General features: G+C 46.3%; 1 protein-coding gene across 1 annotated transcript; it reads right to left on the bottom strand.

Annotated features, from left to right (window-relative positions):
• Nucleotides 1-19,516: 19,516 nt before the first annotated feature.
• Nucleotides 19,517-46,959, bottom strand: LOC138294094 (retinol dehydrogenase 7-like). Its single transcript, XM_069233322.1, has 4 exons — nucleotides 46,647-46,959; nucleotides 32,060-32,318; nucleotides 28,431-28,594; nucleotides 19,517-20,025 (listed from the first exon to the last, which is right to left on the bottom strand). The coding sequence occupies exons 1-4, from the start codon at nucleotides 46,957-46,959 to the stop codon at nucleotides 19,745-19,747; spliced, it is 1,017 nt and encodes a 338-aa protein (XP_069089423.1). The 3' UTR covers nucleotides 19,517-19,744.
• Between the last annotated feature and the right edge of the window lie 25,130 nt (nucleotides 46,960-72,089).

The raw sequence follows: 72,089 nt of genomic DNA, 5'->3' as shown, positions 1-72,089 counted from the left end.
TTGACAACCAGATAGAAAATGTCCATAACATCTTAAAATCAATATATATACACCATAAATATGGAAACACATATATATAATACCTGTCAATTACTGAACTCCAGAATATTTGTATGCCTTGAGCATAACCAATCCAACCCACCCCGGAGATCAGGGAGGGAATACTATCAAAGTATGGGGAGGGATAATCCTCGCCTCCATGTTCTTAATTGAATTGAAACTTCCCTTCACGATAGCTAGGAAATGTTTCATTCTATGTTAGGACCGGAGTCGAGGATTATGCAGGTTCAAAGCTTACTTACCACCAGAGATGCAGCCTTATGTATAGGTTTGAAAAACAATTTCTCAAAGGTAGATTCTGATGATCAGTCGTCCGCATTCATAATATCGTCTAGTCTACCACCTACCTATATGGCCTTAGAAGCCTTTGCTCCTCTGGTACAATGCGCACCAAAAAGATGGGTATCAATACCTGCTTCCATCATGATCCATCGAACCCACCTGGCAATAGTCGGTAAGCAACCACCCTGTGTGGTTTCTTAACAGTGATCAAAAACTATCTCTCCCCTTGAGGCCTTATCTCCTCAGTAATTTCCTCGCACGCTTTAAGGGATCTCACCACACAAAGCTTAGGATGAGTATCAAAACTAGGGTACAATACTGACCTGGTATTTGTCGTGGTCCATCTAGAATTTGTAAATGTAATTCCTTCAGGGGCGAAAACCCTTGCTGTAATGTCCAGGGCTGGGAAATCTGAAACCCTTTTGCAAGAAATAAGACACAACAACAGGGCCAGCTTCGCTGAAATCTCTTTCCTAGATAGGAATTGATTATCCTACCAGTCTGAAAGAAGTTGGAGTGCCCTATTCACATTCCATAACCCTGAATACCTGGGTTCCGGAGGTCTAAATAGTCTGACCCCTTTCAAGAGCTTACTCACCCCTGGGTGCTCCCATACTGGTAAATTATTGATGGGCAGGTGCCCTGGTGAAATGGCTGATTGGAAGGAATTGATTGTGTAATACACGAATCCAGAGTTGTAAAGTTCTGCCAAGAAATTGATTATAAGAGTGACGGGCACCCCCACGGCATCCACATTCCTCTCCATACACCAACTGGCCCATCTGTTCCAGGCTGATTTATATCTCTTAGTCGTGTCCGGTGCCCAAAATTGTCTGATGTAGTTGCCAGACTCCTTCGAAAGCTCGATGTCTTGCATTGTCTCCTGCAATCCTCCATGCCATGAGATTGAGAGGTACCTGCGACACCAATGGATGTACCGCCAGATCCCGAAGGAGGGCAGGGGTCAGTGGGTGCTCCAGAGTGGATGGTTGCTATGATGTTGCCATGATGCTGCAGGTCTCATTGTCAGTGGTGTTGTTCCAGAAGAGGAGGGTGAGGGGGTCGTGGTGACGCTTGAGTCGTCGGGCTGGTAGTGAGTCGTGGGGGGACCCTGGGTGGTGAAGCTGTCGTAAATGTCTGCGATCTTGCAATGGAAGTAGTTGGTGAGGTTTTCGCAGAGTTCTTGCGATGTGGGGATGTCGGCGGAGTTGGAGTTGGTATTGATAAACTCTTTGATGACGGTGAAAAGTTCCTTGCTGTTGTGGGCGTTTTTATTGATGCATTGTTGCAGGGCAAGTTTTTTGGTGGTCCTAATGAGCTGGGGGTGATGTTTGACAGCGTTTTTGAAGGTTCCGTGATTTGCAGGGGTCTTGTCGGTGTGCCATTTCCTCTCTAGACGTCTGCAGACCTGCTTTGATTCTTTGAGTTTGCTTTCTTGGCTGTGCTTCCTGAGTGGGGCAAGGGTGTTGGCGCAGTGGGTGATCCATTCGTGGAGGTTGTGTGCGGCAGCGTTGATGTCGTAGTCGGCTTGGGGGGGTTGTTGCATTGAGGCTGGCGGTGAGCTGGGCCTCAGTGACCTTGTTCCAATTTCTGCAGGGAAGTTGGGGAGCGTGGTGGCGACTGATGGGTTTGTTGAAGGTGAAATTAATGGAGTGGTGGTGGGTCCATTGGTGTTCAGTGGTGTGGCTGACGGAGACGTAGTAGCCTGCAGGGTGGAGGAGGACCTCGAACTTCTGGCAGAGGTCAGAGTTTGAGTCAGGATGGGCTTCCACATACTGGTCGAGCTATGCGGAGGCAGAGCAGTTCACTGACCAGGTCTGTGAGGTAGCTCTCGCTGGAACTTTTCTAGATGGAACCATTGAATTTACCATATCTTATCAAGTCTCACCACATCTTCAACAAAGCCAACGACATCATTGCACCCAAACTCCAGCATACCATCAACCACTCCTTTGAAACTGCCACCTTCCCAGAGAGTTGGAAACACGCTGAGATCAAATCTCTACTGAAGAAACCCACAGCCGACCCGACAGACCTCAAGAACTACCGGCCCATCTTCCTGCTCCCCTTTCTGGCCAAAGTCATTGAGAAGGCAGTCAACAAACAAGTCACCGCCTTCCTGGAAGCCAACAACATCCTGGACCCCCTCTCAGTCAGGATTCAGACCCCAACCATAGCACTAAGACCGCCCTCCTCGCTGCCACAGACGACATCCGCACCCTCCTCGACCGAGGCAAGACCGTCGCCCTCATCCTCCTGGACCTTTCTGCTGCCTTCAACACAGTCTCATACTACACGCTACGCACCCGTCTCCACGACGCCGGCATCCGAGACTCAGCACTGCAATGGCTCTCCTCGTTCCTCACTGGCAGAACACAAAAGGTCCGACTCCCCCCCTTTCTCTCGGAAGCCACCAAGATCAGCTGCGGCGTCCCCCAAGGATCCTCGCTGAGTCCCACCCTCTTCAACCTCTCCATGACCCTACTGGCCGCCATTGTCAGGAGCCACGCACTCAACATCGTCTCCTCCGCCGACCACAACCAACTGAAAGTCTCCCTTACCAACAACCCGACTACTGCCAAGAACAATTTCCACACAGAAATGAAAGCGGTCGCCGCCTGGAAGAAAGATAGTTGCCTCATCTGAACTCAAACAAAACAGAAGTCCTCATCCTCCGCTCCTGGAGTCCTGGTGGCCCTACGCCCTTGGAAACGCCCCCACCCCACCAACCACGCCTCAGCATCATCTTAGACTCATCACTCTCAATGGACCAACAGGTGAGGGCAGTCTCATCGGGTTGCTTCCACAACCTGCACATGCTTAAAAAAATCTACAAGTGGATCCCCACTGAAGCCAGAAGGACAGTCACCCAGGCTATTGTCAGCAGCCACCTCGACTACGCCAATGCACTATGCCGGAACCACCACCAAGACCCGGAAAAGACTACAATGCAACCAGAACGCCTCCGCCCGTTTCATCAAGAACTCCCCACGACACAGCCACACTTCCGCCCTTCTAAGAAACCTACACTGGCTGCCTATTGACAAGAGAATCACCTTCAAGCTCCTGACCCATGCCTACACGACACCGGACCAGCCTACCTCAAGCACAGACTCTCCTTCTACACTCCCACCAGACAACTCCGCTCTGCCAACCAGGCCCTCGCCAACCTCCCCCGCATCCGAAAACCCACAGTCAGAGGACGATCCTTTTCCCACATCGCCGCCAAGACCTGGAACACCCTCCCCATCTACCTCAGGCAATCTCCCACCCTGTCACAGTTTAGGAAGGACCTCAAGACCTGGCTCTTTGACTGATCCTCAGCACCCTCCACTACCACCCCTAGCGCCTTGAGACCCTCACAGGTGAGTAGCCGTGCTTTACAAATCCCTGATTGATTGATTGAGCAGAGTACGGAAACACTATTGTGACTTCCAAATCGGAGAGACTAGGACTAGTGAAGCTCTCTTTCTCAGGACCTGAGCTGCCACCCTGGGGATCAGAAGGAAAGGCGGGAAAGCATAGCCCTGTCCTTTCTCCAGTCCTGTAGGGTGACATCCACTGCTTCCGCTCCCGGATCCGGTCTCCAACTGAAGTACCTGTGAAGCTGGGTGTTCAATCTGGATGCAAACAGAGCCAACCTGTAGGGTTCTCATCGATCCATTAGAGACTGGAGAATTGAAGGATCCAAATGCCAGCCTGGAATCCTTGAGGTACCGGGAATTCTAATCTGCCACCATGTTCTGTGATCTCGGGAGATGTTCTGCTGTCACCAAGTTCTGCTGTCACCAAGTCATCTGCTTCTGTAGGCAGTGTCCGAAATCCTTTGCCAGTTCCGCCAGAGCCTTGGACTGGGTACCCCCCATTCTGTCGATATACTGAACTGCTGTAGTGTGGTCGAGCATCAAAAGGATGCAACAGGAGACCTTGTCCTGAGTCAGGGATCGGATTACAAATTAAACTGCAAGAAGCTCAAGGCAGTTGATATGAAGATTTAGCTCCTCCTGTGACCATTGTCCCTCCATGGATATCTCTCTACACCTGGCTCACCAGCCCAATCTGCTGGCGTTAGACTGTACTATCATGTCCGGAAGAGAGCCAAAGATCGTTCTCCCACTCCATGCCTCCATGTGGTCCATCTACCATTGGATCTCTGATCTGGTCTCCGGTTATTACTCCACCAGGTCCGAGTACGTGAGGCCTTTACTGAGATAAGATGCCTTTAGTCGCTGTAGGGCTCTGTACTGTATCGAACCCAGAAAGATAGCCTGAATCGAGGATGACAATAGTCCCACAATCCTCGCTAGTTGTCTGAGGGAGATCCTGTCTCTCCTGATCACTTTTGAGAGCTCCTTCTTGATCCTGGAAATCTTGCATTGCAGGAGTTTAAGGGTGGCTGATATGGTATCTGTTAGGAACCCCAGGTAAATCGCGGATTGTGAAAGGGTCAACATTGAATTCTCCTTGTTGATGACAAACCTGAGGTCCTGAAGTAAGGCAATAGTCGTGATCAGATGGACCAGAAACTGCGTGCAGGATTAGTCTATCGGGAGGATATCGTCGATATATATTATCAGTCTGATGCCCTGAGTCCTCAGAGTCTCGATGACCGGTTTCAGAAACTTCGTGAAGCATCAACGTGACGATGAAAGGCCATTAGGTAGACATTGGAACTCTTATATGTGGTTCTTCCATTGAAACTGCAAAAAGCAACGATGTGGAGGAAAGATGGGGACCATGAAGTATGCGTCCTTGATGTCCAGGCAAGCTAGCCATTCGCCCTGTAGTAGGTCTCGAAGGAGATGAATACCTTACATCTTGAAGTGGTGATAAAAAAGCCACTTGTTGAACTCCCTGAGGTTTATTACTGGAGGAAGGTCTTTGTCTTTCTTTTCGACAAGGTAAAGGTTGCTCAAGAAACCCCTCGGGTGAAGGTCTGATTGGGAGGTGGCTTCCTTGGATAGGAGTTCCTGTATCTCTGCCTCTATCATTTGAGAATCCTGAAAGTTGAACTGAATAGGGCGTAGTTTAACATTTTGAACTGGGGTGCCATAGAATTCTATGTGAAAGCCCCTGACTGTCTCCATCACCCAAGGATCGTATGTGATCCATGTCCAATTGTGTGCAAGCTTTCTCAGTCTCCATCTCGTACTTCGAGGGGACCAAAGGTTACTGCTTACCGTTGGATCCTCCTGGGGCAGTAGCACATTCTCTTGCATCCTGGTTGGATCCGCCCCTACTGCCTCTTCGGTTGGGGAAGAAGGTTCCCTGCCTTCCATTGTTCCAGCGATTGGTGAAGAGGGCTTGTGCTCTGGAGGGGCCAGCCTAGAAGGGGCGACCAGAGAAGCAACCCCAGCCTCTTTCGGCCCCATAGAAAACCTTCCCTGGAAAAATCATCTTAATAGAAGATTGTGCTTTATCAAGTGCCGAAAAGGTCGACACAAACTTCCTGTGTTCCTTTACGAAGGCTTCTCCAAAAAGATTACCTTGTGCAATCACGCCAGCCGCGGAAGTGGATAGTTATCCAAGCTTGGGGGCAATCTTTATCAGGAGAGATCGTTGTCTCTCTGTGGAGATGGCACAATTGGCATTTCCAAGTAGGCAGACAGCCCGCTGTGCCCAGCCCGCTATTATGTCTGTTGGTAATGGTGACCCCAACTGTCGAGAAGATTCTACCAACTCAATTATCTTGGTTAGGGGCCCCAAGATGTCCAGGAGCTCATCCTAGCAAGCTTGCCAAGAACGATTGATCCCTTTTTTGAGATCCCGCATGTATTGGGCGAAAAAGGTACATATTTTTGGGTCAATGGACGGAGTAGCTGCCACTTTGCCCTCCAAAGCAGCTGTGGGGCATTCTGAGTTCAAGCAGGCCCTAACCTCCTTATCCAAGACGTGTCTAATTGCCTTGGCCACGTATACCGCCACGCTCGGATCCAGGTCCCACTCTGATGACCTAGGATGATAAATGTTTTCAGGGTCAAAAATATCCATGGCTTCCAGCTTCTCCTCCCCATAGCCAGAGGTGGCCACAGTCAGGCCCCAGGGTCTGCCCGATTCACCACCTCATCCAATGAGCCCTCATTATCGGAATCACCTTCCCCCCCTCTGCATTGGGGAGACCCCAGGTCGGGGTCCACATCTGGGTCAGCCGTGCCACCAAGCTCTCTGGGTAATGCATCCTTCTGGCAGGGTATATTTTTTAACGTTGCGCACTCTTACGGAAGGCTTCCTGTAATCTGTTGAAGCCTTCCAGGTGCCTCGCATCGTGCTTTAATGGCATGCAAGAGGAGGAGTTGGTCGAGGCATGGTCCCTGCCCCTGAGGCCCCCTGGATGCCTAGGGTGTTTGAAACCTGGTCCATGAGATTGTTCATCCTGTCCTGCAGGGGTGCCAGCGCCCTGGCAATCACCTTTGATAGGAGTCTGTCTAACCCTGCAGGCAGGTGGCACTGAGGAGGCCATTCCTCCTCTGCTGCCAAGTTAGGGGCATAAGCATGGTCTTTAAAGGACTCCATGATACCTTGCAGAAAATATTTATTGTCACCTTAACAAAGATATTTATTCTTGTCAATATATTCAGTGTCACTTTAACAATATCAATTGTTGTGTATTCACTTGGGGTGAGAGCACCTTTATAAACGCCCTGCACTATATACCAGGCAGCCCCCTAGCTGGTCCTCAAGGATCACGATCTACTGCCCAAACTCTTCAGAATTGCCTTCAGAGGGTGCCCTGTACAGGTCACAGCCTGTAGCAATAGAAAGCACTTGCCCTCAGAGGGCGTTAGTGAAGCAGGCCTTGCCTGCCGCTTACCGCGTTAAGCGGTGTCAGCGAGTGTTGGAGGGGAGTAACACTAACAGACTCTGAGGGCAAGGGTCGGATCGCTCGCTGGAGGTCCGTGCTACATGCTGCTAAATGTGCTAGAACGGACTGCTGTGCGCCTAACAGGTTGGGAGTGAGTGCGAAAGTGTGCCACCTAGCAGACCCGCGTGGTACTGAAAGGTGCACTTGGGCCGTAGCCTGCTGTGCACTACAGAAATAAAATGTTAGTGTGCACACAAACACAATCATAATAACAGTAAGCGTTATTGACACAAGGTAATCCCCCGGCAACCCAACAGGATAAAGAAACATTAAGGATGCGAGGGACTTAACTGATGGGAAAGCAGTGAAGAAAGAGGAAGAAATGAACCCGACTGACATTTATATGGACATTCGGATACTGTTATGATTGGTTTATGTTTTCCATGACTACTCTGTTGACCTCATGGGAGTTGTAGTATATTACGATGTTTTTTGTTTGAACTTTGAACTTTGAACTTGCTGCATTTAATAAAAGTGGAGAAAGGACTGTATAACCCTTGCCTCTGTTCCTAATATAAAATTATAATTTCATCTCCAAGAGAGGCAGGCTGATTTATAGCAAAACTAAGGAACACACATATGTAGATCAGTTCAGCTGTGCAAGTTACCATCAATTCCCATACTGTCACCACATGTGTACACATAAGACATAAAAAGCAACATGATGAAATCAACCCAAAACCTCAAATGTGCATATATGAACACATGGAAGCTCATACGTTCCTGAGTAATAATTCCACTGTCTATCCCAATATATATATATATCTATCTATATATATGTATATATATATATCTATCTATATATATATCTATCTATATATATATATATATATTTATATATATATATATATATATGTGTGTGTGTGTGTAAAATTCTAATTATGAGGGTTTCAGGAAATTTGCCTTGATCACTGGTCCCTGAACCAGATGTGTGTCCATATGGAAAATAGTTTCAAGTTGACCTAAGAACAACACAAGTTCACAAGTGTTCGCTTTCAAAACCTTTATTCATTTCCAGTTCTTAGTTGGCTTTCCCATTCAGGTCAAAACTTTGAGTGACATGAAACAGCCATAGTGAACACGTGTTTCTAGCAAAGCACTTCTTCCGGGCTGGTAAATCAGAGAATACATAATGTTCATATCAATAGATTTCTCATGGAAAAACATTATATTATAATCATTATTAGTAAATTGTACACACACTGTACTAACTGCAAATCCTGTTTATCTGAGGCCTGCAATACACAAGTAAATAAAAAGCTGTATTATTGCAGAGGATACTAGTGACCATATATTTAGGTCAACTATCTGCCACTTAAAAATTGAAAAGAAAGAAAATTTGAATTAGCATTGACATATTCAAACAATATTATGAAAGGATAAAATACCCATATATTTATATTCTTATTCAATATTCGGGAGAACATTTGTTTGAAGAAGGAGTAAACTTGTGTGGGAAGCTGGCTCTCTATATAGTGCACTAAAATGAAGTACACTGTGTAGAGAGTCCAGTGGATACCCAATTGGTTTTGCAGAGTCAAACCTAAATAGGACGGATGCTCTATTTTTTGGTAGTGTGGGCGAGCAGTTAGGCTTATCAAAGGGTAGTTCTAAGCATTTGTTGTACTCACAGAGGCAATAATTGAGACACACACTCAAAGCATAAATCTTTGAAAAATTTAGAAAAATAACAATTATTTTTATATATGTTTCAAACCCAATAACTTTGTAATCAGGTATGTGGACTTTTAAGCATAAATACTTCGCAGTTTCAGAAATCAACATTCAATTTTCAGAGTTCTTTCAATGTTATCCTATGGAGGAAAAAACAATGTTCAGCAAACGCAGGGTTAACAATGACTTACAAATTTGAGCTCAGGGAGCAAAGGTAAGTACTGGGCACTGATCAGAACCACACCAACAGGTCACTCCGGGCGCAGGGGTGCAGTAAGACTTCGGGAGTTGGACCTCATGACAAACAGGCTGAAGGCTCTGGCTTGGAAGCCAATCAGGGACAACAAGCAGGTAGGTAGTAGACTTGGGGTGCTCGGGACGTAAATGCACCTTTGGTCTTCTTCTCCTGTGCCCAGGGTCTATGAATGCAGGCGTGTCTTTAGGCGTCAGGTTTTCTCATCTGGGAACACTCACAGGCCGAGGGCCCAGCATGTTGAGGATGCAGGTGTCGCCGGGAAGTCCGGCAGGGGTGGTCCCAGGGTGGACTCAAGGTCTTAGAAGCCGTGGGATGTCATTGACATCTCAGATGGGGTCAGGGGCGACAGGTGCAGTGGTTGCTTGAAGTGCCCTCTCACCACAAGGCTGCAGGAGAGGGGGCCTGTGTGCAGAGGCTGCAGGCATCTTGAGTGAGTCCAAGATGGGTGATACCACACTGGACTCAGTGTCTGGCAGCTGGGGTCCTGCATTGGCACTGTTGGTTGGCTTCACCTCGGGTCGTGGACGTCAGGTGCGGTGGGCACTTCAGGTGTTGGCTCTTTGGGGTTCCGGCAGCTGCAGTCTTTTCCTTGGAGTTTCTTGTTGCAGAGCAGGGCTGTTGCTCACAGGGGACTTGAGTCTTTATTGAAGGCTTCTTGGGCAGAGTCCTATGAGGTCAGCAGGCAGACTGGCGTGGTCAGCTGCTTTGTCTTTTCCTCTTCTGTGGGTGCAACTCTTCTTTGTCCTCGTCTTCTTAGGTCATTAGGATCTGAGTTCTAAGGGTCAAGGGTGCCACTTAAATACTCAATTTAGGGGCGTTACTGAGAGTGCCAGGTGGTCGCTAATGGGCTGCCCACCTTTAGGGTGACTACACCCTTCTTATGACCACTTCCATTGGGAAGTGGGCAGAACCATAATCCAAGTAGCATAATTCCTTCCAAGCAAGATGGAGGAATTTCAGAAGTGGTGTCCACTTCAACCAGTACACCTTAAGGGTGGGACTGGCATGAAGTAGGCACACCTCCTAATCTGCGTAATTTTCCCACCTGTGCTGCCACCAAAAGTGGGGACTGGGCAGGCAGGTTGGCCATTTGAAGAGACCTGGGTCGCATTACAAAGGAGGCAAGGCCTTTGAAGCTTCCCGCCCTAGAATGTCCACCATGCCTGGGTGAGGCGCAGGGTTTTGTCTCAGGCCCTCGCGAGCACTGGCTCTCACCTTGGGGGGCCAGAAATGCATCTGTGGTGGCTGAACTGGTCAGGACCAGTCAGTTAGCACACAAGTAGCTGGTAGGTTTTCAGGGGGCACCTCTAAGGTGCCCTCTGTGTGCATTTATTAATACATCCATCACTGGGATCAGTGAGGGTTTATTATTCTGAGATGTTTGATACCAAACATCCCAGGGTTCCGAGAAGCCATCATGTAGCTTGGGAACTCGTAATGACCAGTGTCCAGCACATGCATTTAAAATGGCTTCCCTGTTCACTTACTATGTCGCATAATCGACAGAGACATAGCAGGGGCATATCTGCTCATGCATATATGCACTCACATGTGCCTTGATGTACCCTGCCTTAGGTGTGACTTACACCTGGGCCATGCAATTATAGGGCACCTGGCACACAGGGGTGTGTGACAGGTCGTGTTTTCAATTTAGCCTGTACCAACACATGCAGTCAGCAATGGCAGCACTGTGTGGTTTTGGTGAGGGGTCCCTGGGGTGGTACAACGGGTGCTGCAGCCCTCAGCGACCTTCCTTAGTACCCCAGGCCTTAAGTACCAGGGGTACCCTTTACTAGGGATTTAAAGTGGTCGCTAAAGAATTTGCCAATTGTGCAGTTTTGTGGAAAGAGATCTGGCACTGGGGACCTGGTAAGCAGGGACCCAGGACACAAACAGTCAAAGCCACATCAGAAACCAGGCAAAACTAAGGTGAGGGGGTTGTGTGCCCCCCCTCCAGAACCCCAGGGACCACCCCTTCCCATGGGCATTTATTATTTGTAACAGGGGCTGCCCGGCCCACCCAGTACCCCTGGGGGCCACCACCTCCCCTGGGCCTTTAACAAATATGATGAGGGCGCTTTAATATAATATGATGTGGGGGGACGCTGCCAAGGGACCACCACCTCCTGAGGCATTCACAAAATTGGGTGCGGGTGCTGAGTGCCCCTGCCCCGCAACCCCCAGGGGCACCACTTCACCAAGGCATTCAGTACATTGTGTGCACTGTTCAGGCTGCGGGCATGTTCAGCTCCTATGGGAAAAGCATGTTTTTAACCCCCCCCCCTTTTACTCCGTCACCCTGCTAGACGGACCACCTTAAAACTTCCTATGTGCAACAAGAATAACCTGCACACTATTTTGGGAACAATTTGTGAAGATTTGTCAAACTGTGTCAAAGATACGGAAAAGTAAAAAAATGCTTTTTCTTTAGAAACATGGTCCATATATATATATATATATATATATATACATATATATATATATATATATATATATATATATATATATATATATGTATATATATATATATATATATATATATATATGTATATATATATATATATATATATGTATATATATATATATATATATATATGTATATATATATATATATATATATATATATATATATATATATATATATATATATATATATATATATTCTAAAACAAGCAACTTCATCAACTTCATCATCAGTGGCCCCCAACCCTGCAGGGCGGCTTCGGATTGCAGTGACCGAGCATCCTGCCCATATAAATCTACAGGAAAAGAAAATGTTGAAGCCCTAAGTTCAGAGTAACGTGAGGCATTTATTCAAAGTAACAAGAATATGATGAAATGCCTGAGGTTACTCTGAACTTGGGCTTCGACATTTTCTTTTGCTATAGATATATATATATGTGTGTGTGTGTGTGTCTGTGTGTGTCTGTGTGTGTGTATTATAAATGTATACAGTTTTGCTAAAAAGTAGTTAAAGTAATGTTTAGAGCACCTATAAATTATTGTAAATTTAGATTAAAACTAAGAAATTAATTGGAAAAAAATATATGGAAAGTTTGGTTACTAAACTTAAAAACAACTGAAATTCCCCAGATATGGTTAGATAAACTAAACATAGCTTGCACCACCGTCTTCAACTGCTTATGACCTCACATATTACATTACTGATATGTTAAATTACCCCACTGATGGCGTCATCCATGATGCTGCCTTAGGCATTCATTTTGATATCTCTAATTATATGAATGATCATTTTGTTACTGATGTTATCTTTAACTTGATTAATATTCTTTTCTAAAATAAACTGTTTGAGCTACTGTTTGTTACTGTATTTAAATAAAAAAAACTACTGGAAATATTTGTTTTATTCATATTATTCTGTAATATGATACATTTCTTAGCCAGTAATTGTAGTGTTATGTCTATGTGCAGCATATCTCTGTATATACTGCACTTTATGACTCTATATTGAGGTCGGTATATGGGTTTGGGTTTCTATTTTTATGTTTGTATAACAATAAATATGTTACTGTATGGAAGAGGGTGACTGATAGTATGATGGTATTTATTTAGGCTTGTATTTTATTTGAGTGTACTTATTGATTATATTTAATAGTCGACATAAGACCTTATGACACTGGTGGTGTGGTTATAAATCTTTGTATGTGAGGGTAGGTACATTGTATTAGGATAGCGTTTCATTTTTTACAGCGGGTCTGGGGTACATTAAGGTGGTTGTTTCATGTAGAGATGGTGGATGTGTGGTAGTAAAATGCTAGGTATCAGTTGTTTCATGTGTAGTATTTTAGAAACATTACTTCATAACTTAATAATGTGATATGTGTTTTAATACATAGTTATTTTATAGGATGCAAGTGGGTTCATCTGCAAATGAGTGTAATATTTCTGTATTACTAGTTACACTGCCACTGCATGTATACTCGAAGGTTCATTCAGTGGTTTAATTGTTGTACCACCGACATATCATTAGGTAGTATACTAATTCCTACATAGCAAATATGTTAATGGTTTTCGTGATGGAAAGTAAAAGGAATAGTTGAACTACTGGATGATGTCATTAATGATCAATTAACTAACCATAACTAGCAAATTTTAATGGGTTTTGCAACCATTACTTCACTTTAGGTATTTTATTCAGTGTATTTCAGGGTTTCCCAAAACGTAATTTATTTGATGAAATCATAACTTTATATTATCTTTTTTTCTTAGTGAGTGTATATTTTTTTACCATAAGGTACAATATGGTAAATGTTTTGCAACTCTTAAATGCACTTCAAATTTTACCTTTTAAACAATCTCATGCCCTTTTTATTTTGATACTACTTCAATTTTTTTTTTTTTTAAGTGTATGATTGTAGAATGATGGGAGATTATGGGGGTCATTCCGACCCTGGCGGTCCATGACCGCCAGGGCCGGGGACCGCGGAAGCACCGCCAACAGGCTGGTGGTGCTTCCAGGGCCATTCTGACCGCGGCGGTAAAGCCGCGGTCAGAAAAGGGCAACCAGCGGTTTCCCGCTGGTTTACCCCTGGCCCAAGGAATCCGCCAAGGAATCCGCCATGGTGGCGCTGCTTGCAGCACCGCCATGGGGATTCCGACCCCCTTCCCGCCATCCTGGTCCTGGCTGTAAATACCGCCAGGAACAGGATGGCGGGAACGGGTGTCATGGGGCCCCTGGGGGCCCCTGCACTGCCCATGCCACAGGCATGGGCAGTGCAGGGGCCCCCTAACAAGGCCCCATAAAGATTTTCAGTGTCTGCTGTGCAGACACTGAAAATCGCGACGGGTGCCACTGCACCCGTCGCACCCCTTCAACTCCGCCGGCTCCATTCGGAGCCGGCTTCATTGTTGAAGGGGCTTTCCCGCTGGGCCGGCGGGCGGCCTTCTGGCGGTCGCCCGCCGGCCCAGCGGGAAAGTCAGAATGACCGCCGCGGTCATTTGACCGCAGTACGGTCTTTTGGCGGTTCCCGCCAGGCGTGCGGCTTCCGCCGCCCGCCGGGGTCGGAATGACCCCCTATGTGTGTAATGTATCTGTGTATATTCACATACATAGTTATATTATACATGCTTTGTATGTATAGTATGTAATTCTTCTATGGCCTAATTTTGTTAGGTGCAGGTGCTTGGATGGTGATATCTGGTACAACTCAAAGCTGTATACATCTCTGATTATTTTTTTGGTTTTCTAGAACTCATTCTCCATGTTATTGCCTTGGTTCAATTTTGTAGTGTATTACGTGCAAAATCTATTTGAACTGAGCGTAACCTGCCAACAGGCCTGCAAAACGTCAGCCAGATTCATTAAACTATAATTAGGCTATTAGCACATGCAAATGGCTTTGCGCCCTCTTTTAATTTTGCCCCCCTAATTTGAACTGCAGAAAACTTGGCATACCTACAGTAGACAGAACATTCTAAAATACTGCCAAATTTTGCATATTTGTCAACTGACGCCACAGTTATCTGCAGATAAACACTTTTCGACCCTGTCTTTTAACTGTGCCCCCTTGACAAATCAGTATAAATGTAAAAATATGAAATGTAAACTAGAAATGCTAAGCATCTGCCACATTTTGCAGATTTGTCATAGGGTGCTAGAGTTATAGGCAAAAAACTAATTTTCAATTTTCATAACTTCTGTAACTTAAATTGACAGATCTCCAAAATTTCAAGCCTACCCCAGACAGTTTTCTAATGTCAAATTTTTGAAAACCTGCTGAATGGATTAACAAACTAGGCAAACACACTTCCTTAAGTAAAGTTCTACTTTTATGACAAGTTGGTGTAATTTAATTCTGGTGTGTTTTCTTTGTCATAAAGCATATAGGGCCAGATGTAGCAAAATCGGATGCAGAGTGGTGTCTCAGACACCTTCTGCGACTCGCTATGGGGTCGCAAAGACCAACCTCATTAATATTAATGAGGTGGGTCGCATTTTGCGACCCCATAGCGAGTCCCTGCACTCACAGGGATGGTGGCCTGCTGAAGTCAGCAGACTTCCATGTCTGTGACTGCTTTTTCAATAAAGCAGTTTTTTTTTCATTTTGCAGCCCGTTTTCCTTAAAGGAAAAAGAGTTACAAAATGAAAAAAATACCGAAACCATTTGGTTTCGTTTTTTCAGAGTTGGCAAAAATATTTTTGGCGACATTCACAAAGGGGAAGGGGTCCCCTGGGGACCCCTTCCCTTTTGCGAATGAGTTACCACCAGTGTGACACTGGTGGTAACTGAGAGTTGCTTTGCGACCGCTTTCGCGGTCACAAAGCAATTCTGAATTGCGATGTGAGTCGCAAATAGGAAGGGAGCACCCCTTCCTATTTGCGAGTCGCTTTCACAAATTGGGAGTCGGTACCGACTCTCAATTTGTGAATGAGCATCGCGTTAGGCTGTTTGCATGGCACAAACTGCGATTTTCGCAGTTTGCACCATGCAAACGGCTACCTACATCTGGCCCATAGTACTTTGCAAGTTAAAATTGCAAAGGTCACCTTATGCACCCACCCTCACCAATTTACCTCCCTCTGGATGAATCTGCAAGAAACTTGCCATGCTGAACCCAAATCAGATGTCATTTTAAACAATATTTTATGCAGATTTACAGACTGGCATCAACGTTATTAACAAAGCCAATAAACCCTTTTCAATGGATATGTAAGGTGGGCTTGTACATTGTGTCTTGCATCTCTGACGGTATCCAGGCATTGAATGATGACCTAACTTTCAATACACACCTGCTACTGCAGTATATCTGAGAAAGAGAGAGCTCCTAAGAGAGAGTGAGAGAAAGGTACATAACAGGTAACAGTGTAATATGTTCCACATTTGCATTGAGAGGTTCTGATAAAATAATGAACTTCCACGAGGTTGGAGGCCGAGGGATTAGTAAATGTCAGGATAACCCTGAATTGGTAATACCGGACCTTATTACATTTTATTTGTTAAGGATTTTAATACTGCGTGATTATTATGGTAAGGATAACTTGAAAGGCTTAGTGTGCACTTAACATAATTTGCTGATTTCATCTAAAATATTGGTCCACATTAAAATGATGAAAATAGGCGACAGAATGGCACAAAACATGTATACTTTGTTTTATAATTTAAATAGCCCTGCCACATAATGTGGTCCATCAAGCAGCATAATCATAGTAGCCCCTACAATAATAAAGTTCTGCAGGGCTTGGGGCAGTTATTATGATGATGCAAACTATATTTCACAGTGAACCATGATTTCCATAATTCATGGTTAGCTGTGAAATAAGGAATATTACACCACAAAATTGTTTACAATAAATATAGCCATTATATAAAATATGTCCATATAAATTAAAGTCTGTCCTTAGCATGCTAACACAGGCAACACAGGCATGCCTATGTGCCTTTTGTATTGAGTACCTTAAAGCCAGACATACTAGATTTGCCAATGCTTGATTTTCAGTACTGCCAATGCCAGGACAGTACCAATTCTGATGTCCAATACTAGCTCTCTCCTCAGCTGCGAGCTACAAGTTCCTTTTATGTCAAGGTGCTAGACAGCGCATGCACTGTCTGTTGCAAGACATATCCTGACTTAGAGGGGCTTGGAGCTGCTTATCGCTTACCTACAAATGGTTGGGTTTTCTTCTCACTCTCAGTTGCTTGCTTCTTATTGGTGCCTCAGGTCGTCAATCTTGTGTTTGTCCATCCAATGGAGAATTGCCTCTTTAACATCGATCTGACTGGCTGGCACCTATGCTTCATTTGCTTGTTTTTAGAAGAACTACTATTTTCTTTGATGTGAAGCACTCCATGAGAGTGCATGTCTTTTCGAGCTTTCTCTCTTGTGTACCACTTCACTCTGTGTTGCTCTGTTGCTCGACGTCTTCTCCCTGTCCGCTCACTCTTGCACTCAGCCATTTTGCTTTGGCTCCCACCCTCTTGTTGCTTTGCCATTCCCACCTACCTTTCGCAGGGATGACTCTGACATTCCCAACCCACTCACCCCAGTGTTCTGCCATTCCCCACCAACACTACATGTTGCTTTGCCGTTCTCTTCCTACCCTCCCCGTGTTGCTTCGCTATTCTCTACCCACCCTCCCCACAAGTTGCTTTTCCATTCCCACCCTACCATATTGCTTCTACTTTCCCAACTGCCGACTTTCAAAGAAAAAAAACACCTACATTTTTCTGTAATAGTGTGAAAATGTGTGTGCCAGTCTACAAAATGACACGGACGGAGGCATATCAAACTTATTTTTCCTTAAATTTAGTCAGGCTGCACAGCAGTCCGGATGCTGTGTAGCATGGCTAAAAAACACTGTAAAGCCAATAGGTCACAAAGGCAAGATCCATTGGCTTTTCCAATGCTTACTCTATTTAGAATCGCATAAATACAATGGAGGATTTTATTGCTTGGTAATTTCTGGAAATATGTAACCTTTCTTACCGCCGCGGTCAGAATGGCCCAGGAAGCACCGCCAGCCTGTTGGCGGTGCTTCCGCGGTCCCCGGACCGCCAGGGTCGGAATGACCCCCTATGTGTTTGCGAATGCCGGATTAATCACTCTTGGTTCATCACATTCACATTATGCCCCTTTGAGATATGGCACACAATTCCGTTTCACATTCGTTTTTACTGCATCCCTGCACACAAACCTTTGTTTTCACGTCTGTGGTTCTCTGGAACCACAGCTCCTTATTCTAGAACTACTTCCCTGTTCCAAAGTTCCTATGGTTTCCCGGGTTTCTGCTTCTTTAGTATCTAGTTAATTCCTCCGGTTCTTTTGGGCAGGAAATCTTGACACGACCACGCAAGAGAACAACACGTTATCAACTTTCACATTTACACAGAGACCACTGTCTTCATATTGCCATTTTGCAGCATTTATAAATAAATATTATGTACATCAGGGTCAGAACATCAAATAGGTTAGCCATTTAGGGGCTTCATAATGTCCTGAAAGCTGATTAGCTAATCCAGGCTGAACAGTGTCTAATGCTGCCATATTTGAAGAATGGGGATTTTTTGTTGAGTCCTCAGACTTGACCAGCAAAAAAGAAGACTGTCCTATGAGTGGTGGAATGCTAGAAACATAACGACCACGGAAGCCACAAAGGCTTATTGGGGAGAGCTCAGGTATTGCCCTAATTTGCAAAAAGTGTGTGCTTTATGTGGTTTATGTGTGCCTCTTTGAAAGTAGAATTTTAACTTTGACCACAATTATATTCTTAGAGGGGCACTACATTTTACAGAGACACCAGGCTGGTGGTTGATTATGTAAACAATTAAGAAAAATGAAAAACTCCCTCTGATTCATTGGAAAAAATACCTTTAATAAAGGCGGCTATGATTACATATGCTAATTAAACACTTAGAAATTTGACCAATTATGGTAATATTTCCCAACCGAGAAAGCAAGGAAGGTGATTTAGGGTGGAAGTAATATAAATTGATAAAAAGATAATCAGTTTATGTAATATAAAACAGAACATTGCAAACATCACTACAAGGCGGCCTTCGACACAATCACGCAACTGTACATCCCGCTATCGAATACCGTCCACATTATTTTCAAGTATAATAGAAAGGAAAGGCAGAGCGATAGAAAGAATCTAGCAAAAGGAGGTAAGAGCTTCTTTCTGAAGAGCGAAGGAGAAACCCAGCAGCAAATTAATTGAAGGTTTTTCAGTAGTCGAGGATCACTGGGGAAAAAAGGTTTGCTTGAAGGTTTTGGGCCAGATGTATCAAAGCTTTTCGCATTCGCAAACGGTGCGAATGCCCGTTTGCGAATGCAAAAAGCCCTTTCAGAATGTATCAAAGGCATTCTGAATGCAATTTTAAGGAATCGCTAAAATAGCGATTCCTTAAAATTGCGACCCTGTAATAAGAAATCGCAAATAAGGAATCCTTATTTACAATTTCTAAAGCACATATATGAAGCAATTCCTTAATGCAAATTGGGCATTAAGGAATCACTATTACCACCAAGTTGAACTTGGTGGTAACCATGTGCAAATTTTAAAAATGCATTTAAAATGCATTTTTAAAATTTACATGTAAAGCACACATGCCCTTTTGGCATGTGTGCACCTTACATGTTGTTAAAAAATGTTTTGGGGTGCAGCAGAGGGGGCCTTAGGCCCCCAGCACCCTGGACTTTGCATTTCCCAAAATTGCGAATTCCAATTAGGAATTCGCAATTTGGGACATGCAAAATATTCACAAATATGGGCCGACAGGCCTATAGATGCGAATGGAGGCCGGTATTGCAATTTGCGATTCGGTAATAGCATTTGCGATTTTTAAGAAATCGCTATTACCGAACCGCAAATATGATACATTGCATTTTGCAAATCAGAAATAGCGATTTCTTAAAAATCGCTATTTCCGAATCGCAAAAGGCTTTTTTCAAACATCTGGCCCTTTGGCTCTTAGTTGGAAAATTCAAGAAAAAGATTCTTAGCTTTATCTAGCAATCAAACACCACCATACACATTTATCCTTGGGATTCTGTTGTTCACTTCGGGAATCTGAACAAGGTTTGTTCCCACTCAGTTGGGCGACTGGCAGGCAGTTGTTAATACTTAAGAGATAATCCACTAGTTAACCAATCTAGCATGCAGATGTTACATGTGTTTCTGGTAGCAGCCTTTTTCCATGATGTTCAGGAGGTGAGGCCGCACATTGACCAGGAACAGGGGATGACCAGGCCAACACATAATCCATGATGATGGTGGGAAAGTATGAGAGAGGGAGATAGACAAACTTGCAGTCCCAGCCAGGGGAGTAGCGTGTCCTCGGGTTGACGGCTATGACAGAGTGCTGCAAGGAGTCGATAACAAGGTGCAGGTTGGAGCTTGCTGTGGTCACCAGGTCAAAAAAGTTATTGGAGTCTGCAATGAAAAGACTGAAGATAAGCATACAGTACATCTTACACACAGCAGCATAGATTTTCAAAAGGCTCTTCTTTTTGACAATATTAGCCTAAAACAAACTACACACCCCAGGTGGGAAAAGAAAACCCAAATGCAAATTATGTTTGCCTCTAGACGTCCAAATCCCAAAACTATAACACTGTTCCAAGTCATTTGACAACCACCAAGACCTCATAACGGTCTACATGTGGATCTTAAAGATTAAGGGGGTTATTCTGACCCCGGCGGTCTCTAGCGCCGACAGACCGGCTGTGCCCCGCAGGGCATTCTGACCGCGGCGGTTCGGCCGCGGTCAGACAAGGAAAACCGGCGGTCTCCCGCCGGTTTTCCGCTGCCCCTGTGAATCCTCCATGGCGGCGGAGCGCGCTCCGCCGCCATGGGAATTCTGACACCCCCTACCGCCATCCTGTTCCTGGCGGGTCTCCCGCCAGGAACAGGATGGCGGTAGGGGGTGCCGTGGGGCCCCTGGGGGCCCCTGCAGTGCCCATGCCAATGGCATGGGCACTGCAGGGGCCCCCGTAAGAGGGCCCCACTTAGTATTTCAGTGTCTGCTATGCAGACACTGAAATACTCGACGGGTGCCACTGCACCCGTCGCACCTTCCCACTCCGCCGGCTCAATTCTGAGCCGGCGTCCTAGTGGGAAGGCCGTTTTGCACTGGGCTGGCGGGCGGCCTTTTGGCGGTCGCCCGCCAGCCCAGTGCAAAACCCAAAATACCCTCAGCGGTCTTGCGACCGCGGAGCGGTATTTTGGAGGGGGGAACTCTGGCGGGCGGCCTCCGCCGCCCGCCAGGGTGAGAATCACCCCCTAACTGTAGAATCCAAGCTTTATTTTACTACACCTAAATTCACATATAGTAGCATTTTTTTTATGTGAAGGGCACATGTCTAAGTGTAATAAAATAGAATTGTACAATACACCTTGATTCTTCTGTTCCATCCTCTGACATATTTAATCTCTCATACAACACTAGTTCAGTAATGTGCCCAAGGGGGCGTGGCTAAGCCCCAGCCAAGATGGCTGACATGTAGCTGAGCTCTGCCCCTAATCGATTAAAATCCGCCATATATCCTGACACGGATCCTCATTGCCTGTGTGGAATGGGTGCCCAGTGGCTTTGGAGGTGGAGGAGCGGCTAATCCGAGGGCCAAGAGAAGCAGAAAGTGGTGCGCTCGAACGTGCGCCAGTGAAGGCCCTGTGGCCGGGAGTCGATGCACGGCCGAGGGTGGCCCTGTGCTGGATTTGGGAGCCAGTCACTGCACAAAAGGACAGGGTGCTCGGCCAGGGCCCTTGGAAGTGAGGTTGGTTGGTCACGGGGACCAGGAGCGGCCGCGTCAGTGACTCGCTGGCCCGTGAAGGAAACGCTCCATTTTTGGTTTGTGCAGTTGGCGCGGGGGTCCTGAGGCCGGTGCTGATCAGGTGCATGCAGGTGCGGCGGGCAGAGCGGGCCGGACGGCCAGCCGGGGTACTTCTTCCTGCGACAGGGGTCCTGGGGCCGGGGAGGGGGGACTTGGATAGGATGGTGATTTGTCCCCCCTCCCCCCCTACATTTAGCACACTGTGAGCGGACCTTCTCGTGCAGCTTGGCCTCCCCCGCAGGGGAGAAGAGGACAAGACTGAGGTGGCCCACCGCACTGGCAGAGAGGCCAAGTGGTGGGGGGTGGTGTGGACGTCCGTCCTGCGCCTGGATTGTGAATCGCGGATGACCCGCGGCCTGGTAGGGTCTGGGCGGCCTGCTGGAGGAGGCACATCTAGCACGGTGAGGAACAAAGGCCGTCTTTTACAGCAGACCAACAAAATGGACAACTACGCGTGTCGAGATGGCTGGGAGGTCCTGAGTTCGCGGAAGTGACGGGGGTGCAGGGACGGGGGACGGGGCAGGACCCCCCACCCGAACCCTCAATGAGCGAGAATATAGCAGCGATCCATGACCTGAGGGAATCCCTGGAGCCCTGTCTGAATGCAGTGGACATGGGCCTTCTCGGGGCCGAACTTCAAAAAGTCTCAGAAAAAGGTCTTGACAGCAGAGACAGATATAGCCCATCTGCAGTCTACATCCAGGGCACTGGAGGAGCAGGTGCTGTTTCTCACGGGGAGCATGGGCGCATGGCGGCGCGTTTGGAGGACCAGGAGGGACGGGCAGAGAAACAATATCAGGGTCATAGGGGTATCAGAGGGAGCTGAGGGCCCGAGTGTCGAGCTTTTTGGGGAACCCTGATTACTGACCATCTACGTCCCAAGAGACTATCCTCATTCTTCATGGTGGAATGGGCGCACCGTGGGGTGGGGGGCACACATGCGGGACTGCAGAACCGGGTTACACTTAATGGCAGGTTTAAGAGCGCGGTCCCTTAGGGTCATGACATGGAATGCTAATGGGCTGGGGAGTCACATTAAATGGACCATAGTCCTCCAGTTTCTGCACAGACATGGGCCCGATCTTGCTTTATTGCAGGAAACACATCTTAAAGGAAATTACTATAGGGCGTTGGACAGTATTGGATACCAACTGATTGCTCATACGGGCTACACAGCGGGTTCGAGGGTTGTGGGTATTCTTCTAAAAAAATCAATACCATTCATCCGAACACGCACCAAGTGGGACGCGCTGCCACAATACGTAGCAGTCTCAGGGGTTTTGGAGGGGCACACTCTTAACATTTGCTCTGTCCACGCTCTGCCGCGGCTTCAGGGGTCCACCCTGGCAGACCTGGGTGGGTGCACTGTTGCTCGACTTCCAGACGGGGCTCCTGGTTCTGGGAGGGGATATGAACCTGGTGGTTAATCATGGGTTCAATAGAATAACACATGCACGGACACCTGATGTTTCCACAATGTTGAAGTCCTTTTTGGACTCCCTGTGTCTGGCGGATGTGTGGAGGGAGCATAATCCAGGACAGAGGCAGTTCACCTTCCCCTTGCACCCCATGGTGGCTCGTCGAGGCTTGTTCATCTATTCATGGCCTGGGCTCATGTGGATAGCTTCCGGGAGGCTAGGCACTATCCGAGAGGGATTTCCAACCATTCTCCTTTTGGGGTCACAGCGCTGGGTTCCTCACGAGTGTACTCACAGCCACCCCAGCTGGATCCCTGGTATCTGAGAGACAAATCCATTGCTGACAGGGTAAGGGAAGGTGCAGCCCAATACTTTCAGGAGATTTTGGGTTCAGTGGACTCTGCAGGCATATTGTGGGAAGCATTTAAAATGGTCCTAAGGGGTCAGTACAGGACATGATTGGGGGTAAGGGGAAGGAACAACATTTGCAGGTCGCAGAGTTGGAGCAAGAAATCATGGCTTTGTAAGCCCACTGTCAGACAGAGGGAGGGACGGAGGAGGGGCTCTTGCAACAGTTGTGCCTCAAACGATATGTGCTGCGTGCTCTGGCTGAGCGACATGCCAGGGCCTACTCTTTGGCGTCTCAGCACCGGCTGTATGATGTGGGGGACAAAGCCAACAGACTATTGGCGTGGTTAGATAAGCACAACCAGGAGCGCACTTGGGTCAGGACGATACTGACCGAGGAAGGAGCCAAATGTGAGTCTAGCGAGTCCATAGGGGAAGCCTATGCTGCCCATTACGAGGAGGTTTATACCTCGGTGTCTCGGATGATGGAGGAGAACTGCTCGGACCTCCTGCCGGATATCCAGTTGCCGGTGCTTTCAGAGTTGGAGAGAGGGGACCTTGAAGCTGAGCTTACGGAGGAGGTGGTTGCAGCTGCGCTGCAGGGGCTTCAATCGGGCAAGGCGGTAGGGCCCAACGGACTTCCGGCAGAATTGTTTAAGTGCCTGGGCAGTAAAGTGGTGAAGCATATGTTGGCCATATTCCAGGAGGCGCAGGATGTGGGACACTGCCACTGGATCAGAGGACCGTGACACTTGTGGTGATCCCGAAGAAAGATAGACCCCCAGAGAGATAAGCCTCCTATAGACCCATCTGCCTATTAAATACAGAGATTAAGGTCCTGGCAAAGGTCTTGGCAGCTAGGCTGAGCATAATTATGACTAAACTGGTGCATCCAGACCAATCAGGCTTCATGCCATCCAGGTCCACGCGTCTGAACTTGCGGAGACTATACGGAGTCTTACATGTGACAGACGGTCAGAGTGGGGAGGAGGCGGCACTTCTGGCCCTATATTTTTGCTGTGCTCAAAAGATTCAGGGTTGGCCCACGGTTTTTGTCATGGATCAGATTGCTGTACTGGGATCCGGTGGCCCGGGTGAGGGTCAATGTTGCATTGTCGCAGCCCTTTTCCCTCCATAGAGACACCCGGCAGGGGTGTCTGCTTTCTCCCATCCTGTTTGCCCTGGCACTCGAACCACTGGCAGCATGGATCCAGCAGGATCCGCTGATTTGGGGCATTGACTCAGGTGCAGCATGGGAGGAACGTGTCTCCCTATACGGAGATGATGTCTTGAAATATGTCACGCAGCCCCGGCGGTCCATCAACAGAATAATGCATTCCTTTGGTATCTTTGGGGACCACTCCGGTTAACAGATTAACTGGGAGAAATGACTGGTCTTCCCGTTTGGTGGGGGCCCCGCCCACCCTGCCCCCGTGTTGTAGTGTGCCAATCTGCATGGGGGGATTCAAGTACCTGGGGATATATGTCACTAGAAATCGGGAGTGCTTTTTGAGGGAAAATCTTCAACCCCAGCTTGATAGATTTCACAAGGATGTGTCCCACTGGAGGACATTGCCCCTTCACTGATGAGTAGAGCTGCGCTCTACAAAATGATGATACTGCCCCGTCTCCTGTATGTTTTCCAGAACACTCCCTATGAGATTCCGGCGGAGGTGTTCCGGCATATAGACTGTAAGATCAGGCTATTGTTATGGAACGGCGGCTGCTCCCGCGTGGCACTGTCAAAACTGAAGCTCGGCGTATATGATAGCGGGTTGGCCATTCCGGATCCCCTTCGATATTATTGGGCGACTCAGCTGGTTAATATTAATGATTGGGCATTCGCGGAGCGGGAGGCTCCGGCTTTTGGGGTGGACAGACAGATGCTGGGGGGGAATATGAGCCCACCCTCTATTACCGGGGGAGTTCGCAGTCACTCCTGGCACACACCGCTATGGTGGTGAAGGCCTGGAATGACGCCACCCATTATCTGGGCTTGGGCTCCACCTTGACAGCGCGGACCCCACTCTGGTGTAGTGATTTGTTGAAGGATTTGAGGACCCTGAGTGGAATCCGCAAATGGTCACTGGTGGGGATCAATCACTTGGGAGATGCCTGGAGGGGTCAGGCACTTGTGACGTTCGAGATCCTGCAGCAAGGATATGCAATGGCTGGAACGGAGCAGTTCAGAAACCTGCAGTTGCGGCATGCTTTGAGTAAATATGTTCCGGAGAATGAGCAGCTGCCGGAGGCGACTCCTCTGGAGGACCGACTCCTGACAGAGCCCCTTGAGTCGAGGGCCATATTCTTGCTATAGAAGAAACTACTGAATAACTACCAGATCCGATGACTGCCTTACGGGCAAAATGGGAGTCGGATTTGGGTGCACTCTCTGATGAGGTCTGGGGAGCAGTGAGACAGGGTCCCAGGGTGGTGGTGATCAAGGCATGGTTAAGATTGATCTAGCTTCGGATTCTTCACAGGGCATACTATTCCAGAGTAGTGATGCATAGAATGGGTCGGACTCAGAGTGGGCAATGCTTGCGGTGATGCGGGTCGGCGGGCACCTTCTATTATATTTTATGGTCATGCCCCAGGCTGCAAATTTACTGGCGGGGGGTGTCCGGGGAGGCAGCTCGGGTTCTTGGAAGGGCAGTCCTGCTAGATCCCAGGCTGTTGCTCTTGAATATAGTGGGAGAAGAACACTGAACGAAGCAGCAGGCAACATGGTTGGCAATAGCAGCGACAGTCGCTAAGCGTAATATAGCGCAATTGTGGGGCGTTGAGTCCCCACCTAGTCTTTGGGAGTGGAGGTCGGACCTGGACTGGTGCTGCAGTGTGGAAAAAGTAATTTATGACAGCAGGGGGTGCCCGGGGAAATGGAAGAAAATTTGGGATGGGTGGGGGGCTTACAGGGGCAGGGATTGATCCTTCTGCTAGCTCTGCCCTGGCGGGAGGAGTGCGGATGGGTTGGGCTCATTGCGGTATGTGCTATGGGGATGTCTGCCTGGGATGTTAATTCGATATTGAATTGTTCAGTACTCGTACTTGACAAAAGATGGGTCCTCAATGGTTGTATGTTAATATGATGCAATGGCTGTTGTGTTGTTCAATAAAAATAATTAAATAAAAAAAGTAATGGGGCATAGTTTTGTGGGGGGGGCGGGTATTAGGGATGTTACACCCCCTAATAAATGTATTCTTTAATAAATTGTAAGGTACAGGTGCCTTCTTTCGGGTATTGTGAGTTGTCTGTCGGATTTCACATGAACTTTTTACATATGCTCACTGACAAAAGTATACATATGCACACATACTCTGTTTTGAATATCGTAAAACATATTGGTTATTTTACCAAATAATTACCTTTTATTACCCCTAACAATTCCCACTCCTCTCCTTTTCCACTGCCTGTTATATCCCCCTCATTCCGTGCTTTAAATATGACGTATTTTAACATTAAATGTCTGCGTCATTGTTGTAAAATCTGACGCTCACCCCCCCACCACCTTATTCGTACTGACCAAGCTAAGTCCCTCAATGTATCTTATCATGGCTATTTTGTCATGTGGCAATAACTTCCACATGCCAAACTGAAGAAAAAATACTGGTGTTTTAAGAAAATGCTTTAATGTAATAAATTAATTTGAAATGTGTACCAAAAACACTTTATATAAAAGGAGACATTTTAGTTACCCAAAGCCAAACTGGCTGTATCGGGTATTAGGCATTTTCCTGAGAAGCTGGAAGGGTGCGGGCATGCTTTTGTTACTGGAGGCCGGTTTTGTAGCAATGCAGCAGTTTTAAAAACACTGCAGAGTTCCTTGTACCACCAACAGTTTTCAGACAACAATAAAAGTGCCAAGATAACTCTGGTGAAAAATGTATCTGCTGGAGAGAGATCGGGTTTTTATTTAGTAGCAGGTTTGACTCATCTAAGGTAACGCAGAGGGTTAATATGTCTGCTTCAAAGAATGTAAACTCTCCAGATCACAGAAAAGTATTTTATGTGCATACCTCAGTGGGATACTGCTTTTGTCACAGAGCTCCTTTTGTTACTGTGCAGTTCATAATTTATATTCATATTCTAGCACAGTGAGCTAGGGCTTCCATCAAAGAGCTGCATTTAACCTACATGATAGAGGTTAGAAAGTTATTTGGGAAGAAATAGATTGTTGCTTGTAAAGTCAACCCTAACCACTGTGCTACATTCTGAATCCTGAGTTTATGCTTCTCTAGACCAAGCACTCATAAAAAAGGCCTACCTTGTATGGAAGACGTGAATCGTACACCTTGTAGACCCAGGCGCAGCCCCCCGCCAACAGCAGCAGCTGCAAACCTTTTAGCTACGTTTCTTATTGTTTTGTGTTAAAAGGGGCGTGGCATTGGGGGGGGACGAGCCCTGAGGGGAGTGCACGGAGCACTCCCCTCAGTGAGCATGTATGTTTGGCCAGCCGTCTCGGGCCGCCCAAACACACATGCGCACAGGATTCTCTCCAGCCCGGTACTATGCCGGTCTGGAGAGAACATGCACAGGCTCCCAGTCTGCCTGGGAGCGCCCAGGCTGGGTGCTCCCAGCCAATCCTGATGCTGCTCTGAGCAGCATCAGGATTGGCCGCAGGGCAGGCTGGGAGCTTGTTCCTGCAGTGATGATGAAGGAGCAGAGCAGCATGGCGCGGAATTAAGGTTGGTTTTTATTTTATATATAATATTATTTTAATTCCTCTCCACAACGCGCCACCCCTTTTCCCTCCCACAAGCCGCCACTGTGTAGACCCCTTTGTCAACATTTTCGATACACTGATTTACACACATATGATTCATCGTCTCTGTATGAGTGTGTAAGTGTCCCAACACCCTACACTGGTAAGAGAGGCACTATAAAACAAATGAAATACATGTGAGAGAGTGGTTATGGAAAGATGAGAGGCACTGTTAAAGGGTGATGGTGAGGGAATCATTGAAGAACCCCCAATAAAGATTGCCATCTTGATGCAATGTAAGGTCATCATTTACTAAGCTTTAATAAACTAACACAAATTTAATATATAATTAAAAATGTGTCGTTTTTGCCATTTTTCCCCAAATAGTCTTGTGGGGGGAAACCCCTCAAGCAGTGGTCTAGCTCACTCGCTATCTACCCAATGGGGGTTGGTTTGACAAAATTTGTCAAGGCTGCTTTGGGTTCCTAGTCCGGCCCTACACAATATTCCCCATGGCGGATGTACAATTAACTTACAGGTGTTGAAGTACTGCTCTCCATAGCTCTCTTTGACATCGTTTGGCATGCGGGCCCACAGGGATGTAAAATTTTCCTCTACCATTGGCTTGGTCGCAACACCAGTTTTGAAAGCGCCGGGCTCCACAATGGACACTTTTACCCCAAATGGACGGAGTTCACGCCTAAAGCAAGACAGGTAATGTTAATAAACACTTCTGAAAAGAAAGGCACTACATGAAAATCAAGAGCTTTAAGCAAAAGCCTGAACCATAGCTCTTTGACAGCATGCTACCACCTCGGCATTAAAACAAAAGTTATGCTGCAGGAACTTGCTCTTTTAAAAATCTACGAACACCAAGTGAATTCTCTCTGTAGAAGATGTTAGTCACATTTTGCTTTTTTTCAAATAAAGTGCATGTGTGAAGATGCAAACCACAATCTATTCCAATTTTAGGATCCAGGTCTGTGAGCCCATCCTGAAAATGAGTGAGTTCTCCCAAGTCTCTGGGCCTCAATTAGAAGGCTGTTCAAGAATAATGGGTTATGGAGTGATAATGTCTCAGCAATGGTGTACAGTTGTGTCTCCTTGCCTGAGTGCCCAACTTTGTGTTTTCAGCCTCCTGATTTTCGGGTACCAGCCTCTTGCTAATCTACCGTGTGTGTGAAGGCCTAGGCCTGTCCCTTGACATAAGTGTGGTCATGGACCTCGAGGAACACAACAAGCATGCTTCCTATAATGACCATGGAGTACCGTCGCTGTCATAGGTGCGAGCATGAAGCGCAGTTGTTACAGCATACCTTGCTTGAATGATCACAGCCAGTCCTGTTTATCTGCATCTCAGGAGTGGTAGCTCACTAGCCCACTCCAGTACAGTTCCACTGTGTCAGGCTGGATCCAGATCTTCGAGCTATCACCCCAGACATTGTGGCCCGTATTTATACTTTTTTTGCGCCGCATTTGCGTCGTTTTTTGACGCAAAAACGGCACAAACTTGCAAAATGCCATTGTATTTTGTAGGTTTGCGCCGTTTTGCGTCAAAAAGCGGTGCAAATGCGGCACTAAAAAAGTATAAATACGGGCCTGTGTGCCTGTAAGTAAGTGTGTAGTTTCTGTGATGCATGCACTAAGTGTGTCTAAGTGAACTTTATTAAAGAAGACTTTTAGATTTACTTTTGGAAAACACTTACCTGTTCATGTGTACAAGATGGAGGGGAGGTTTCTTCCCAGACAGTGGAAGAGTAGTGCTAACATTCCTGAGACAGGTGGGATGGGACCCAGACATTGAAGCAGAGAAAAGCAGACAGTGTTCCCATTAGTTATTCAATAGTTAATCTTAAGGGTCTTTTGCAGCTTACAGCTGCCTACTATTCTGCCTCAAGTGCAGGCATTTAGTGTAGTTTGCAACTGCACTCTCCTGTTCAGAGTGTTAAGGGTCCTTTAAAGAACATGGCCTTTTGTCTTGCTTCATGTTCCCTCTTCAGAGAGGATACTGAAGGAAAGCTCACACCACTTCATGCCTGTGTTGTAGGTGCTCTAGCCTGCGGATGACCCTGGTATGAGAAGCATCAGTCAAGACAAAGGCTGAGCCCTGAAGTCAGCTTGAGAAGGTTACATGAAAGGAGAACTGACCCAAACCAGACTGAGAATATACATCTTCTGTTTCTGATACCTTTATAAAAGTGGGAGCTGTTAGCCCACTTGTTCCAGCTCCAAGTTCTCTTTGACCAGTGAGGGATAATCCACAGAGTACGAAGAGGAATACTGCTCAACTAGGGCTGGTGTCTGCAAAACAATGAGCTTCTCAGAGGTAAGGGACATCACTTGGAGTCTGATCTGGAGTATGAAAAGTCTCTCAATTCTGGCCCCTGTAGATGACGTACCTTAAAAAAGAGGGAAAGAGCAAGCCAACCCCTTAGGATGAGCTGTGAGCCAGCATGGACAAGAGCAGTTAATTTTGGTGCAGTTCTGGTCCATCTGCTAGAGGCTCACAAGAACATGACCAGTGTGCTCCCGTCTCTGAATCTGCCATTGTATCTGAAGGGGAGGATTCCCAGCACTGCCAAAGTGTGTCTGAGTGGATCGTCTGAAGTGTCCCCCAAACACGCCAATGTTGCTGCAACCCCCAACACTTACCCAAATGTGTTTAATCAGCCTGCTCTGCTGGAGAACCAACTGAAATGTACACAAGCAGACTATACCACTTTATGCTAAGTTGCTGCCTCAAGGCACTTGTGCACTTTGTGCCCTATGTGCTTAAAGAAGTGTGCTTTATCTGACTTTGGCATGGCAGCCCAGCTATGAGGTCCCTAGAAGCATTCCAACTGTTACCACCCTGGCTAAAGACCAAAAGCAGACTGCATTGCTGTCTCAACACTCAAGAGGCCGGTCCAGCTGAACCCCCAACTCACCAATGTGCAGACAACTTATCGTATGCCCGAAGAGAGCAGATGATCTGAAGACAGTCACAATTGTGCCTGTCATTGCCTCTTGATTCTGCCGCGTGGCCCAGCATCTGCTTCCAGAGTTAGGACAATGGGCTGGCCCCCCTGCGGCTGGCATGTCTTTCTGCACCAACAGGAGGACATGGACTGAAATACACAGAGGCCTAGCAATACCTACCAGAGATGCTTACTGATGAAACATCTAACATTGAGAGACTGAGTGCACAACTTTGCCAGTTGGGGGATGTTAAGGTGGCAGGGGGCAAGAGGGCTGCACCTATGCATTAGACCCACATCAGTATAACCCTAACACTAGACGAGAGAGAGAGGACGTGGAGAGGGGGTCATCCATGCCTGTAAGACTGTGGCCTTGCTCTAAATAATTGAGTTACCATGTTTTGAGGTCTGTATTGTGTTTTCAAGTTTATTTAAGTACTTCTCTTTTCTAGAAATAATCACTAGGCTTAACAATCAAGTTATTATGCTACTGGGTGTTTGTTGAGTGCTGAGCTTGTTGTACCCCCTGTTCCAGCCTCAGAAGAGTGTGAATGCTCACCACCACTAGCACTGAACGTCAAGTGCAGAATAATATGTACTTGGTCCAATTTATAGAGCCACATTAGGAAGGACCCTGGGACATCAGAGGCAAACGTCCCCAACCCCTACAGCTGCAACCCATTAGGACCAGCCTATCTTGTGGCTCTTCATAGTTCTAAAAATGGTCAACTTTACTATTTTTATAGATTACATAGAAACACTTAATGGGCGACTGGAGACAGCTGCTTTCCTAAGTTCCCACAGTCTCAATGCAAGATGCTGTTTAGAGGCTGTAAAAACCATACTGAGCTCACGAAGATGCTAAACTTTGAATGATGTCAGAGAGGGTGAAATGAGGTTTTTGTAGTACTGGAAAAAAAGACAGTATAGAATGTAAGGCCCTCATTCGTTTTTGAGAGGAGCATCCAACTTACCGACAGTAAGTATGCTTGGTTTTCATTTTCCATAGGAGTATGTCTGTTTTTAAATGCATCCTGTTTTAGCCCACAAAGGTATTTATAGGAGATAATTCTGTGAAAACAGTTTTTTTGACATGCAAAACAAAATAAGTTGCACCTTTGGATCCAACCTGCATTGTTGAGCAATGATTAAACCGTTTCTTAACAATCACTTAAGTTGGCTGGTGAACCAGCACTTCTCTTGCTTACCTCAAGCTGTCTGAGAATGCCTCCACTCCATATTTGGAAATGCAGTAGCCTCCACCAAAGATTGCTATCCGGCCCAAACCGCTGCTCATATTGGTGATCCTACCCTTGGCCTGCCTCACGAGGGGTAGCAGATTCACGGTCACGTCAATCATGCCCAGCAAGTTCACACTAATCACTTTTTGGTAATCCTCTTTGGTCAGCCACTCATTGGGAGCCATGGGGAAGCCAATGCCGGCATTGTTCACCAGGCCCCAGAGTCCTGGTAGGAGAGAAGAGTTAAATGGTTACAGATGGAACTGAAACTGGAAACTGAGTAATGTGTTTGAAAATGGCGATAAGAGCAGGCAGCATAATGTGGTTTGGCTTTGGCTGGACCGAGTCCTTCCTCCTTTAATGTAGCCGACATCTCCATCTCGAAAAGCCCAAACCATGCCACACTGAGAGTATTAGATCCGAGCACCTAGTCTTAAGTGTGCTCCAGGAGGCTCATTACTGAGCCTGATGCCCCTGTCCTTCCTGGAAGCCTGAGAACATATATGAATGTGAAGCCCCATACTTTCCTCCATCTTCCTCTTGAACTGCATTAATTCCACCATTCCCACTATTTGTCTTTTGTAAAATAATATCCAAAGTACAAGAATCCGTCAAATGTGAATGATAAGCCTCTGTCATGGGAAGTGTAAGTGCAGCCCCCTGTCCTGGTGAGTGCTAAGCAGAGTTCTGGGTGCATTGAAGGGTTTCTTTGCCATGAAGGGCCAGCAATCTTTTAACACCAACAGCAAGTGGTTGTTGGAGGTATCTGAGGTGAAGTTATGTTAAGGTGTTGGTATTTATCTATGCTGGACTCATCACCTGTTGGAACGTATGTGGAGACTGAAAATACAGTGTTCTGCATGGAGACATTTAGAACGTATGAGAAGTGTGAGTGTGACTTACCTAGCTTCTGCCTGTGATACACCTGTTCTGTGCAAGGAACACATGCATACAGACTCTACGCACAGTTTGAGCAGTAGTGGTGCAAAGAGAGTGTGGTCAGTTAATAAGTGTGCGATGTTTAAGTGAAGTATGCACTGCTGCTGAAGTTATTCGTTATGTTTTATAGAAGTTTAAATAAGTTTTTAAATTGTATAAAGGCCCAAACAATTGGATTTGTCAATATCATTTTAGGTTCGGTGTTGTAGCCACTTTACCAGATGGTGAATACAATTTTGGTCTCCACCCACAATTAAATAAGAAGCCTGGAAGACCAATCCTGTTGTCCATCTTCCCCTCAGGTTTGTGTGAGGGTGTACAGAGAGCTTTGTGAACCGCAGCAGGACAAAGTACATATAAGCCCAAGACAAACCATGTGCTTGGAGGCCTTTGAAGAAGCGGACTGTTTACCTCCATGCAAAAGAAAAGCCATGCAAAGTTTATCAATGTAACAGATATCTGGATGAGTGACTGGGAGCCACACCATTGGTGTCTGACTGGTGGACCATATGCGCACTGGTGTATATGTTTAAGTGGAAACTTCCAGAAACAGGGGACCTTAGAGATGAAAAGAAGGGAGCAAAGTTTGTGACCACTACCTCCAGGGCTGGTTATGGGGTTCATTGTCCTTCCAAGTCCAGCGGGGGTGTCATCAACCCAAAATCATCTTTTATTGGACCTATTAGACCAGGTCCTTCAAGCAAAAAGGAGGACCAGAGGTGAGGGAGCTGGTTAAAGGCTTGCTTCTTTGCCCAATGTAGTTGCCACCTCTGTTTACTGACCTACCACCCCAGAGCATTGTTTGCGTCAAGAGTCCCTTCCCATGATGGTAAAGTATACAAAAAATGAGGGATGGAATGTGTGAGCTCAGCTACTGGTAATTACCCGTGCTGCACTCCAGCCCATCATTGTTATGCACACCATGTTATCTCCATTTGGCCCCTGCCAGATGCCAATCATTCTTGTCCCTGCTCTCATGATGGAGTGGACAAAAGAAAGAGAAAAGAGAGAATTAGACTACATACGGACTTATGTGCCCAAGGAAGAGGCAGTTTCTACTAGGCCCAGTAGAGTGTGACGTTTTTGTAGAGTGGGAATTCAGACTTTATCCTGCTGTAAGCTACTGAGCAATTGGAAATAATTAGGTTTTTAGCTCTTTCATAAATGGAGGTAGTTTTAAGTTCACCAGAAGAGTGTTAAAAACTGTGCTTGCCTGTTTAGGAAAGTATCTTTATCTGCTTTCATCCTTTGACTTTCAGCCTGGATGAGATAGGCTACCTGAAGTAAATTCTGAGGCATCCTAAATCAAATGTGGAGATTTTATTACCAGGCACTTCAGCACAGTGGTGTTCCCAGGCCATTCAGAAGCAACTGCTCTCCCCCGGAACATTCTAAAGGAAGTTAATCACAACATGATCTTTAGTCCATACAGTTAAAGAAATAAAGCCAGCTTTTCCAATAAATTGTGGTCTTCCGTGTACTGCTTTGTGCATCAAAGGCAAGAGTCCTCCCGCCCCGTTATCGCCCGCTTACTTCTTCTTCCTTCAGCCTTTAGTCCTTGAATCGGTGTGGGGCAAAAATTATCTTCCCAAAGTAGTCACTGGTTTCCAAAAGTACCCCTAAACTAGGACAAGATCCTGCACTGCCACACCAGCCTTCCAACACGTTATCACACTTTCCAAAAACTGCACTGCCACTTATCTGTGCATGTCTGAGATCCGTGCTTGTCCGTGGCTGTCTGATATGCTGTATGTCTCTCCTCTGCTTTTTCACTCCTTGCCTCCTTGAATGCCCTCAATACAATGGCTAGACAAACGATGGAGGGGGGGGGGGCCTTCCAAAAAAGAGACTGTCTCTGTAGGGAAGCACTCCAATGTATCTAAGCATCCCCGGTGAATGCTGCGCTCCTCCTGCTGCTTACAGCGTGCTCAGCCGAACGCGTTGACGGTGCAGGAAGACCGTCAACACCAAAACGTGTATTTTGAGTTAAAAAAAAAATAATAATAATCAGAGGTATACCAGACCTCCCGTGGCTCCTAGAACGGGAGGGGAGTGGGGAGGAGAATACCGCAAAACGCAGGCACTAGAGATCCATGCGGCACGATCACCAGCATGTCTCGTCTGCCATTACGCTGCTCTGTGCGGGCTCTCAGTCACAGAGCATGACGGGAGCAGGAATGAAAAAAAAAGGGACAACGTGTGTCATCTATGGCGGGGAATGCATTACACAACCAGCCATCAAATGCCTTGCGATCTCAGGACTGCTCCAATAAAGCTGTGAAGTTGTAAACTTCGCTGTGCACATCGCCTGTCCGAAGAAGAAAGTACCGTGTGCAAGATGTTTGCCCAAGACTTTTGCTATACCTAAATTTCTGTGGTTATTAGGATCCGTAAGAGCCCAATAATCTGGTTTTCACCGGGCTCACCTTTAAGCTCACTTGCATGGGCCAGGGGTGCAACGGAAGCGGTTCGCGCACACGTGGATGCGGCTTGTTGCCCCTTGTGCCCCACTGGTACCCACTGCCTTTTGTTTGGTCTCTGTCCCCCAAACTTAAGGCATCTACGTTAATTATTCTGGCTGCCGTCCCCTTAAGTCTTCTTTGCCTCCTCCTGGCCTCCTTTTGGCCTCATCTTCGCTACAGGGTCCAGACCACGCTCCCTTAGTTCACAATGAAACATATGTCCCGAGATGCTGGGTTTAAAGCAAGGACAATGGGTAAAAACACGAGAGGACCAAAATCTAAAACCTCAACCTCTGCTACAAGCAGGCATAGACATAACTCTCACCAACAAGGCTTAGCAGGTTCTTTAAGAGATTCTGCTGGGATGCAGGATCTTTCACCTTCTTCATCAGGTATCTCCGCCGTGTTGGATCCTAGCACTGTGGAAAGCTTTGAGCAACCAGCATTGCGGGCCGCTGACCCACACCTCCAAATCTGCTCGGCAAGCGAGTCTCCTTATCTATCACCAACTCTGTCTAGGCAACCTCCTTCTTGTCTGCTCTACGACATCCCCTCAACATAAGGGGAAACTTATGGAGAAGCCTGCTTACTCTTTTTTTTCAAATGTCAGTAGTAACGTTCCAGGATCACTCTAAATGATTGAAAGTGGCTTATCAAAAGAGGGAGGGCTTGAGAAAACAATTCTTTCAGGTGAAGAAAGTGTAACAAATAACGGAGTACCTTCCTTTACTGCCTCTTTTTTGGAGTCGGGTGGGTCTTGTCCAAGGGTATCTGACCCAATCTCAGTCAGCTCTATAACTAATACTAATCCTCAGACCCCCAGTTCTTCTCATAACCCTCTAATTCCGGCTAGTTTAGTATGCGCGACAAATGGCACTTCAACAGTGGAGGAGTTGATGGGACAGATCTTAGTTGAGCTTCGAGCTATAAAACTATCTCAAGAGGAGACTTGCATGGATACAAAAGACCAGCTTAACCAACTAAACACTCATCTAACTCTTCTCTCGACTCGAGTGTCACAGGTGGAGCAAAGGGTCTCTGACTTAGAGGATGTCTTAAACCAAGTGGAATCTTCAACATCTCGGATCCAATCTGAACTAGAGGATCTCCAAATAAAACTTGATAAGATGGAAAATAGATCATGGCGCTCAAACCTAAGATTTGCAGGGGTCCCTGAGAAGATCGAAACAGCCTCATTCATGACCAAGGTGGGCTCTGAGCTCATCTGTAAAGCCATCCTTCCGGATAGGGCAAAAACGGAGGGGGATTTATCAGTCATGAGGGCTCACAGGGTACATTTATTCATCCTGTTAACTCAAAGTATCCTCGTACCATTTTGGTCAATTTTGGTGACTACAGAATTAAGGAGCAAATTTTCTCTCAAGCTAGGAAAGCATGTGAATTTAAGTTGGACGATAGCTTTAGCTTTCCTGTGTTTTTGGACATGTCAGTGGCAGCAGCCCACTGATGTTGTGAGTTTGTTGGATTAATAGATGATTTCAAAAGATTGGGAGCCACGGCTGGTATTGTCCAATTAGCAAAACTCAAAGTGCTGTATAAGGGACAAGCGAAAGTCTTCCAGAATGTTCAGGAAGCAAGGAACTTTTTGGAGCTCGTAAAAAAGCAAGGAAGTAACTCTTGAAGTGCAAGAAGGACAAAAAACATAAAATAAAATAAATGAAAAAAAATGGGATCAACAAGATGAGGAAAAGTCTATATGTGCAGCACATCAGCTCGTCTCTTGGGAACTTTTTAATATTTTGCATATTATTTATCGATGTATTGTTGCTCTGACATTGTATGTTTTAGTATTTCTGTTTATGGTCTTGCAAGTTCTTATATCTGGTTGCCTGATTGGAAAATTAGGCTTTAAATGATAATAGGCCGTGGCAAGAGGTACAGGGGATGGGAGATGTGCGTGGGGGGAGATCTTAGGGGAGGCGAGGGGAGAGGGAAGTGATAATGCTGCTTAGGGTGTTTCGCTAGCAGGGTTCGGTTGATATCAGCGCTGCGCTTGGTTTCTGTTCGTTTGTTGCAGTCTCTGTTCTGCTGCCTAGCTGCTCTCTTGGAGATCAGGGCTCTAGGGGTGCCACGTTAATGCACTCTTGCATCGGGTATGTGGGTGAGAGATTGAGGGTGAGGTGCGATTCACTGTTTGTTGGGGTCATGATGGGTTGGACGTGCCAGGGAGGGGGCAAGGGGAAATCCTGCCTCTGGTTGGGGGGTGTCTACACTAGGGTGGGGAAAAAAAGCAGAGGGCAAAGTAGACGACAAAATTATCTCTATCAAGAGCCCACATGGGAGGTATCCAAGATAGTGACACAGGACGACTACTTTTGGTAAAGTGGGCCAGGTGATGAATTAAGAGTCATTTCTTGTAATATTAATAGCGCTAATAATCAAGTTAAGTTCGCAGCTTTACTCAATTGGCTTAGGACTTCACAATCACAGATTTTTATTTTGCAGGAAACACATCTCAAGTGCCAGAATAAGCGTCCAAAACTCACTCATTTTATTGCTCAAGCCTACTATGATTTGGCTAACGCTGCTGTTCAGGGGGTCGCTATTGTAGTGTCTAAAGAGTTCTCGGGGAAGGTATATCAGGTCTATCGTGACCTGCAGGCACGTTGGGTTGTAATTAGTACTCTCATTTCAAATAATCACATTCATCTGGCAAGCTTTTATGGCCCATTAGAGGACGATCCTACTGGCCTCCAGAATCTTTATAAGGTCTTAAGCTTACTTTCCGGCCTTTTTATCATTGGAGGAGATTTTAATGTTATTCCAGATCTACAGATTGATTCCTCTTGTAAAAATAAGAAGCACAATAAACCTAAAGTCTTCCAGTGGCTCGGTAAAACATCTCGGACCAGGCATTGGTTGATGGGTGGAGGGCTGACCATCCACAGGACTACAACTATATGTATTTTTAAAAAAAATATAGTACGGCTTCCAGAATAGACTTCATTCTCACTTCATTTCTTCTTCCTCGAAACAATTCTTATATAAATGCCAATCCGTTTTTGGACCATTCAGCACACCAGGTCAATCTTAATGGTTCCGGCAGGCTGGGAGTTAGTCCATGTTGGAGCTTTGATCAATCTTTTTTGGTAGACAAATGATGTGTTCAGATTCTTAAAACTTCTCTTACTGGTGTCCTTGAAGTTAACAAAGATTCAGATTCTCCATTCCTAATCTGAGAAGCACTTAAAGCACATATAGGAGGAGAAACTATATCTTATAAGGCTTTCTTGGTTAAATCTAACAAGCAAAAAGTTAAAGAGCTCCAACTAGAGCTCAATCAAGCACAAAGTGCTCTTCTGTGTCTTCCCGAAATCCAGAGGCGTTGTTAAGATTAAGAAGGGCACAGGCTAAGCTAAACAACCATTTTTTATTGTGTGAGATAGTTAATCAACATACAAGTCTGTAGAATTGGTACGAAGACAACGAACATGTAGGTACATTTCTGGCCAGGTCTGTAAACAAAATAAAAGCCCAAAAAGACACCATTAAATCTATTTTTGATGAGGGGACAGATGTGCTGGTAAGCCAAATGGAAGAAATCAAAAGGGTTTTTGTCTCTCACTATTCCAAAATATATGCTTGTTCCATTCCATCTAACGTCCAGCAAATTAAGCATTATTCGGATTCAATCATTTTGCCCAGCCTAGATTCATCTGCTCGGGCAAAATCTTATATCTCCCATCTCACTCGTTGAGGTAAAGGAGGCAATAATGGCCTCACCAAGCGGGAAGCGTGTGGGGAGGATGGCATCCCGGCAGAAGTCTATAAAATCATTGTAGATCAGATTGCTGGTTATCTCCTTGTGTTGTTTAATAGTATTCTTCAGGGGGCAGACATACCTGCATCCTTTACAAGAGCCACGGTGAATAGTTTTCTGAAAAAAGATAAGCCGACCCAGAAACCGGATTCATATCGTCCAATCAGCTTATTAAATTCTGATTATACGTTTTTAGCTAAGATATTGGCTCGAAGATTGACTTCAGTAGTACAGGACCTTATTCATGAAGACCAGTGTGGCTTTCTCCTGCGTAGGCTGCTAGCGTCAAATACCAATTTCTTAATTCAGGCAATAGACTACTATTCCAATAATGATAAACCGGCGGCTATTATAATGTTGGATGCTGAGAAAGCCTTTGATTTAGTTCAATGGAAGGTGCTCTTTTAGATCTTAGCAAAGTTCAAGTTTCCGAGTCAATTTATTCAGATTCTGCTCAATCTCTATTCTAAAGCTCAAAAAAAAATTCTTAGCAACTCACGTATAGCAGGAACTCTTGAAGTCCAGCGGGGTACTTGCCAAGAATGCCCTCTTTCCCCTGTGCTCTTTGCACTGTTCATCAACCCCTTAGCGGCAGCTATGTGTCAAGATGCTTCTATTCTTTCTCCTATGACCCAGGCCCCGAAACTGAAACTGTTTCCTGACTACATGTTTCTCTATCTGGCAGCAGAATCTTCGAATATTACTCAGGCTTTTGCGAAAATAATGGCCTTTACAGAGTTGGGGGTATAGGATTCATCACCTTAAATCAGAAGCCCTATTGTTTAACACCACTGAGAATGTTCTTCCATTGGAGATACGGGTCCAGTATCATCTTCGTGGTCCCATAAGATATCTGGGTATTTATGTCTCCCACGATGTTTCAGAGCTTTTTGGTCTAAATTATCTCCCTGCGTTTAGGAAAGTGCAACATTTACTTAAAAAATGGAAAGCTTCTCCGTTATCAATTATTGGACGCGTAGCTCTGGTAAAAATGATGATCCTTCCTCTTCTTTTGTTTATCTTTTCTAGCGTGATCATCAAAATCCATCAACATTTTTTTAAAGAACTTGATCTGCTACTACGACAGTTTGTATGGGCCAATAAAAAACCAAGGGCTCAGTTGGAGACTCTGGCCCTCATTATAAACACAGCTGCACCCGTCGTGCAGATCAGGCAGTGACCTGCGCGATGGGGCACTGCACAGGGGCCCCTGCACTGCCCATGCCAAGTGCATGGGCAGTGCAGGGTCCCCCAGGGGGGCCCCGGAGCACCCCCTCTGCCAGCCTTTCCCTGGCAGGGAACCCGCCAGGGAAAGGCTGGGGGCAATAGAGATCATTAATCGTGAAGGCAGCAGTGCTACCCTGTCGGATAATGATACCTTCCACCACCAGGCTGCCTGGCGGAGGCAGCCAGGCGGTGGGTGAGGGACACCTATGGTGGCCCTCACGCTGTTTATTATATGGCGGTTCAGCCCGCCATGCCGGTGGCGGGCTTTTCAGCCGCCGCCAGCATGGCGGGCTGAACCGCCGGGGTTCGTAATGATACCCTCTATCTCTTGCAGTTGAAAATGGAGGACTGGCCCTTCCAAACTTTAGAAAATATTATAATTCTGCATTTATGGATTGGGTCTCTAAAGCAACCACATTCCCTAACTCTAATTTCTATTTTAATATCATGCTAATAGAGAATGGTTGCCAGTTATTCTCTTTTCTCAAGTTTCCGCTGCAACCCAAATGTACTAGATACAAACTCCCTACCATAATTTATGCTAGGCTTTCTCATTTTTGAGAAAAATATCAAATTCCTGTTTTTTTTCTCCAAAATGTCTTTGACACAGTCAGGGATAATGGGCTGAAATCCGATTCCTGCACATCAAACCAATGGTTAAATTCCGGGTTTACCAGCTTTTCTGACTTTTTAATAGGCAACCAAGTCAAAACTTGGGATCAATGTCAAGTTGGAGCACCTATCCATGACTTCTTAAAATATTCTTACCTCCAGATTCGATATTTTTTGCTTCCTTATACTTTCTTAGGTGATCAACCCACCTCTCTTATCTCTCAGGCATTTTATGGGAACCAGAGGAGGTTAGACAATTGGTAACGGATCCTTAACCCCCAGCGAGCAACGCAAGTACTTTCCTGTTTTTTTACAAAGATGGAAAAGTCCACTGGGTGTAAGATCCAGTTGAAAACATGGAGGTATTTTAATAGCATATCGCATAAGGCAATTAGGGGGGCTAATTTTAAAAGAATTGCTTTTTCCACAAAATGGATGCTTTATCTCACTCCAGCTCAAATAAAAAAAGTATTCCCGACTGTCTCAGGTTCTTGTCCACGCTGTAATGATAATCCAGGGTACTGGTTGCATATGTGTCTTACCTGTCCCAAGTTTATGGATTTTTGGGATATAGTTTTTCAGTGGATTAGCAAGAAGTTTCAGTATGAACTTGTTCCAGATTCTCTGGGGGGTCTTTTTGGCATTTTGGAACATTCAGACTTAAGGTTGTGAGCAAAACAGATGTTTTTTATAGCCTCATTGATTGCGAAATCACTGATTTTACAAGCTTGTAAATCATCTGCTCCCCCTACATTTGAAGCTTGGGAGGTAAAGATGAAAGTGGTACACGCAAAGGAAAACCTTTATGCACAAATAATAGGTGCAGGTCGAAAGTTTAAGGATATTTGGCGTCCAACTTTTGATGTAAAGGATGTTTTTAGGATATGATATGTTATGAAAATTGTTATTATATTCATCACCTGTAGTTTCTTAAGTATTATGGAAATTCTGGATGATGTAGTGTAAGAACATGTTGTGTTTTCTGTATTGCTCTTAAGATTTCCATCTGCTCAATAAAAAAAATTAAAAAAAAAGAAATGGCAAGAGTCCCGCTGAGGAATCTCTCTTGATCTGGCATTCATTGCTTTTTCCAAAAGCTGGGTGAGATGTGGTTCCTCTGAGGCGTATCTGTAGCTGCCCTGGCCACCAAATCTTGAAGCATCTGCAATCACTTAACACTGGTTTCAGATGCACCAATGAACAAGGCATTTGGCACCAATTATCACCCTGGCAACTGAGGCCCAATGTCAGTCTCCTTGAAGGTGGAGGTCATTTGTCTTGTCAACCTTAGGTGATAGATAATGCTGTGATTGATGTTTCATGCCTTTCCTTATTCATTTTAGCGTGGAAAGTTATGCACATGGTCTTCAATTTGAATTTTGTGGGTATTGCAGGGCAACTGACTTAGAAACGTGTACCCCAAAATAAGGGTGTTGTACACAGCATTACACAGGTTGTTCTCGTCTACATCTGCCCAGCTGCAGCTTGGGTGTGTGAATAAACTTCAGATTATGAACCTAGCCAGCTATGTATGTGTGAATTATCGAATGGTGAGATATGGCCTCACTGCCAGGATGGAGACAAAGAGTGGGCTGGGGTGGTGAAGCCAGATAATTTAGGAGACTGTGGCTAATACGCCCGAGGACCTCAGGACAATGCGGGCATTTAGGAGGAGGAATAAGGGGGTGTGGAAGAAGAGAGCATAGACACCTTTTCCCTTCCCCTGGCTTTATCAGACTGCTGTACATATACGCAGGAATACCTACACTCAAGTTTGGTCAATGTCTTTTTAAGGGGACCAATACTAGGAGGAAGGCGTGAGTTCCCAACCCCCTCCCCTGGAAGCCTAAATGCAGAGACTCGGTTCAGTGATGCTGTTTAGCTGCTGCAATAAATGCTGTCCCACTCACCCACACCTTCCAGGACAGCGGGCATCGCAGTCTCTGCTAACAATGGTGGGAAGGGATCTGAACATGAACAAATGTATAAGGGCGGCTCGTAAACTGGCAATAGGAGGGTTGCACAACAGTGGTGTGTGGGAAGTCTGATGGCTGGGACACTCGGGACGGAGACAGCACAGTTAAACTGAATGCATAATTTATAAGGGGGCGGTAGGCTGGCGAAAAGGAAAGATTTGCTATACCAGCGGTCCTTGAGATGCCCGGTGACTGGGACACTGTGGGGCAATTGAGAGAGCCAGAGGGTATAGTCACAAAGCAGACAAGGCACTTGCAGCTCAGGCACAGTCAGGAAGGGCCTCGGATGTCACACATCGGTAGAAAGGTAGGCACTGCTGCGCGTAACCTGAGGTGACTTCACACACAACGCATGGACAGGAAAATGTGTTGGATGGTGCTATCAAAGATGATTTATTGTGCCACAAAATTGGCTTAGGGCTGGAGATCAATTATTTATGATTGTATGATTGATTTATAAGGGTCTTGAATGATTAAAGGCATATATCAATGCTCAATTACTGTTGATGATTTATGACCATCTCATGATTTATGACTTAATTTTAATAAATCTCCACCCAGGGTCTATGACTTTTATTGAAAGAAGTGCAGATGGAGGGGAGGGTCAAGCAAATGCCCAGTAGGACCAAGTACCCTGTGTGGGGGCAAGTTACAATGTTTTTAAATAAGTGCTATGCCTCTACAGTGTAATTTACATGCCTGCTCCTGTGTAGGTTAGCTCCAACCAGACCCACAGTGCAGGAGTGCCACAAGAGAGGGTTATCTAATGCACCAAAGTAGGTAATTAGGGTTATGCTGCATTCAGGCCTGCTTTGATGACATAGGTGCACCTTCACTGATACCCTGTGTTAGAAATGGGGTCTTTGGTTGGCAGTTAGGTTACCCCGTCCAAGCAAGGACCCTCACTCTAGTCAAGGTAACTCGCACACAATCAAAATTATCCTGTGCCCACCCCCTGGTAGCTTGGCACTGAGCAGTCAGGCTTAACTTAGAAGGCAATGTGTAAAGTATTTGTGCAATAAATCATACAATACCACAATATAACACCACACAGTGTTTAGCAAAATATATAATATTTCTCTGGATATTTGCAGGACAAAACGATCAAAGATGCAATAAGTAAATGTAGAGATATCACTGAAAATTGATGTAAAGTGTCTTACGTTTTTTTAAAGCAAACAAAGTCTCTGACAAGCACAAAGTATCTGGTTTGGGTGAAACATCTCCGCAAAGGGCCGCAGAGGATAGGAAGCGTGGAAACAAAGGGGTGTGCGTCGATTTCTCGGGCCGCACACGGCGATGCGTCGTTTAGTTTCCACGTAGGGACGGCTGTGTGTCGATTTCCGGTGCTCGGTTGTGGATCCTCTTCTTGTTGCGGGGTTTTCAGTTGCCCCAGGGTCTGTGCTTGGAATCCTGGCCTTGCGGAGCAAAGTCACAAGCGCTGCATCGATCCGGTGGGCATTGCATGGAATTTTCTTCTGCATGGCAGGCGCTGCATCGATTTCCCCTCTGGAAGTCAGGCTGTGTCGTCCCAGGTCGGCTGCGCGTCGATCCGGTGGGCCATGTATCGAAGTTCCTGGTCGCAACGCAGGTGCCATGTCAATCTTCTCTTTGCGAAGTCACGCTGCGTCGTTACGGTTCGGCTTGCAGTGAATTTCTCACCACGGGGCAGGGTGTGCATCGGTTTTAGCAAGCTGTGCGTCGAAATTTCGCCGCACAAGGACTCCAGTTGCAAGAGTGAAGTCTTTTTGGTCCTGAGACTTCAGGGAACAGGAGGCAAGCTCTATCCAAGCCCTTGGAGATCACTTCTTTCCCACAGCCAGAGAGCAGCGAGGCATCAGGCCAACAGCAAGGCAGCAGTCCTTCACAGAAAGCAGTCAGGTGAGTCCTTTGGGCAGCCAGGCAGTTCTTCTTGGCAGGATGCAGGTTCAGGTTCCAGTTTTCTTCTCCAGGAAATGTCTGAGTTGGAACCCAAATGTGCCTTTGAAGTGGAGGAGACTTCAAAGAGTGGCTTAGAAGTGTACCAGGTCCCCTTTCAGTTCAATCCTGTCTGCCAGGGTCCCAGTAGGGGGTGTGGGAGTCCTTTGTGTGAGAACAGGCCTTTCATCCTCCCAGCCCAGGAAGACCCATTCAAAATGCAGATGTATGCAAGTGAGGCTGAGTATCCTGTGTTTGGGGTGTGTCTGAGTGAATGAACAGGGAGCTGTAAACTAAACCCAGCCAGACGTAGATTGTAAGGCACAGAAAGATTTAAATGCAGAGAAATGCTCACTTTCTAAAAGTGGCATTTCTAAAATAGTAATATTAAATTCAACTTCACCAGTCAGCAGGATTTTATCTAACCATTCTGGCCATACTAAATACGACCTTCCTACTCCTTTCAGATCAGCAGCTACCACTCAAACAATGTATTAGGGCAGCCCCAATGTTAGCCTAGGAAGGGAGCAGGTCTCATAGCAGTGTAAAAACAAATTTAGGAGTTTTACACTACCAGGATATGTAATCTACATAGGTACATGTCCTGCCTTTTGCCTACACAGCACTCTGCCCTATGGGTTACATAGAGCATGCCTTAGGGGTATCTTATATGTAGGTAAAGGGGAGGTTTAGGCTTGGCTAGTACTTTTAAACGCCAAGTCGAATTGGCAGTGAAACTGCACACCCAAGCCTTGCAATGGCAGGCCTGAGACAAGGTTAAGGGGCTACTGAAGTGGGTGGCACAATCAGTGCTTCAGGCCCACTAGTAGCATTTAATCCACAGGCCCTGGGCACTTATAATGCACTCTACTAGGGACTTATAAGTACATTAAATAGTCCAATTGGGTATGATCCAATGTCACCATGTTTAAAGGGAGAGAGTAAATGCACCCTAGCACTGGTTAGCAGTGGGAAAGTGTGCACATTCTAAAAACCAGCAAAAACAGTGTCCAAAAAGTGGAGGCAGGCAGGCAAAAAGTTAGAGGTGACAACCCTAAGGCTGTCAGGTCTAACATCCTGCAAGCAGGCTAGTCAGTATACTTTCAGTTCAGTTCCAACATTATGAAAATGCCTTTCATATAAATGCCATCCTTAAGAACTACATTCGAATTACAAGAATTCTTGTTCTTTGCCAAGGCAGGCCTGTTTTATCTCACATGGAAGTCAATAAGTATACCTTTGAGGCTGTTACCCTCTGCGCCACTAAACAATTACATGAAGCGTGTTTTCACTGCTACACATTGATTTTGGTCTGCAAGTAATGAACGGTAAACTAACAGTTCACAGCTACTGTTGCAACACAACCTCTAACAAAATGTCAATACAAAGTATCGAATTAAAAGCAGCAAATCAAAAACAAGTCTCACGAGAAACCTCAAATGTTTTTCATCTTCCATTGAAATATATATTCATCCATTCATCCATGAATGCAATTAATAGATAAACTAAAAATTATGCATTAATGCATGCACTTTTGTACTTAGCGGGATGTTTTTCTGCTCTGTTCATTACATTTTAAGAGACTTTTCAGGTTATTTCAGGAGAAACTTAATAAATACAGGAATAAAAAAAAAACTCACCTTTTTTTCCTACTTGTCCCTTTACCCACTCCGCCATGACAGCCACGCTGTCAGTTTTGGTAACATCTAGGAAGACTGTCTGCAGCCTATGGGAGGTGGCCTCATTCAGCTGTTCTGCCCCCTTCGGTGTCGGGCATGCTGCCAGAACATGCATGCCACGCCGGTCCAGATATCGTGCCAGCAGGCTCCCGAAGCCGGAATCACAGCCCGTAATCAGCACATACTTACCCTGGAGGTTCGGTACCGTCTGTCGCTCCCGGTACCAGCGGAGGAGAAAGTACAGGCTCAAAAGTGTCACAAGGTACAGCCACATCACGCACCCACAGCTTCAGCTGTCCTTTTCTTCCAGACTGGGCCAGTGGGCCCTAAAAACAGCTCGCCTTGATAAATTCTGTCTCGCCACAGCGAGTAGTGAGTAGATTTCTTGAGGCCTGAAGTACTTTCATATGCTATCATGAAGAATAAAGGAAAATAAGTTTTGGTAAAATAAAATATTTGCCTAAGGCCACACAATTGAAGACGGGGAGCTGAGATTTATCCACATTTTCTAGTTTTATTTTGTACAACTCAACCACTAAATAGGCATCTATTTGTTTTTCCTCATGTTAAGGCTTTGGGTTTACCTCTTTGTGAATTTATCTGCAGTTTTTATATAACACACATGTGACTCAAAAATATTGGTGCACTTTATATGAGCACCGGTTACATTAGACAAGGTCATGTTCATTTTTTTAGGCACAGGGAGATCAAGTGATTTTTCCAGAATCACAGGATGCTGAGCCAACGCAGTGCCCCGAACCTGGTTCTCCAGTTCCAAAGTTGACAGCTCCGGGTGTAACACCACATCCTGGGTAGAGGTGGGTGTCAGGCAGAAGTCATATGAAAACCATAAACTATGTCACTGAGCAAGCCGAACTTCACAGAGAAAAAAGTTATCCTATTTGTATCCAAGGAGAACAATACACCACCAAGACCTTATAAGGGTTTCCCCATATGTAGTGAGGAGCACCAAATATAGCAGCTATTTGATTCTTCCACAAGGGTAATAACCTGAGATATGTAAGGTGTCTCATAGCTATGTTTATGCACCGTTAACCGTTTGCCACAGCAGGACACCAGGTATTGAGCAACAAAGGCACCCAGCATCTCCCGCACTAGAACTAGCTCTATCAACCGTGCTCTCTGAAAAAGGTGCCAAGGAACCTTAAGAGTACTGCTGCATTTTGCGGCCTTATCAGGGATATCCAGGACCATAAGCATTAAAAAAATTGCAGAATGGACAACCTAGTGCAGTCACCAGCTAAGTGAAGTATGATTATATAAAGTATAAAGAGACCTGCAGAGCTGCTTAAAGCTTCCAGCTTAGTCAAACCCATAAATTGATTGCCTCTCTCTCATACTTCTTCATACATCACCCTGCTAAGCACTGCATCCTATATAGCACAATAAAAGCACCTCGATGATCCTTAAGCACAACATGGAAACACTTCCCATATGCGATCAAAACAAAGAAAACACACTTGGTACCACACACCCTACACAATGTAGCATGTTGCCCTTGTGGCCACCTCTTCAGCACCCCCCATAAGGGAAAAGCACTATACAAATGTTGTAGTGTGATACATTACAATATGAAGTGCTATATAAACTAAGCAGGCTTACATGAGGTGTAGCCGGGTTAAGGAGACAGGTCCAGCAACCTAAGTCTGAGTCTATAGGTGGCAGTTAAAGTTTGCCCCAAGAGTTTATGGAAATCCGACAAGTGAAAAGCTGATAGGATTCATTGTCATATTTTATTACAAATACAACAAAAATCGTTTATTTTTTTCTGGAAGGAAGTTATGGTTATCTGCCTAGTAGAAGGCATTCTTTGGCAGTCAAAAAGCTTTAGAACTTTTGTGGCAAAACCTTTACTGGAGACCTCTAAAATCCCTATATGAACTGGTTAAAATAGGCACTAAAGTCTGAAATCCAGTGCTCTCGTCCTTTCAGATAAAGTCACATATAGCAATCACATCATTCCCACAACCCCAGTGCATTATTGGCATCTTGGCATAAAAGTTAATGAGGACTAGCCTGGCGAACCAAAAGCTCCCCTCATCTCCTTACACAAACTCTCTGTCTGGGGGCTTCTTCCTTGAAGCGAATCTATATCCACGAGTCTCGAAACTTTTTATGAAATTTAAATTTGGGTTGCTTCTGTTAGGAGTCAATACGTGGGTAAAAAACGGAATTGCACATGAACACCCAGGTTGCACATTTTGTAATGCTATGGTGCAAGATGTAGCCCATGTACTGTTTTTTTTTAGGCTGGTCTGGGGAATGATCAATATAAATTCATCAATACAATATTGGAAAAACGTGAATGTGAAATGTTTGAGGAAGCCTTAATGCTAATGATTAATTCTTACTCAATTAATATTTGTAGGTGGGTGAAACGTTTTTTCCATGTCATGTTGAAATCTGTAAATGTGATGGTTTTATAGTAATTGTTTATATATGGCACATTTACACTTTTTAAAAAACGGATGTAATAATGATGAAAATATGGATGCATATTGACATTTTTGTATACTACAGTAGTGTTTCTTTGGATCTGCCATTGTTTTAAATACAAAATTGCATCTCTCTTTACAATCTTCTATTCTCTCTCTTTCTCTGATCGCTTTCTCCCCACCGTCTCCCCCTCCTTTTTTCTCTCTTATGAAGCCTCACCATGCCTGCTGCAATAACCTCGGCATCAGCAGTGTTTCTGGGTTTTCAAAACTGGCATCCAAGGGCACTAGCCCACGGGCAATTCCCAGTGTAATAAAAAGGCCTATCCAACCCTGGCATTAATATTCTTCCCTCCTGCTAGCTTCTGATAAGAGGGAAATAGCCACAAGAAATGGAAACAAGTATTTACAACTGCAATAGGTTTCACTATGTCTAATCCTTCCCCCCAAATCCCGACAATTTGCAAAAACACGTCTTGGGTTTTGAAGAGATTAGCTAAGCATGTACAGTAAGATGCCACTTACATATGCTCACTAGCACTGGGTCATCTCTTCTGTGATGTCTGTCTGAGCTGTATTGTATTATTAAGACCCTTCAGGATTTGGCGATTTGCAATACAATTGCAAAATCAGAAATCTTTAAAAAAGCCTGGACTTCTGGCACTTTTACATCTGCTGCTGTTTTGGAGCTATAAAAACGGGATTCATATAGCCAGCACACCAGAGGCCCATGATGAAAACAGTGTAAATAAAGGAAACCAAAACTAAAATCACAAAACATAAATAGAGGAACTTTTGATGAAAGGAAATTAGATGTAGGGTCTTTTTTCCTCTCAGAGGCAAACAGGTTAGTGAGACAGCAACAATTCATAAATAAAAACGGTTGCTGAAGCAGATGTCTTAATTAGAAATTATTAATGAGTGTTTATGTATTTTGGATAATGAATTATGTAGAAAATGAATAACGTAGAGAAAAATAATGTACACGTTGGAAATTTTGACCTCGAAGAATGGCCACCAGTGTCCACGAATTGTACTAATTCATGATTAATACTTATGAAATATTGAAAATGTATTAGATTAACGTAGTAATATGTCATATTAAGGGTTATGAAGTATACTTTAGTTTATAAATTGTAGGCCTTAACTTAGCGAGGGTCTTGGTCTAGTTTTGTCAGGCCTCCTGCAGAAGCTGTATTTCTTAGCGTTTAATAGAAAATGCTGACAGAGTGAATTAACTGTGAAAAGTTCATTGTTTTAATAAAATGCTTAGCAGAAGCTTTCCAGGAGAACCAACTAACAGGAGACAGTGTCCTTAAAAATATAGTGAGTGATGTGTAATGTGTGTTAGATGTACTTTCCCAGGACGTGAACAATGAAGACACTAACAAGAGAGGAAGGTGCAACAAATTTGATAGCTGACGAGCCGGATGATGAGGACATCGTAAAGCAGACCAATCAAATTCATGTGAAGGGCGAAATATTAGAATTCATAGATTTGGTATAGGAATATTATTGGATAATGTATAAATGTACGATTAATTGACCAATAGGGAATTAGGGGATAGTTTCGGTGACTTTGATATAAAAACGAGACAGAGGAGAATTATTCAGAATTAGGGAATTACTGCGATATTGAGAAGAAGAAGAGACTCAAGATTCTGTCATTGGGCTCATACTCTCTGACTGAGAGCCTGATGGTTTGCTGATCGATTGATGACCTGAGGACGAAGACTGATTCTGCTTGGTGACCCATACTGTGGATAAGTAGATATGACAATGTGACTGAATGCATTTTTATGCCTTTTTTTCTAGGTACCAACTGCGCTGTCTTAATAGTTTTCCTTAGCTAGATGTTTTCTAAATTGGTGTTGAATGCCAATTTGGGTTAGTTGAGGCTATTCACATGACGACAGACAAATTGCAGGGACAAATGATTGACGAGCTATCTTGCTGAATTCTATGTATCATATATCACTATTGCAGCTGACTTTGCTATTGATTTGCACTATTGCTTTAGAATGTATTGTGATTCAAGCCTTGATTAGACTGCGTTTCTTCCGTCGCTTTGGTCAACCATTATTGTTCTTATATGTGTTTCATTTGATCCTGAGGTTAATCTACATGACTTTAGTATTGTTACTATAAGGGAAATAAACTTACTAAACTTTTACTAAAGGTGTGGTTATTCACGGCTGAAAAGTCATGGTGCGTGACAATTACTGGCTCCATTGATTATTGATTTGACTAATGATTATTGAATATTGTATATTAATTATTGTTTCTGCCTTGGAGCTATGGGAAAAACATCTTAAACGAGTCGAAAGCTTAATCGACCTCTATGCGTCCCCTTGTAAGTTGACTTATTAAGGACCGACGCGCTAACACAGTGCTTTAGAATAGCAATCACTGTGATAAATTCTGGTATGAGGTTAATATTTTAATAAAACGTTGGTTGTTCTTGTTTGAGTTGTCAGTTCCTATTGAGGTAGCCACTGCTGATTCAGAGCCCTTTTTTACGCTGTGACAATGACGACTGATTAATTTGACAGAGTATGCACTGCTGTCATGAAAGTAACTAGGGGTGCAGGGCAGGTTCTGGCTGGCAATTCTAGGCAGGCACAAAGGGTCCCTTGAATTTTGGGGGGTATCAGATCCACGGCAACAGGTGACCTAACTATCCCAAGCAAAGATTTTCCTAGACCAAAGCATGACACAGCTTCCTATGGAGCAGAAGTTCTCTCTGATTTTAACAAATCAGCAGCACAAACAATACCCGTGGGCCAAACACAGATAGGTGCAATCGACTAGGAACTAAAAAGCCTAACCACAATTTATAAAGAATTCTGACCTATTAAGGGTGATTACGTTGGCTGGGAGTAGTCATACCAGAAGAATTTTAGGTTTTTCCCGTAAAACTATAGAGTGGTTTAGGGTCGTGATGCTGGGAAGCAGGGTCAGAGTTCAGTCCAGAATGAATGATACTGGGCAGAAAAGAGATGTATCAATCACCTTTTCCTGTGAATCTCGTGTGAATTAATTTAAGCATATGGAAATTGTTTGTTAAGAGGATTCATTTTTGGGTCAATGGGTGGCATGTTCTTCAATGGATTGGCATACTACTTGAATGTAACCCTTGCCCTCACTGCTGCCAAGGAAGGTATCACCCATAAGGAGCAATGGGTTCCCTTTTCAAAAGGCCAATGGTGAGCCAGTCTGCATATTGAAGAAGGTTTACTTTGGGTTGGTGGTGAAAGTAGAGCTTTGATCTTAGATCGACGACCCAGTGACAAGGGGTGAGAGTTCCTGGGCATTACAGAGGAGGACACATCAAATATGGGGACAGACACTCTGGTGGCAGAAGATTGGGGTGCGAGTGGTATATTAGACTTGGCAGTACAGGTCCTGAGAAGCATAGAAGCATATACATATTCCTATACTGTATGAGAGATACCCCGAATAGGCAAATTGACATCTTGGATTCCGATTGGAAGACTCCTGCTCGTCACACTGCACGGCGGAGGAGGAAGGTGTTGTGCTCTTCATTCTGGAGGATACGGCCTGGGTTTGGGGCAAACAGTGAATGTCACAGTAGTACCTGCCTCAATGAAAATGTAAACTGTACAGTCAGATCAATGCACGGCCCACAATACCTGATCCTCCAAAGTTACACAAATGGCAAGGTCTTGTGATATTGACCCTCATTACAACCCTGGCGGTCGGTGTTAAAGCAGAGGTAATACCACAAACAGGCCGGCGGAAACCACCAACATAGACAGCAACTTTAACACGTCGACAGCCACGGCGGTAGAAACAAACAGTGCGGCGGTCACCGCCAACAGACAGGGGGAGACAAAGTACTGCCCACCCTATTACAAGAGGCCTATCCGCCACCTTTTCCGGCGCGGAACCAACGCTATCAAAACCACGGCAGAAACAGTACTCAGAAGGGAAAACACTTACCTCTTGACACCCAACGAGGAACCAGGACGCCATGGAGCCCAAACTACACGTACTGCCCATGTTGGTTTACCTCCTCTTCTACCAGGAGTACGAATGGCGGCGGCGACCACGGTGAGTACTGCACCCACAACACAGGGGAGGGGGGAGGAAAGAGAGTGACACAAACACGCAGCACCCCCACACTCACCCTCACACTCAACAACATATACACAAGTACATGCAGCAACATTACATATACACCCCTCTACCCCCTGGAAGAAGGCAAGGACAAAAGGAAATGATTGTAACCATTGTAATCATGAAAAATCCATTAGTCAAAACTTCAAATTCAGCATATACAAATATGTACACCAACTACACAAGCCCGGATAGTGTTCCAATCATTGTCTGTGGACCACTTAGCCCAAAATGCACGGGCGATGCCCACAAATAATACCTGACTGGAAACGGAGAGAACACTGCAGGGGGATCAGATGGAAAATATACAGGCACCTCGGGAGGGGGGGCACCTCAGCCTGATGAACGTACAACGCCACTGCTGCACGAGGGGGCTCCATGCCCATTGATGTATCCTGGAGAGTGCAAAGCCCCAGTCTCTCAAGTGGGTGGTTTGCCCACTGCTTTATCCTGGGGAGTGCAAAGCCACAGCCTCTCAAGGCTCTCCAGTGGGTGGTTTGCCCACTGCTTTATCCTGGGGAGTGCAAAGCTACAGTCTCTCAAGTCTCTCCAGTGGGTGGTTTGCCCACTGCTTTATCCTGGGGAGTGCAAAGCCACCGTCTCTCAAGTCTTTCCAGTGGGTGGTTTGCCCACTGCTTTATACTGGGGAGTGGAAAGCCGCAGTCTCTCAAGTCTCTCCAGTGGGTGGTTTGCCCACTGCTTTATCATGGGGAGTGCAAAGCCACAGTCTCTCAAGTCTCTCAAGTGGGTGGTTTGCCCACTGCTTTATCCTGGGGAGTGCAAAGCCACAGTCTCTCAAGTGGATAACAGTCTCCACTGGTTTTGGAGGGGGCCTTGTGCCCAGAGTGCTTCATCCTGCCAAGACTGAGGTAGTGGATGTATCTTTCCACTGGTTCTGGAGGGGGCCTTGTGCCCAGAGTGCTTCATCCTGCAAAGGACTGAGGTAGTGGATGTATCTCTCCACTGGTTCTGGAGGGGGCATGGTGCCCAGAGTGCTTCATCCTGCCAAGGACTGAGGTAGTGGATGTATCTCTCCACTGGTTCTGGAGGGGCCTGGTGCCCAGAGTGCTTCATCCTGCGAAGGACTGAGGTAGTGGATGTATCTCTCCACTGGTTCTGGAGAGGGCTAGGTGCCCAGAGTGCTTCATCCTGCCAAGGACTGAGGTAGTGGATGTATCTCTCTACTGGTTCTGGAGGGGGCATGGTGCCCAGAGTGCTACACATGCAGTGTGGCCGGTACAATTCCCTCACCTGGGTGTGCGTGCCACGAGATTGGTGAGGATCAGGTAGCATGATACACCATGGAGGCAGCGACATACCCAACACTGCTGTGGCTGCGCCTTCCAGGTGTAAACAGTGATGGAAGAAATGCCTCATGGAAGCTGCCCAGGGTCCAGGAACTCTCCTCCAGCCTCAGACGACTGACCACTGGGGGTGGTAGCCATGTCAGCGGTGGTGCCAGTGTCCGAGGACGCCGCGGGGCTGGTGGCGGTGCTTGCGGCGGTGTCTGTTGCGGCGGTGTCTGTTGCGGCGGTGCTTGCGGTGGTGCTTTCGGCGGTGCTGGCGAAGGTGCATGGGTTAGCACCTGCAGAAGGACACAGCAGGACGTTTCCTGCAGCCTTGGATGGCTGCCCACTGGGGAAGAGGCCGGGGACTGTCAGAAGGACACAGCAGGACGTTTCCGGCAGCCTCGGACGGCTGCCCACTGGAGTAGAGGCTGGGGACTGTCGCTGAGGCTGTAGATGTGCCGGGGGCGGTGCAGGTGGTGGTGCAGGTGGCGGTGCAGGTGGCGGTTGTGGTGGCGGGGCAGCTAGCGGTGTTCGCTGCCGTACAGGTTGGCGTGGTCGTGGACAGAAAGTGTGATACTGGTCCCTCAGTTGGTGCCACCATGCCCTCTACTGACCTGCTCTTCAGCTTTTGTCCCTTCCCCAGCTTTGATGGTGCTGCAGTTGTCTTGCCACTATCCCCTTTGGTTTTGCTGAGTCCTTGGTGGCAGGTACTTTCAGCTTCTCCCTCCAGGATGTGGGCACCTTTTTCACCTTGGCAGGTGGCGGAATGTTCTTGCCCTCGCTACGTGGCACACTGGCAGCCCTGATGGGTGGCGCACTCGATGACCCCGCTGTTGCTGGCACCACTGTGCCTGGGGATTTGGTGGCTGAGGTGCTGGGCTGGGACTTGGAAAGCTTGGCCCTAGGCGAAAGACGGGGGGAGGTGAACGGAAGAGGTCAAGGTTTGCCAGGAACAGTTTTTTTAGACACACTGGGATGGGAATATGGAGGGGGTTTCGGAGTGGAGGCAGAGGTAGTGGTTGTAAGAGGTGTACATCTGCTGAATTTGGGTGAAGATGCATGGGCTGGAGGCTGTTGTGAGGTGGATGGCTGTTGGGTGGGTGTGTGCCTGCGTTTGTGGACTTTGGGAGGAGGGCTCACTGACACACTGGTAGAGGACACAGGGGATGTGTGAATGTTAGTGGGGATGGTGAGTGCACGTGAGCGGTGTGTGGTGATGGGCGTGCTGGTGATGGAGGCAGTGGCTGAGGATGTAGTGCATGCAGGTGTGAGTGGAGATGAGACAGGGAGGGAGGAGGAGGACGTGAAGGAGGGGGACACAGTGGAGGCAGTGGATGTTGCTGTGTCTGCATGGGGATGTTGCCTGTGGGATGTGTGGTGCTTATGTTTGCCTGAGCCACTCTTGTGTGTTGATGAGTGTGCATGCTGGTCTGATGGTGTGCTTGGGATAGGCTGCGATACATGGGATTGGGTCTGGGTGGAGGAAGTTGGAGGGTCGAGGCTGGACACAGTGACAATGGCTGCCATCAGTGCTGAGGCCCGAGCCTGAAATGCTCTCTGTTGGGCTGCTTGCCCAGAATGAATGCCCTCCAGGTATGCATTTGTTTGTTGCAAATGCCTCTCTACACCCTGGATGGCATTCACAATGGTAGATTGCCCAACAGTGAGGGATCTCAGGAGGTCAAAAGCCTCCTCACTGAGGTCAGCAGGGCTGACTGTGGCAGGGCCTGAGGTGCCTGGGGCGAAGGAGATGCCAACCCTCCTGGGTGAGCGGGCACGGGACACATGCTGAGGGGCTGCTGGGAGGGCAGTGCTGGCAGCGGGGGTGGCGGCTGTACCTGTTGATGTGGTAGGCACAGAGGTGCCCGCCACCACAAGGGAGCTCCCATCAGAGGAGGAGTCGCTGTCACTGCTGTCTGCTCCTGACCCCGCTGTGGAGCTCCCCTCGCCCTCCGTCCCACTGGTGGCTTCAGACTCTGTTGTTTCGCCCTCTAGGGCTAAGTGGATTGCAGCTCCCTCCTGCTCCGGTGCCAATGCTCCTCCGCCTGATGATGCTATTGCACACAAGAACAGGGAGACCACAAAAAGGGGGGGAAAGACAGAAGAAAGACATGTTCAGTGCATGCAACACCACTACCGTTGGCGGACACAACACACAGGGAGCAGCCCTCTGCACTACGCCATGCACTGACAGTTCCTAGAAATTTCAGCTGACCATGGGGTACGAGGCCTAAGACTAATTGCTGCACACCTGGAAGTCACAGGAGCCTGATTAGGTGTTGATGGCTAATACCACTGGTGGGTTTCGGGTGCCACATGGCCTGCCTCACAAGGGACCTTGCCTACCAAGTTTGCCCTGGCCTAGGGGAACCCACTGCCCACGTCCCCCACCCAGACACCTCGTAATGCACGCAGAGTCAGCTGAATGAGAGTGTACTCACTCCCTTGTGGCTGCTGTGATGCCCTCAACTGCCCATCCAACTCCAGATACGCCACTGCCAGGATCTGGAACATTAGGAGTGGTCATGGTGCGACGGGCACCCCTCCTACATTGGGAGGCCATCACCAGCTGGGCCTCCGCCGTCTTCTTGCTCCAGCGGCGCAGGTCCTCCCATCTTTTACAGCAGTGGGTGCTCCGTCTGTGGTAGACCCCTAGGGTCCGAACGTCCTTGGCGATTGCACTCCAAATACCCTTCTTCTGGTGGGCGCTGACCTAGAGGAATGGTACAAGGGGAAAGGAAATTACTTACCCGCCCGGACCGTCATACTCATTGCCCCCCAGTTCCCAACCTTTCCCTGACGCACATACACTCCCCATCCGCACATGCAGGCCTCAGCCCCCCCATGTATCTTCCATCCACACCACTCCAAACAGGCATTGCCCATGCAGCATGCTCATAGTGTACTCACCTGTTTGTCTAGAGGACCGTACAGTTGCGTGTACTGGGGAGGACCCCATCCACTAGTTTCTCCAACTCCTCCGAAGTGAAGGTAGGTGCCCTTTCCCCAGACACATGAGCCATTGTCGCTACCAGACACAGGTCACAGCAGCACTTGCAGTGTAGGTCCTCTCCTGTTGAAGGTCAGGTATCAAGTGAGTGAACAGACAGAAAACGGCAGTCACGTCCGCGGCGGTGCTACCGTCACCGCCGGCGTACATCATCATTGGCTCCTGACACCCATAGGGCCAATGTTAACCAATGCAGAATTGCGCCACGGTCTTTGACCGTGACGGTGTACAACGCCAGCGCAGTTACCTCATATCCCCTTGTCCCACCTTACAGGTCAGGCAGCCGCCATTTCAGGAGGCCACATGGGAGGGATGATAACTGCGTCACACCTATCTAGGCCTGGAATATAGACAGATACCAGCACATTGCGGATTAATTACGTTTCTGAAAATAAGACATTGTGATGCCTCAGTGTTGGATGACTCTCTGCTCGCTGTTCTCCTTCAAAGGGCACGTCCGTTGCGACAGGTGATGAGATGGCGGCATCCTCCGGTGTACAGACCCTTTGTGGACATGTTGACAATGGAAGAGAGACACATCCTAGTCACATACAGACTTAATCGTGCAACAATCCAGGAACTGTGTGCCCAGTTGGGGCCGGACCTGATGTCAGCTATCCGCCATCCCACAGGAATCCCCCCTCTAGTGCAGGTCCTGTCTGTACTCCATTTCCGACCACTGGGTCTTTTCAAACAACAGTGGTCATGGTATCAGGGATGTCCCGGCCAATGTTCTCTAACGTGTTGTCCAGATGTCAACACCAGAGCAGTACGCGCTCTATTGGCGACAAAAATGCAAAAACCCAGCACTCTCAAAACAACGTAATTTATGCATTGTGCTGATATGTTGTGGTTTAACCTTTTGCATTGCAGAGTTCAATCCCGAAAACGTATTTTTAATATGTTTACAAATACTGTTCCTTTGCAATGTATTGCTGCAGTTTTTCATGTGTTAGGGTGTGGCCCCTTTCCAGGGCCTTCCAGAGACTTTCCCTGCAACATGCCTGGGTGTGGTTCTGGGCTGGGCCAAGACTCTATAAAAGAGAGTCAGCCCAACTCCCAGTGCTCACTATTCAGAGGTCCTGGTGCAGAGCAGCAGCTTCTTCCTGAGCTCCTGTCCCGGCGGCCTATTTGGATCTTCCAGTCTTCTGCCCTCATCCTTCATTGGTGATCATTGTTCCAGGCGGTAAGACAGTGGTTGGACATTTCCCAACACCGTTATTGAGAATTTTCATATTCTTGGTTTTAATTCTTAAATGAATAACAGATTACTTGCGCGCTGCCATTTTTTGACATTTATAAGGGGGTTTGTAAATAGGCAGGACTCGCAATTTATTCCATAAAGGTTTGACTTCATTATTCATTACGCGCTGCCATTTCTTGACATTTACGTGGTGGCTTAAGAATCGGCAAGACGCGCGATTCGTTTTATGATGTTTGGGCATTATTGTCCATTGCGCACTGATATTTCTTGACATTTACATGATGTTTTACGAGTTGGCAAGACGCGCAACTCGTTTCATGAGCATTTAACTTTGTTGTTCATTGCGCGCTACCATTTCTTGACATATACATGGTGGCTTAAGAATCGGCAAAAGAAGCGCGATTTGTTTCATTGTACTTTGATCTTGTTATTTATTGTGAGCTGTTAATCCTTGACATTTATATTGTGTTTTACGAATCAGCAAGACGCGCGATTCGATTAGTGAGGATTTGACTTCGATATTCATTGCATGTTACCATTTCTTGGTATTTTACATTGTAACACTCGAATTGGCAAGACGCACGATTCTCTCCTCGAGTTTAATTCATGTTGTTTATTGTATGCCACTATTCTAAGATATTTATTATGTAATATTTGAGTTGACAAGTTATGTGATTTGTTTCCTGAATCCTTATTGTGTTATTCATGGTGCACTATCCTTTTATGGTGTTTACTATATATATATATATTTACAATATTCACAATTTGTGTTGAAACATTTTAAGAGTATACAGAAGGCCATAGATCTAGATGCAATATTGTATGGTCCTAATATACATTCTCAAAACAGGGTTTATATGACTGGTTTAAAATTTAGTCAGAATGTTTTTTCTGATTCTCATGTAAAGGAAAGTACTTGAATAAGAAAGTTTTCATTTAATTCATCTTGATTCCCCTACAGGTATCTGGCTATCTTGAAATTTAGTCATTTTAAACTTAACTCTTAGATTGTTCATGTTTTCAGAGTGACTCGGCTTAGAATCATAGTTTAGTATTGATTTCAGGAGATATAATTTTCATATTGTGTGTTCTAACCTTTTTCTTACTACAGGTCTCCTTCCCAGCCGTTCCCTTCCTAATCCCCTCTTCCCCTCTTGAACTCTCTCAGTCTCTGTGATTTATCTATCAGAGTCTTGGAGCTGTTCAGTGGTGGATGTGTTGGGAACGTGCACAGACCCCGAGGATCTGGTGACTGACACCAGAGTGTTGTCTGCCCTGCTGAAACACATGCGCAGCTACATCGTTTTCCCTCAGGTGAAGGATTTGCCCACAGTGAAAGGTGACTTCTATGCACTGGGACATATACCCAACATCATTGGTGCCATTGATGGTACACATGTGGCATTTGTACCCCCCGCAGAAATTAACAGGTTTACAGAAACCGGAAGAGCTACAATTCTATGAATGTGCAGATGGTGTGTTTGGCAGACCAGTACATCTCCCATGTGAATGCCAAGTATCCTGGCTCTTTGCATGACGCTTACATTTTGAGGAATAGCAGCATACCTTATGTAATGGGCCAACTCCAGAGGCACCGTGTGTGGCTAATAGGTGAGGCCAAGGTCCCAATACAGTTGACATAGGTGTCTGGGTATGGGGCTGTCCCTAAGGGTTAGTGTGTGTCTAACAGTTGTCCCTCGACATTTGCAGGTGACTCTGGTTACCGCAACCCGTCATGGCTACTGACCCCAGTGAGGAATCCCAGGACAAGGGCAGAGGAACGCTACAATGAGGCACATGGGTGAACTAGGAGGATGATCGAACGCACCTTCGGCCTCCTGAAGGCCAGATTCCGATGCCTCCATCTGACAGGTGGTTCCCTATACTACTCACCGAAGACGGTGTGCCAGATAATCGTGGCCTGCTGTATGCTGCACAACCTGGCTTTGCGATGCCAGGTGCCCTTTCTGCAGGAGGATGGGCCAGATGGTGGTCTTGTGGCAGCTGTTGAGCCTGTGGACAGTGAAGAAGAGGAGGCAGAAGAAGAGGATATCGACAACTGAAACAACATCATCATGCAATACGTCCAGTGAGACACAGGTAAGAAGATGCCACTGCTTCCAACATCTCATTCTATTGTTGGAACTAGCATAGGTGTGTCTTTTTCATTTAGTGTATGGACCCTGACATGTCACTTTGACTTTCCATTTCACAGATCTGGGTCCTACTTTGTGCCATCTGCTATGTTTACTGCTGGCCTACAGCTGTGTTACATTGGTATGTGAACAAGTAAATTGACATTGCTATATTCCATAGTTATTGCAATTACACATTTGTGAAAGCACAAACTGACTCCAGATTGTTTGTGATTGAAGTGTGTTCATTCCTGTGCTAATAAGTGGAGGGGGTTATAAAATGTGCTGGGGTGATGGTGGAGGAATGTCCATGGCAGAGTCCAGTCTATTTGTTTCACAGATGCATTGTCCAAAGGGGCATAGGAAGTGGAGCAAGGGCAGTTTAAGGATTGACAGGGTGACATAGTGGGACAGAAGGATGACATTCAGGGGAGTCTCATTTCCTGGCGGGGGTCTTGGCAATGTTCTCTGTCCTGTTCCTGGATCTCAGGAACCATTTGAGGGGTGGTTCTCCATCTGCAGGGGGTGGGATGCTGGTGTCCTGTTGTTCCTGTGGCGGTGCCTCCTGTCCATTATCGCCGGCGGAGGTGGAGGGCTGTTCATCGTCCAGGCTAGTGTCAGGGGCCCCTTGTTGTGCCACTGTGTCCCTCCTGGTGTTGACAAGGTCTGCCAGCACCCCTGCAATGTTGACCAGGGTGGTGTTGATGGACTTCAAGTCCTCCCTGATCCCCAGGTAGTGTTCCTCCTGCAGCCGCTGGGTCTCCTGAAACTTGGCCAGTACCATTGCCATCGTCTCCTGGGAATGATGGTAAGCTCCCATGATGTTGGAGAGTGCCTCATGGAGAGTGGGTTCCCTGGGCCTGTCCTCCCCCTGTCGCACAGCAATCCTCCCAGTTTCCCTGTTATCCTGTGCCTCTGTCCCCTGAACCGTGTGCCCACTGCCACTGCCCCCAGTTCCTGATTTTCTTGGGTTGGTGGGTTTGCCTGGGTTCCCTGTAGTGGTGGACACCCTGCTGATTGACATGTCCTGGGGACAGAGGGATAGGCCCACTGGGTGGGTGCTGTGCTGTTGTTTCCTGAGGGGGGTTGCTCTGTGGTGGCCTGTGACAGTGTCAGGGGAACCGACTTTCCCTAGGTCCCCGATGGGCCGGGCTGGTCATCTTGATCCAGTTGTGCAGAGCTGCTGTCATCACTGTGGACCTCTTCTGTGGGGGGACTAGATATGTCTGGCACCTCATGTCCGGTGATGTTGGGTAGGGGTCCTGTTGGGGTGTAAATTCATAATTATTGTATCTGTGTGTGCCATAGTGTGCAAGGGGTGGTTGACCCTCTACTCCAGTGCTTGCATTATTGGCTTGGTCCTTGTGTGATTGGTGATTTTGGGGCATGAGTGAGTCTCTGTACTGGACATGCTTTGGTGATGGGTGTCCATGCATTGGTGTTACATGCAGGGCTTGGTTTTGGGATGTGTGGGTTGTGTTAGAGGGGTATCTGTGGGTTGTTGGGGTGATGGGGTGAGGGTGGGAGTATGTGATGGCATGCAGGTAGGGTGAGGGGGATAAGGTAGTAAAGATCTGCCTTACCAGAGCCCAGTCCTCCTGCTACTCCTGCGAGGCCCTCAGGATGCAGTATTGACAAGACTTGCTCCTCCTATGTTGTCAGTTGTGGGGGAGGAGGTGGGGGTCCACCGCCAGTCCTCTGTAGAGCAATCTGGTGTCTGGAGACCACGGAACGCACCTTCCCCTGTAGTTCGTTCCACTCCTAGTTCTTGGATGCTGTCCCACTGCGTTGATCCTGTCGACAATTCTGCACCATAGCTCCATCTTCCTTGCAATGGATGTCTGCTGCACCTGTGATCCGAATAGCTGTGGCTCTACCCAGACGATTTTCTCCACCATGACCCTGAGCTCCTCCTCAGAAAACCTGGGGTGTCGTTGAGGTGCCATGATGTGGTGTGGGTGATGTGTGAGGTGGTGTCTGTTGTGATGTGTGAGGGGTTGTGTTGGTGTGTGTTGTTTGAGGTGCGTGGAATTTGTGTGAGTGATGGTGTTGTGTGTCTGTGGATGCTGGTGTTGTTTTAGGTGGTGGCTCTCTCTGGCGTGCTTTCAAAAATCTGGTAGTAAGGGTTTGTGGGTGATGAGGGTGTGCGCTTTATATTGGATTGGGCATGTGGGTGTGGTGTGTGTATGTGTATCAGGTGTGTGTATTTCGAATTGTCCAATGTGTTTGTGTTTTGTAAGTGTGTGTGTATTTTGAGCGCCGAAGTGTGTACCGCCAATGGATTACCGCGGTTGAAAGACCGCCGCATTGATTTGTGGGTCATGATAGTGTGGGCGTACTTCTGTTGCCATGATGGTGTTGGTTTTGCTATCGCCAGTTTATAACTGACCTTTGGTGTGGCGGACTTGTGTGGGTGTTTGTATTGTGGCGGATTCTGGGCTGTGGGTCATAATTCCTGTAGTGGAATTCCGCGGCAGCAGCTGTATGTTGGCGGTCTTCTGCACGGCGGTAAGCGGGATTTACAGCCAGGGTTGTAATGAGGGCCATAGTGTATAAATCACGTCACATACCACAGCCTGGTCGGCTTTCTTGATGACAGATGCAGACTTAATTTTAACTGTTGGAAGCAGTGGCTTCTTTGCCGCACCACAACCCTCTGTTGTAATTGAAAATGTGTTTATGCCTTGCATTGAGTTGCGTATTTAACTGTTGACCTGACTCGTTGAGTCCAGCAGAACTGCAAAAAAACACTCTCAGATTTTTCAAACATGCCTATTTCAAAGTGGAATAGTCTGCTAAAACACTTTCCATTGATTTAAGGCTGTACAGAAATTAGTAAAATAAAGTGCTGCAAATATGCCATACAATTTCAATTACTGTGTCACAAAATTTCCATTTTTGTGCTGCAAAATTTGCAAATCAATGCCCCAATATCCCTGGGTGTCTGATTATTGTGCCAGGGCTAGCATATTTCCAGGGATTACTACGGTTGTGCCAGTATGTTGCGATAGATCACCATAGTTTTGCAGAGACTTGTGTTTTTTACCAGGAAAAACCTATTTTGTGGCAGAGCCTACAGGTTTCCAGGAATTACCACCACTTTGCTAGGCAAAGCAATTCAAGTATGGGTTAGTAAGCAAAACATTTGGCCCTCACCTGCACACACCATGCTACACATACACATCATTGGCGTTGCAAGGTTGCCTAATGACATAATGGGCCATAATGCATGGAAGAAAAATGGGACCCTAGTCCAACATATGGCTAGAAAAAGAGTTAAAGTTTGGGTGCAGTGGGCCCCTCTAACCGCTGGGCTCTGATGCAACTGCACCTGCTGTATATTTAATTGGGACATACTTCAGTGACACCAGTCGTTAGTGTAAAAGGTCATTTATTTAGGACAGGATTGTAACAATAATACATATTTTAACTTTTTAACGTATACACCCCAACTTTAACAGAGCCCAGCCTTTAAGGTTTCTGAGCTCATTTTTTCACTTCAAAACCCGCCTTTTCCGCTTCCACTCCCCTAGACACTCCCCTTTTCCTTTCATGCCCTACTTGCTTTGTGCATCCCCCACACTCTGATCCTTCGCCTGCATGTTTTTCCCCTGGAAGGGTGGCCAAGCCCGCATCTGATTTTCCACCCTCCCCATCTACTGCCTCACTTTCATTCCTTACAACCTGCCCTAACTGACACGCCTCAAACCCCCCCCCCCAACTAAAACCGTTCAGCATAGCCCCTCAACGCTATGTCCTAACTACTACCTTTGCCTATTGCCGGGTGGATGGGTGGCCAAATCCCGCTCCGATAGCTGGTCGGGGCAGAAAGAGGCTGATCCTTCCCCCACACTCTTTTTATCCCCCCACCCTTAAGCCCTCCCCCACCTACCTTCATCCTATCCTGACCTCCTGGTGTCACTTCCCCCCGTCCCGAATATGCCTGCGGAAACTAGAGCGAGTCTCCTCTCCGCGGGCCCCTCCATTGCTACACCCCTGCTACACAGAGACATGCACTCATACATACGTGCACAAACATACACATACATGCAAACACACACAGATATACACTATATTCAGGCATACATGCGCCCACTCACACAGTTTCGAAATTTACCTTTCTTCTCAACTCTGGCTGCAGTGCATCTGTGACAGCCCTGTGTTTTTTATTTCGTTCGCCTGGCTCTGAAGTGTCTTCATCAACATTTCAGAAGTGAAAAGCAGTGTCAGGTAGCTTAGGAGGGCGGAGAACACGTCTGTTCTATGGTATATTGGGCACACTGATAAAAACGTGCTGTCCTTGCATACCCTCTAACCTTGGTTGGCCAGTTCAAACTAGTAGAGCCCCAAAAATAATGTTGCAAACCAGGCTCTCTTCCTTTTAGATAGTTGTGTATTTTAATCAAAGATTCAAATGTGATGAAAAATTGGGGGCTCTAAAAGGGATATGGCCAAAGAAGCACAACAAGCAATCTCTGCAAAGAGGTGTTGCCTATGTAACTAAGAGTGTGGCTGAAAATGATGCAATTTAAAATCTCGGGCTTCACAGGATGTGCCAACTGAGCAGTACTGAATACCTCTACGAGTTTTTTAGTTTTCTTTTATTGCAAGCAGACATATCGCACAACAACCAACACACAAAACCTAAAAGAAGCCAGACTTATTGGTTGTGCAAATGTGTGCTGGCTATATCAGACAACTGAACAATTAATTTGCTGTGAAAAATTGGAAATGAAAATGTTTGAGTTCAGAGTATATGAGACTTCAACATTAGTACGGTCTGTGGAAAGCTAGTGGCAATGAATTTAGTTTCCTTTGGCATAGTCATATTTAGACAGTTGTGTACCTCCTTTACCCACTTTTGCACAATTACAGTAGAGAAGCATTTTCTTAAAAAGCAAAAACTCTTAGCAGTCGGGGCTCGCGACCGGGAAAAGTGGCAGGTCAGGGGGAATGAAAAAATAAATTAAAACAAATCTTACCTGAAGTCCACTGCCGCACTCTAGACCAGAGGTCTTCAAACTGGGGGGCGGGCCCCCTTTGGGGGGCCTTAAGTGATCCCAGGGGGGGCGCCAAACTCTGGCCAAAAGAGATATAATACAGAAAACATGCCTTTGTTTTAAGCAGAAGCATGTTATTGCAGTTTTAAAAAGGTAACAGTACTTAACTGCAATGTTTAAATAGGTTTAGACATATTTAAACATTGCCATTTTTCTAAAATAATTGTGAAAAATTCTGAGGGGGGGCCCAATGATTTTTATTTTTCAACTGGGGGGGCGCGGCATTAAAAAGTTTGAAGACCTCTGCTCTAGACACAGGCGCCCAGCCTGCCCTGCAGCAAATCATGACACTGCTAAGATCAGCTTTATGATTGATTGAACACTCTTCCACTATAGCGGAGGAGCCGCCCCAGCCTTTTAGGAAATTCACGATGGGGTAAAACGTGAAATGTAAACATGGATCGTAAAAACGGAATTCCTCAAGGGTCATGGATGACATTTAGGGGTCACAACTGCGGCCCCCCTGTGCTCCAGAGGTGGCAAAATCAGTGCCAGGAGCACAATGGCAGTGCGTCCTTATAGAAGTCGGTGAAGGCTCTTTTCTCGTTGTTTTCTCTCATTTGTTATTATACTAATAGTAAATAATGTTGATTATTCTCTATTAGTGTAATTAAAATACGATTAGCTGGACTATGGCCCTCCCTGGCAGCAGAGTTAAGTAAAAATGCTTTTAAATGCATGCCGTGTGTGGCCATGTTTTTGTGTGAGAGAGAGTGTGTAAGTGTGAATTTGTGTATGTATAAACATGTGTGTGTGAATGAAATGGAAGGTCAAAAAGCGTGTGATGTCACTTCTGCTACCCCAGGCATTTTGGTGAATTGATGTTCATGTCAAGGGTCTTACAGTAATTGCTGGGAAACATAAAACAGTTTTCATAAGGGAAGGACATTAACAGAAAGTCTGTTGGAGATCCTTTTCAAAGTTGGTTTTGGCAGGATCTGTCCACCTTAACCCCTTCGCTGCCAGGCCTTTTCCCCCTCCTGTGCCAGGCCTTTTTTTTGGCTATTTGGGGCAGTTCGCGCTTAGGCCCTCATAACTTTTTGTCCACATAAGCTAGCCAAGCCAAATTTGCGTCCTTTTTTCCAACATCCTAGGGATTCTTGAGGTACCCAGACTTTGTGGGTTCCCCTGAAGGAGGCCAAGAAATTAGCCAAAATACAGTGAAAATTTCGTTTTTCCAAACAAATGGGAAAAAGTGGCTGCAGAAGAAGGCTTGTGGTTTTTCCCCTGAAAATGGCATCAACAAAGGGTTTGCGGTGCTAAAATCACCAGCTTCCCAGCTTTCAGGAACAGGCAGACTTGAATCAGAAAACCCACTTTTTCAACACAAATTTGGCATTTTACTGGGACATACCCCATTTTTACAATTTTTTGTGCTTTCAGCCTCCTTCCAGTCAGTGACAGAAATGGGTGTGAAACCAATGCTGGATCCCAGAAACCTAAACATTTCTGAAAAGTAGACAACATTCTAAATTCAGCAAGGGGTCATTTGTGTAGATCCTAAAAGGGTTTCCTACAGAAAATCACAACTGAAAAAGAAAAATATTGAAATTGAGGTGAAAATAAAATCAATTTTTCTCTACGTTTTACTCGGTAACTTTTTCCTGCAATGTCAGATTTTTTAAAGCAATATACTGTTACGTCTGCTGCACTCCTCTGGTTGCGGGGATATATAGGACTTGTAGGTTCATCAAGAACCCTAGGTACCCAGAGCCAATAAATGAGCTGCACCCTGCAGTGCGTTTTCATTCTATACCGGGTATACAGCAATTAATTTGCTGAAATATAAAGAGTGAAAAATAGCTATCAAGAAAACCTTTGTATTTCCAAAATGGGCACAAGATAAGATGTTGAGGAGCAGTGGTTATTTGCACATCTCTGAATTCCGGGGTGACCATTCTAGCATGTGAATTACAGGGCATTTCTCAAATAGATGTCTTTTTTACACACTCTCTTATATTTGGAAGGAAAAAATTTAGAGAAAGACAAGGGGCAATAACACTTGTTTTGCTAATCTATGTTCCCCCAAGTCTCCCGATAAAAATGATACCTCACTTGTGTGGGTCGGCCTAGCGCCCGCAACAGGAAACGCCCCAAAACGCAACGTGGACACATCACATTTTTTTAAAGAAAACAGAGGTGTTTTTTGCAAAGTGCCTACCTTTAGATTTTGGCCTCTAGCTCAGCCGGCACCTAGGGAAACCTACCAAACCTGTGCATTTTTTAAAACTAGAGACCTAGGGGAATCAAAGATGGGGTGACTTGTGGGGCTCTGACCAGGTTCTGTTACCCAGAATCCTTTTGAAAACCTCAAAATTTGGCTAAAAAAACACGTTTTCCTCACATTTCGGTGACAGAAAGTTCTGGAATCTGAGAGGAGCCACAAATTTCCTTCCACCCAGCGTTCCCCCAAGTCTCCCGATAAAAATGATACCTCACTTGTGTGGGCTGGCCTAGTGCCCGTGACAGGAAATGCCCCAAAACACAACATGGACACATCACATTTTTTTAAAGAAAACAGAGGTGTTTTTTGCAAAGTGCCTACCTGTAGATTTTGGCCTCTAGCTCAGCCGGCACCTAGGGAAACCTACCAAACCTGTGCATTTTTGAAAACTAGAGACCTAGGGGAATCCAAGATGGGGTGACTTGTGGGCCTCTGACCAGGTTCTGTTACCCAGAATCCTTTGCAAACCTCAAAATTTGGCAAAAAAAGCACATTTTCCTCACATTTCGGTGACAGAAAGTTCTGGAATCTGAGAGGGGCCACGAATTTCCTTCCACCCAGAGTTCCCCCAAGTCTCTCGATAAAAATGGTACCTCACTTGTGTGGGTGGGCCTAGCGCCCACGAAAGGAAATGGCCCAAAACACAAAGTGGACACATCACATTTTTTCACCGAAAACAGAGGTGTTTTTTGCAAAGTGCCTACCTGTGGATTTTGGCCTCTAGCTCAGCTGGCCCCAGGGGGGGCAGAAATGGCCTAAAATAAATTTGTCCCCAACCCCCCAACCCCCCCCCCCGCCCCGGAGCGACCCTTGCCTACGGGGTCGCTCCCCCTGCGTGACATTGGCACCAAAAAAAAAATCCCCGGTGCCTAGTGGTTTCTGCCCCCTTGGGGGCAGATTGATCTAAAATCGGCCAATCTGCCCCCAAGGGGGAAAAAAATGGTCTAAATACAACTTGCCTCCCAGGGGAGCGACCCTTGCCTAATGGGTCGCTCCCCATCTCTAAAAAAACAAACAAACAAAAAAAAAACACCCCCCCCAAAAAAATTGCCCTGGCGCCTAGAGGTTTCTGCCCCCCCTGGGGGCAGATCGGCCTAATAACAATAGGCCGATCTGCCCCCGAGGGGGCAGAAATGGCCTAAAATAAATTTGCCCCCCCAAACCCCCCCCCCTAGGAGCGACCCTTGCCTACGGGGTCGCTCCCCCTGCGTGACATTGGCGCCAAAAAAAAAGCCCTGGTGCCTAGTGGTTTCTGCCCCCAAGGGGGCTGATTGAACTAAAATCGGCCAATCTGCCCCCAAGGGGGGCAGAAATGGTCTAAATACAATGTGCTCCCCAGGGGAGCGACCCTTGCCTAATGGGTCGCTCCCCATCTCTAAAAAGACAAACAAACAAAAAAAAAAACACGCAAAAAAAAAAATTGCCCTGGCGCCTAGAGGTTTCTGCACCCCCTGGGGGCAGATCGGCCTAATAACAATAGGCCGATCTGCCCCGGGGGGGGGCAGAAATGGCCTAAAATAAATTTGCCCCCCAACCCCCCCGGGAGCGACCCTTGCCTACGGGGTCGCTCCCCCTTCGTGACATTGGCGCCAAAAACAAAATCCCCGGTGCCTAGTGGTTTCTGCCACCTTGGGGGCAGATTGACCTAAAATCGGCCAATCTGCCCCCAAGGGGGGCAGAAATGGTCTAAATACAATTTGCCCCCCAGGGGAGTGACCCTTGCCTAATGGGTCGCTCCCCATCTCTAAAAAAACGAACAAATAAAAAAAAAACACCAAAAAAATTTGGCCCTGGCGCCTAGAGGTTTCTGCCCCCCCGGGGGCAGATAGGCCTAATAACAATAGGCCGATCTGCCCCCCCTGGCCTAAAATAAATTCTCTGTGCCTCGGGACGTAACCATTACGTCCTGGGCACAGAACCAGCTAAAGCCCTTGGCCTCATTCATTCAGAGACTTCAAGGATTATAACTAAAGAATAAGACAAGTGAAATTTGAAGCACCCACATATCTGACAATAAAATACTAGCTCCCCCATACCAACCTAGACATCTCCAGTGCTCTCACCATTCATCCAGGTCACCACCATTTCTTCGCAATGGTTTGGAGCGTCGCCCCCCTGACTAAGCCAGGAGCTGAAAGATAAAATTATATTTAATTATCTTTTTATCTTTCAGCTGCTGGCTGAGCCAGAAGCATGTTCAGCGAGGGGCGTGCTGGGCCACAGGAGGTGGGATGAGGAGAGAATGCACCTAAGTGGGCACATGTGTATGGCTGGCCGTCCCAGGCCAGCCAAACACACATGTGCACTTAGGTTTCCCCAACCCGGCTGTGTTGAACAACCCGGCTGGAGAAACTGTGCATACCCCAGGGTTGTGATTGAGCGGCAATCAAAGCTGCTCAGACTAATTCTGAAGATGCTTTTGTGCTGGATTTAGCTTTAAAGCAGCAGCAGGATTGCTGAGGAGCCTGTGCTGGTGTCCCTGTGAATACTGGGACACCAGAAGAAGAGGAGTTATGAGCGAAATGGCAGGAGACGGCGGCTACAGGAAGAGGTAAGTATCTTAAAATATATATTTTATTTTATCCCCACGCCCCGTCCCTGTCCTTCCCCCCGCCTGCCCACCCCCTTGAGATTTGCATCAGCCGCTGTTGCATTTCTTGTAACAAACTAATACCATCTGTGACTTTTAGTCCTGTTACACCAACACAAACAACAGACTCCAAAAATAATGATTTGTTTGCAGCGCAGGAATGTGGGTTAGTCACAATACATAATCATATCTCCTTGCAAGTACTGCTGTAATGATTGAACCTGCGGAGCAGATATTAAACAAAACTCAGGCCGGCTTCAAATTAATTAAGGTAAAAGCTAGGGCAGTGATGGCAGGGGTTTGTTCTCACCTTATCTTTCAATCCCGAGCTACAGCAGAAACAGCAGGGTCAGTTCAAGCGGCCCAAGAGGAATCAGAGCAAGGGAGCCAGCAGGTACTTGCCCCAGCCTCCACCTTCGCCCACTTGGACAATTTCAGACACTTCCAGCTCCTGCCCAACCTTTGGCAGGTAGCCGGGGCCTGACCTCCCTCCTCTGTCAATTCAACAACCAGTAACAGGTGTACACGGGTGGGTGTCGGTGTGTAGTGCTTGCTGGATAGGCAGCTTCAACCCCAGTCGGAGTAATGTTTCCTTTTCAGCTTAGATGATTAAACCAGTGTATTTTTAACGTGAGTTAACCTAGTTAGATGATTTTCCAAATTAATTTTGCCTCTTCTTTTGTTTTGCCTGCACATGGTAGTCTGGCTCCACACATGCAAGTCGAAATTTGTATTAGGGATAAGGATGACCCAGGCCGAAAACTGATTGCTATTTATTGAATTTTGATGATTTTCTGATTGTTATTAATTGAATGTTGATGATTTACTGATGTCACCATCTTTGACTTTGAAATCTGATTTTGATGTGCATATTATAGTTTTATTAATTTGTGTCATTCTTTTGGAGTATTTAATAGTATTGATGTTTAATATGCTTAATTTTTTCAGATGTTTTGGTCAGCCCGTGGTTTTCATTTATGCTTATAACTTAGTTTTGCGCACCATTCACGTTACTTTGGCCTTGTGGTTGTGATAAATCTTTGAAACTTTATTCAGTTTGGAGTCTTGTTTCTGTGACCAAAGTGGTCATTGTGTTTAAAATTGTTTGTGTTTCTCATGTTATTGATTTATGTTGAATGAATCAGATTACCACACTCCTTGCTGAGTCCAAATATCCAATCGACCTCAAATGGAGGTGGGATGAGTTGTGGCATCTCACCAGAACGTGTGCAGATTCCGAACCCGAGGCCGGAAGAAGACCTTTACGACCACGCCAGCAATATCATGTTTGAGTAT

This window comes from Pleurodeles waltl, chromosome 4_2 (genome assembly GCF_031143425.1).
Source record: "Pleurodeles waltl isolate 20211129_DDA chromosome 4_2, aPleWal1.hap1.20221129, whole genome shotgun sequence".
NCBI lineage: Eukaryota > Metazoa > Chordata > Amphibia > Caudata > Salamandridae > Pleurodeles > Pleurodeles waltl.
The sequence above is the reverse complement of the archived record's forward strand: the minus strand, read 5'-3'. Positions and strand labels throughout refer to the sequence as shown.

Excerpts from the sequence above, each read along its gene's own strand:
- LOC138294094 (XM_069233322.1), bottom strand. The coding sequence starts at position 46,959 with ATGTGGCTGTACCTTGTGACACTTTTGAGCCTGTACTTTCTCCTCCGC. Across the intron at positions 32,319-46,646 it reads GGGACAAGTAGGAAAAAAAG|GACTCTGGGGCCTGGTGAAC; the intron begins GTGAGTTTTTTT and ends CTCTCCTACCAG. Across the intron at positions 20,026-28,430 it reads AGAGCAGTACTTCAACACCT|ACTCCAATAACTTTTTTGAC; the intron begins GTAAGTTAATTG and ends TTTTCATTGCAG.